This window comes from Lucilia sericata, unplaced genomic scaffold (genome assembly GCF_015586225.1).
Source record: "Lucilia sericata isolate MDLA Ls3-8-SP2 unplaced genomic scaffold, ASM1558622v1 Contig000374F_arrow, whole genome shotgun sequence".
NCBI lineage: Eukaryota > Metazoa > Arthropoda > Insecta > Diptera > Calliphoridae > Lucilia > Lucilia sericata.
The window spans coordinates 1-72,089 of NW_023994393.1; the positions used below are offsets into that span (position 1 = coordinate 1).

At 31.3% G+C, this 72,089-nt stretch overlaps 1 protein-coding gene and 1 long non-coding RNA gene across 11 annotated transcripts; both read right to left on the minus strand.

Annotated features, from left to right (window-relative positions):
- Positions 1-3,648: 3,648 nt before the first annotated feature.
- Positions 3,649-6,309, minus strand: LOC119604245. Of its 4 annotated transcripts, none has more exons than XM_037956736.1 (7): positions 6,073-6,309; positions 5,445-5,525; positions 4,961-5,361; positions 4,787-4,904; positions 4,548-4,712; positions 4,308-4,482; positions 3,649-4,225 (listed from the first exon to the last, which is right to left on the minus strand). In XM_037956736.1, exons 2-5 carry the CDS (start codon positions 5,503-5,505, stop codon positions 4,627-4,629), a joined length of 666 nt encoding a protein of 221 aa, XP_037812664.1. In that variant the 5' UTR covers positions 5,506-5,525; positions 6,073-6,309; the 3' UTR covers positions 3,649-4,225; positions 4,308-4,482; positions 4,548-4,626. The 4 variants fall into 4 exon arrangements, with proteins under 4 accessions (XP_037812664.1, XP_037812660.1, XP_037812661.1 ...); XM_037956732.1 differs by having other exon boundaries at positions 5,445-5,586; XM_037956733.1 differs by having other exon boundaries at positions 5,445-5,688.
- Positions 6,310-19,233: 12,924 nt separating this feature from the next.
- Positions 19,234-34,435, minus strand: LOC119604241. Of its 7 annotated transcripts, none has more exons than XR_005231493.1 (8): positions 34,331-34,435; positions 34,194-34,255; positions 33,025-33,086; positions 32,798-32,858; positions 32,440-32,540; positions 32,317-32,371; positions 20,989-21,074; positions 19,234-20,755 (listed from the first exon to the last, which is right to left on the minus strand). It is a non-coding gene; the product is annotated as an uncharacterized LOC119604241 (long non-coding RNA). The 7 variants fall into 7 exon arrangements; XR_005231495.1 differs by having other exon boundaries at positions 20,989-21,091; XR_005231494.1 differs by lacking the exon at positions 20,989-21,074.
- Positions 34,436-72,089: the final 37,654 nt, after the last annotated feature.

Consider the following 72,089-nt stretch of genomic DNA (forward strand, 5'->3'; position numbering starts at 1 on the left):
TTCATGATTAAGCAACGTACATTTTTTTTTAAGTATTTGAATAAGTTTGAAATTGAAGCTGAAATTGTTCGCATTTCGTGAAAGGATCTTTTGGATTTATATCCACAAAATTATCTGTAACAGGATAATAAAATAATGTAAGTTTTGTTTTCTAAAGAAAAATTGAGAAAAAAATCCATTTTTTTCAAATCAGTTTTTATTTTTCTAATTTTTTAACGCAGTAACGCCAATTTCACAAATTTCAACTCAAAAGTAGGGCAGAAAGTGTTTTTTATTTACCCAGCGGCAACAAAAGTCAAAGAAAAAGAAAATCGTTTGTTTTTATTTACAAAAAGGTAATAATTAACATAAAGAAAACAAAACACACACATACAAACTAACATAACCAAAACCAAAATATCTTTACAGCACACAAACACACCTACGTCAATTTGATATATTTGACAAAATTCTTCCTAGCGACGAAACCTCCAGGCACAAAATCTTCGCCTGGGAAGGCTTCGTCCACAATCGTGCCTTCTTCGGCGTAAAATCAAACCTTCAGGGAAAGCTTTAGGTTGCAATACTAAGGTCTTAGAGACGAGGAGAAAAGTGTGAAAAGTGCGGGGAAAATGTCAACTGTTAAAAAAAAAAAAAAAAATCCAAAAGAAAACTCCAAAGTTAATAGTTAAAAAAAAAAAATCCCAAGAAAAAAAAAAACATCAAAATTTAAAAATTTATACCAAAAATCCGTGTGAAATTTCGTGAAACAATTTTTTTATTTTTAATATTTCATAAAACACAAAAATTTAAATCAAAATTGAAAGAAAAGTTCAAGAACAAAAGTAAACACAAGAACCTAAAAAAAAACCTGTAAGAAGAACAAGAAATTCAACACAAAAAGAAACAATGTTTAAATAATTTTCTTTATTTAATTCAAGAATATAAAACAAATTGTGTTAGACATTAATATGTAAAAATATCATTTTTTTTATTCTTAAAACTATCACTTTTTTTTCTTTTAATTAATAAAATTTTTTTTAATATTCAATTAAATCACTTTTTTTTTTTTGTTCACTCGCGTCAGAAATATAAAGAAACTAAATGTAATGCAAAAATCAATATGTATTGTTAGTGGTGAAAAATTAAAAATGTATAAAAATATTTAAAAGCAAGTGTCAAAATAATATAAAAACAAAAATATTAGTAAAAAAAAGGAAAAAAATTAAAAAAAAAATGTACATTGAGTTCAAATGTTAATAACATAAAATGTTAATCTGTAATTTTAAACACATAAATTTTTAAAAATTTCAACAAAATTATATACACAAACATCTACAGGAAGCAGACGAAAGATCTTTCGACGTGGGATCCTGGTAAATGTAAGTTTAGTTGCTCATTTTTTTATGTTATTTTCATTTTTTTTCTTTTAAACAAACAAAATATTAATAAAAACACATAACATCCACTGATACGTACATACAGAATGTTTAATAAGTAAATATTGTTAACAGAAAAATTCGTTAACATGAGTGTAATTGTTAAAATCATCTTATATCAGTGTATGTAATGTCTTTTATTTATTCTCAAATACATTTAATATTTTACATTTCTGTAATTACATGTAAATTACATAAATGTTTAATTAACTAAATAACCCATAATTTTTCAAAACCCACCATAGTCTAGTGGATTGAGTTGTAATTTACCACTCATTAGGCCCTGGTTCGAATCCCAGTGAGGGCAAAGTAATTTTTAATTTATTTTTTTTTGGAAGCCCAGGTTCGAATCCCGGACGAGTTAAATATTTTTGTTTTTATTTTTTCTTTTTGCTTTGAGACCCAAGTTCGAATCCCGATTAAACCCAATTTTTTTTTGGAATAAATATTTTTTTAAATATTGATTTTTGCAAAAGATTTTTTTTACGCGATCTTCTCTAATTTTAATATGTTCAATATTAGTTAATTTTTTTTATATTAAACATTATGTTTAAGGATTTATTTTGTTAATAAATAACATGAATTTTAAAATGCAGTTCTAAACTGTCTTTAACTGGTTCCTGGTGAACTGTTCTGGTTAGGGTAATAATCTTTGGGATCATACTTAATACCAACAGCATTTCCCTAGTATGATCATGGTTGGGAGGGGATAAAAGATACTGTGTTACCACCTTCACACAGTGCAGTTCAATATGTTAAAAGTTCGTTTCCGTTTTCCTGTGTATTAGTCTCCCTTTCTCTTTTCTTTTCTTTGTTCATTTCTGTTTTTTTCCCTACTTTACGCACGCACAAAATAAAATAATAAATACTGTGCATGTCGACGTTTACTCTACTTAAAGTAGCAACGAATCCTCCCGATTGCCGACGAGATAGAAGCCGGAAACTAGTTGCGTGCTGGCTGCTTTAGTAGAGACAAGAGAGAACTCTGACACCATCAGATCAGTTGTATGCTACAGATCTTAAATGAATGTCTACGATGCCACATTTGTATGCAGAATAAAAACTACTGAACAAAAACCGCTTCTAAAATAGGGAAAATAATATATTCATATTACATTTTCACTTAAATTCGAATTTTAAATCGGCTGTGGTTCCTTCCTTTAACACCTAAATCTATCTAGAAAATCATTCAAATCTCCCCTTAACATTTCTATTTATATAACTCTTTAAAAAATTACTTTAAATAACTTTCAATTTGAAAAAACAGTAAAGATCCGTAATCACTCATATTATTATCTTGATATAAATTCGGCTGCCATTTTTCAAATGCAGCTCAAATCTAAAAAACCATGAAGATTTGTATTTGACTACTCATTAGACTGTCCCGAAAGACAGCACTTTTGCAAATCTTATATAGGTAGACCTCTCAAACGATGCATAGAAAACATTGTTCATATAAAATTTGGATAAATTGATCTTTAGATATCTCTTTATATTTTCAGAAAATTATCAACCAAAAATTCTGCACAACTTTTTCTGTATGTAGCGCCGTATTTATTCTAAGCTTTTCAAATTAAATACACAGAAAAAAATAAAAATCGGTTTCAATTAAAAAATTCGCATTTCCAATTAAAAAATTGTTTAATTTTGCACCTGTAAAGAAATTCGTTCAAGCAATTAAACGGAATTAATTGAAATAAATTTAAATAACATATTAATTCCAGCGAACAAAAGTTTTATTAAACTGTTTTTAAATTTCTGATTAATTATTTAATTATGTCAAATAAGTTTTTAATTAAAAAAATTATATTTTATAACGATTTTTTTTTAATTGCTTCAATTAAAAAAATAATTGATTTTTAATGAAAAAAGCAATTAATAATTTAATTGATTCAATTAAAATTTTAATTGAAATATGTATAATTTTAATTAAAGTTTTAATCAACACAATTAATGTATTAATTAAAATGTATTTTATTTTTTATAAAATTTTTGTAGTATTAATTAAAAGTTTAATTGAATTGAAAAATATATAAATATTTTTATATAAAAATTTAAATTTTATTTTTTTCATTAAATAAAATTACTTTTCTTTTACACTTTTATAAATTATTATAATAATTATAATTATTTAATAAGAAATAGTTTTTTGTAAATTTTTTAAAAATTATATTAGTACAATAATTGACTATGTTATTACATAGAATACAATCAATTAATTTAAGTGTAAAACAAACAATTTCTTTTCATAGATTGAAAAATAATGTTTAGAAAATAATGTAATTTAAATTTTGATAATAAAGAAGCTTTTCGAATTCATTTTAAATCTTTAAAATTTCATGTTTTAATAACGAAACTTTTGCGAATTTTTTGGAGGTTGGCAAATCATATAATACAGATTGAACAAAATTATAAAAAACTTCCGATTCTTAAGGGAATTCAACATTAAAAACAAAAAATAATTTGAACAAACAATCAAATGCATCTAAAAAGGTTAAAAATGGAAACTTTAGTCTATCGAAATAAACATAAATAGTTTTAATATCATATAGATATCCAACAATAAGAAGTCTAGGTTGAATGTTACGTCCTTGCAACTGAAGAAGTTTTAATTTGGTCTCTAACTCTTCATCTCATGTTGCTAATACAGCAAAGCTTTCTTGAGAGTCCGCAACAGAGTATCTCTTTCTAATTTTTTCTCCATTTGGAGAGGTGGTAATAGTATGTTGAGGAGGGAAGAGTTTGTGCGCGTGCCAAAAGATGGTGAATGTTTTGACTCCGAAAATAGACAGAAACATATCATTATTCTTAATTATAAAATAAAAGATTTAGCTTAATGTATTTTTAAATTTGGTTAATTTAGTCAAACTGTTTACTATAAATACTTACCTTCGTTGTTTGATCCAACTTTTTGCAGGTCCTTGAGGAGGATAGAGCAACCAGATTTGCTTTTTAAGATGTTTAAAATGCTATCTTCGAGTTGAGTCCATCTATCCTTTAGGCACTTTGCCTAATTTCAGTATAAAATCTATTTGCCTAATTTCAGTATAAAATCTATATTAATCTGAAAATGTAAATAAAGTTAATTAAAAATAATTCAAATGGAAACTACTTTTCTAGATTACTTACAAATTGGAAAGCTGACGGCTTTGTATATTCTGGCCACAAATTGAGTATCTCGGTCGTTGTTTTGGCTTCAGCGATTTGTTTAAAACGAAGTGAGGTCAAAATCATCTGCAGTGATCTTATCGCTTCGAAGAGTTTGGACTAAAACCACATAATTTTCTGTTGCTTCTATTTAAATAAAAAAAATAATATTTTTTAGTTTAATTTGAAATGTAATCATATTAACGCTTTTTTCAACTTACCGCATTCAAAATTTCCCTCTTCTGATGATTTTTGTTCCTTAAATAGTTCTTTAGACGATCGCTTTAAATTGGCCAACTTATTATATATTTTGCCCCTTTTTCCGTTAGTATAAAAAGACTGAAAATAATTATTATAAGTAAATATTTAGTAATTTTAGGTAAATTTATAATTACCAGCTCTTCGGTTGGAAATATGGTGCAAATTTGTTTTTCTAGCTCCGCACATTCTGATAGAGATACTTCACAGCCATTTAGGTCTAAATACTGAGTAATTGTACTGATTAATAAGGTCCGGTGCTCTTCCTGAAGGATCTGGTGTTTATCATAATATTTTAGTATCTCTGTTCCACTTTTGGTGCTGGATAGGATGTCAGAAACGGAAAGTAATGATCGCTTAATGCCTGCTTTCGCATTATTCGTTTCCATGTTGAAATCTCTCTCGTATCCAAAGTTTTTTTTCCAATTTTGTAATTCGAACTCAAAATGGGCTTGATCACCAGTTCGTAAAGTAGAAAATATTTTCTTTATATGATGGGGTTGTAGAATTTTTAATGTATTTATTGTTATATTTTCTTCTGTAAAATATAAAAAACAAAAAATTATTTAGAAGTTTTATTATTAGGAATAAGTTAATATAAGTTGAATGAACTATACTTACCTTTAAATTTATCATATAAATGTTGGAGATTCCATTTAGATAACAATTCATTGACATCCATATTGATTGAGTTGTAAATTACTTTTTGTTGTAGATTTCATTCGGTGAAGTTTTTTATTTTCGTAAACGTTTTTATAAAATTCTTTTAATTTAAACAAATTTTTTCCATGAGTTGTTTTAATTTCATTTGTAGGGGGTCCAACAATATCATTAATATTTATAAAGGAATACTCCTTTGAAATATCTAAATATTCAAAAGCTACGTAATGAGTATTAAATCCAAAAAAATCTTATTACAACAAAGAATTATTTCACCAAGTGTAATCTTAATTATTAAATTAATTTTAAATAATTCAAAATCATCTGTAAATATAGCAATTACTTTTTTGAATCTTAAAAATAGCCCCATATATTTGCTTCTAAATGTATTTAAAATGAAATCTTTGAAAACATCCACTATATGTGAATTCATATACAATATTGGATGGAATTACGTGGTGCTTTAAATGAGCAAAATAGAGCTCGATTGAGTCGTAAAAATTTACACATAAAAAACACTTAATTTCCATAGCAATAAAACTAAAACAACTCATCAAAAAAAAAAAACAAATTATTAAATAATATTTACACTCTTTTAAACAACGCGAAACAATTTAATTTGGTTTAATTTAATTTTTCCACTTTATTATATTTTAATTTGCAAATATTTCTTAACACACTTTTTTCACAAAAGAATGAAAAGAAAAAAAAAAACACCGTTTTAACAACAACGCTAAGCAACAATGAATACACACACACACTAACGTACGAATATAAATAAATACCGACCACGACCTCACGCAACAAATTCTTTTACAATACTAAAGGACTTGTCAAGCTTTGATCTGCATCAAATGTACTTTTTCTTTTGTTAAAAACCGGTTTATTTTTTTTTTTTGTTTTTGATTTTTGGTATACACACATTAAAAAAGTAATGCAAACTATTGCAAAAAATATATAAACTAGCGTTTATAGTCACTAACTTATACATTTTATATATAAATAAGGGTGTTTTTTCTCATTTGTTGATATTAACATCATTGTTTATTGCAAAGTTCGAAAAACAATTAAAAAATTGAATTGAGCCAATTAAATATTTAATCAAAGCTGTTTTTTGGTCAGTTAACGCGTTAATTGAAAAAAAAGAGCCTATAATTTTTTTGTGTAATAATTTTGAATAACTTCAGCACACATTTTCCATTTACCATATACAAATAATAAGTAAAATTATTTGGGTATCTGCTTTGTACATCTAACGATATTCTTCATATTTTTTAGAACAGAAAAAAACTTAATTTTATTATTTTTAAAGGAATTTGAAATCTTCCAAATTTTTCATAATTTTGTGCAGAATGCTTCATAATCGTTTCAGAGTTTCTTCAATTGCCAGTACTTATTCAAATAGAAAGAAAATCGCTTGAAATTTTGTACGGTTAATGGTACGTATTTTTGTAGTCAATAAAACGCACCGAAGCCTTTTGTCTTTATACACCAAGGGCACTACAATTAAAGTACAGTGTGACCGAATTTAAACTAAACAGTTCTTTAAATCAACTGCACATAGGAAAAATAAAACAACTAATTTGAAAGTGTCCTTAGTTCCCTACCAGTGATTGAGAATGCTGATTTCAGTATAATTTCTCAAAAAAAGTTTCCTAAATCCTATATATATATATATAAAACAGACTGTTTGTTTGTTACGCTTTCACGGCAAAACTACTGAACCGATTTACATAAAATTTGGACAGCTAATAGGTCTTATCCCCAAAAGGAACAATAGGCTATATAAGACCCTTATCGGATGCCACGCGCCTTTTTACACCAACTTTTTGTAAAACAATTATTAAACCAAATTTACGTACAGGCATACAAAAAACTACCGATCCGATTTTCATGAAATTTGTTATAATGAATGTTGTGGAATGAACAGTACGATACATTACATCTTCAAAACCTATAATATATAATAATAAATGTATGAGACTTTTTTTTACTCTTTCACTACATAACTAATGAACTTATTTACATAAAATTTGGCATTTAAAAGGTCTAACCTCAGAAGTTAAAAAAAACTCTATATGGTATTGATTGGATGCTACGCACATTTTTATGTTCATTTTTTCAATAACAGCTATAACACCAAATTTCTAGGCTAAATATAAAAAACATGAACCGATTTTCAAGAAATTTGGCAGCAGACAGTGTATTATACCCTCCACCACCATCAGTGGTGATAGAGGGTATATATAAGTTTGTCATTCCGTGTGTAACACCAAAAAATATTCATATGATACCCAACAAAGTTATATATTCTGGGTCCTTATGAAATTCTAAGTCGATTTAGCTATGTCTGTCCGTCTGTCTGGTTAAAACACGTTCACGTTAAAACTAAGCAAATGAAATCAACCAAATTCACTGAGAATATTCATTATTTTCCTAAGCAGTTTGGCATTGAAAATTAGCAAAATCGGTTCATAGCTTAAAAAGTTTTGAGTAAAAATTTCAGACTACCTCGAAAAAAATTAAGTATTTTTCCTAATACTTGAGTTTTCTCAGAAACTACCAAAGATAATTCGACAAATTTTGTCACAGATTATTTTTTCCATCTATAGATTAATTATGTTTAAAATTGTAAAAATCGATCCAAAATTTCTCATACCCCCCTACAAAGGTACACGTTCCCGGAAATTAATTTATCGATAATAACTTCCTCAAATATGAACATAAATCAAACTACTGACTTAGATCTGTATCGGCCCACAATTGGTCATAGCTCCCATATAAGGTCCACTTACGAAAATCACTTAAATGAACATATTTCATTGATAAATAAAGCTATCGGGATAAAATTATACAATGAGTATGTTTTGTGTATACATAAATCACTCTACGGAATTTTTCTCCGTGTCGGTCCATAACTGGTCATAGCTCCCATATAAGGTCCACATCCTAAAATCATTTAAACAAGCTTAATTCATTGATAAATAAAGCTATCGGGATAAAATTCGACATGAATGTGTTTTGTGTATATATGAATTACTCTACGAAATTTATTCCGGATCGGTCCATAATCGGTCAGAGCTCCAATGGCCGAATTTCATTAATTTATTTGGTATCGTTTTTACGTGAGCGTGTTTTACACAGACAGACGGACGGACATAGCTAAATCCACTCAGAATTTTATAAGGACCCAGAATATATATACTTTGTTGGGTCCCAGATGAATATTTCTTGGAATTACACTCGGAATGACAAAGTTATATATACCCTCTATCACCACTGATGGTGGTGTAGGGTATAATAAAAACATTTAAATTTATTCTTAATCTAGATAACAATAAAAATCTATGATCAGGTAAATATGCCATCAAAAAATTATCTTGATATAAATTCGGTTTCCATTTTTCAAATTCAGCTCTAATCTAAAAAACCATGCAGATATGTATTTGACTACTCATTAGAGTGTCCCGAAAAACAACACTTTTGCAAATCTTATATAGGTTGACCTCTCAAACGATGCATAGAAAGCATTGTTCATATAAAAATTTAATAAATTGATCTTTCGATATCTTTTTATACTTTTAGAAAATTATGAACTAAAAATTCTGCACAACTTTTTCTGTATGTAGCGCCGTATTTATTCAAAGCTTTTCAAATTAAATAATAATTTTGAATAACTCCAGCACACATTTTCCATTTACCATTTACAAATTCTGAAATTTATTTTAATTAGAGGAAGACGTGGATATTTTAATAAGTAAAATTATTTGGGTATCTGCTTTGTACATCTTACGATATTTGACCCTTATTTCTTTGGATTTAATAAGTGGTGTCTAAATTCAGTCAAAACCTTAGTGAGGATGTATAAAAGCTAATGAATAAAAATAATATGTTAAGGCATACTTTTATATAAATGGATATATTTTTGAGAAACAATGATGAAACAAAAACGGTGAGTAAAACCACTGAACTACTCAAAATTGATTGTCAAATAAAAAGTTGTTTTGTTTTCTCTGTCAAGATTCAAGGATTCTTCATATTTTTTAGAACAGAAAAAACTTAATTTTGTTATTTTTAAAGAAATTTTAAATCTTCCACATTTTTCATAATTTTGGGCAGAATGTTTCATAATCGTTTCAGAGTTTCTTCAATTGCCTGTGCTTTTTCAAATAGAAAGAAAATCGCTTGAAATTTTGTACGGTTAATGGTACGTATTTTTGTAGTTAATAAGATGCCCCGAAGCCTTTTGTCTCTATACACCAGGGAAAAATAAAACAACTAATTTGAAAGTGTCCTTAGTTCCCTACCAGTGATTGAGAATGCTGGTTTCAGTATAATTTCAAAAAAAAAAGATTCCTAAATGTTTCTAAAAATTGGTCAAAATTTCCTAAATAAAACTCATTTTCAATCTGTAAATTTTTAAGGGACATTTTTGTCCAGAAACTGACTTTAAGTATTAAACAAAATGCAGAAAAATATAATAACTTTTTTATCATTATAAGCTAAATTTTGACATCTATTAAAAAGTATAGTCATTACCAGTGTTGCCAGAACTCCCTCAGAATAAAGTGCAAAATGACGGTCAAAAAAAGTGCAAATTCGTTTAAAAAAGTGCTAAATTCAAATCAAGTTTTTAAAAGTCCATTAAGCCATGTTTACCCGTCTGTGCGGCTGGCTGTCCAGGTATAATGTACAGGTCGCAATTTTTCACATAATTCAACGAAAATGCAAAAAACTATTTCAAATTGGTCCATGATTTGACCTTGCCTATATAAATATTCCTTTACAAAATCAATAAGGGGTAATTAAAAAAAATTCGAACAAAAAAGTAGGATTTTGAACATGACCCTCCCCGATTTCGATGAAATTCGGTACGCACATTCTTCATGTAAATACGGAATTTAAAGTTCTCCATTGTTTCATTCTAAAATTTTTATATTTTATTGAAAACACTATAAGCAATCTTATGTGAAGGAATAAAGAAAATGTAAGGTACACTTTTTGAGATATCCTTGATTAAAGGACGTTGTTTGATGTCATCATCCTTACGTTAAAACTGAAATATTTTAAATAAAATCTTTTCAAACTGCAAGACATAGGTTTTAATTAGGAACTAAAACGATAAATATTTTAGAAAATATACGATGTCAAATTTAATGCTTGTTGAAAAAAATCTTAAAAAATTTGAACTTTGAACCTTGATAAAATCTAAACCGTAATGAATTTGGAAATTTTGGAGAACTTTAAACTTCGTATTAATACAAAGAATGTGTGTACCAAGTTTTATTAAAATCGCAAAGGGTAAGGTACAAAACCTGTTCGAAAATTTGTTTAATGCCCCTAAGAATAAGTATATACATATGTATATGTATTTAAATAACTAATAACACTAGGTGACAACGATTTTGTTTAGGATATAAAACCTATATGGTTTTCTTTATTTAGGACGTCTAAGACCAGAAAATGTTGGTATTTTCTTTCAAATATATTTGTGGAAGTTCAACAATAAAAGACCGTTGAGTGGTATAGAGAAATTAACAATTATATTTATTAATATTAAGATTATAATTCAATTTTGTTCTTTACTTCACAATGATTTATATTGGAATGCAAAAATCAAGTATTTAACAAAAATCTGTAACAGTGATTCTTTTGACAGTATAACAGTTTAATGTGTTGGGCTTGTGTTCAGTGTTGCAAATACTCAACAAACTCCCCCTCAAGCCTAATACATTAGCAAATAAAAAATTGCAATTTAAAATTTAATAGTTTACAACCATTTAAATGTTTGTTTTTACATAAAACTTTTGTTAGTATGTCTGCTGCATTTTCATCAGAGGCTACGTACTCCACATCAATATTATTCTTCTCATATTTTTCCCGAATATAATGGTACCGAATATCGATGTGATCTCTTATGTACAGCAGGGTTTTTCACCATAAAATTAGCACTTTGGTTGTCACAAAATATTGTTGTTGGATTTGTAGTGAGTTCATCAAAATACAGCTCTTTCAATACATTACGATGAAAAACTACTTCCTTTGTACCTTGACATAAAGAGATATACTCCGCTTCCATGGTACTCAATGATACGATTGGCTGTTTCCTAGACTCCCAGGCAACAGGACCACCACTCATAAATAAAACATGGCCAGAGTAAGACTTCCTATCGCTTGAGTCACTGCCCCAATCAGCATCTGTGAAACAATTAAAATCATTAGAATTAGACGAATATATTATTTTACCAGCGGGATTCTTTCTCAGGTATCGTAAAAGATGTTTTGCAGCTCGAAAATGATTTTCATGTGGATGAGAGTCTGGAAACCACATGAATTAAATCCGGTCTTGTAATTACCGCAAGATACATCAAAGCACCGATTAAACTCTGATAGCCTTTCACATCTAAGTCATCGCATTTCTTGTTACATTTTTCTAGCACAGTTCCGCTCGGCCATGGTGTAGATGCAGGTTTCGAATCCGCCATACCCCATCGCTCCAATATTTCTTCCGTATATTTGTGTTGGTGAATAGATATATCACCTCTCAGACCATCTCTATTTATTTCCATACCCAAATATAATGATATTGGACCACGATTAACAGCCTAAACATGTTTATTTATTTCCAAAATAATATTTTTCATTTCACGTTCATTTGAACTAGCTAACAGCATATCGTCAACATAAATCGCAATAATATTCAGATTAGAACCACTTCGCTGTATATAGACACAAGTATCAGTTTGACTTCGTTTAAAATTCATATGAAGTAAAATATTTATATTCTTGTTCCACTCACGTCCAGCTTGCTTTAAACCATATAAAGCTTTCGTAAGTTTACACACCTTGTTGGGGTTGAATCTTCAAACATAGGTGGTTGTGATATGTAAACTTCATCTTCAATGTCACCATTTAAATATGCTGCTACAATATCAATATGATTTACCAACAATTTAAACCTTGCTGATATAGCTAACAATAACCTTATTGTGGAATGACGAACAACTGGAGCAAAAGTTTCTTTGTAGTCCACGTTTTGTTCTTGAAAACACCCTTGAGCAACAAGCCTTGCCTTGCATTTTTCCACCGACCCAACTGGTTTACGTTTTACAGCAAATACCCATTTGCAACCGACCACGTTCTTTCCTTTTGGTTTATCTACCAGCTTGTACGTTTTATTTTTAACTAAAGAATCAAATTCTGTCTGCATAGCTTCTTTCCACCTCGTAGAATTTTCAGATTTTAAAGCTTCAGCCACCGTTTCAGGATTTTCAATTATAGAATTTAACATCTCAATGCCATCTTCAGTACAATATTTTTTTCTGTGTCTCCCCCTCTCACCAGATCTCAACATTTTTGGTCTTCCACGTTTTCTTTTGTTTTCCACAACGATTGTCTCCTCTCTGTCAGTTTCGTTGAAACTTAAATTTTCTTCATCATCATCATTTTTAGTTTTCTCTTCTTCTATTTCTTCTTCAATTGGTGGTTCAGTTCTTTTAAAAAGATTGACAAACAAGTTATGTTCTTCTTTTTCTGGAATTAAAACTTTTTCAAATGATTCTTCAAAGAAAATTACATCACGAGAAATAATTATTTGTTTAGTAGTTGAATTATATAAACGATATCCTTTTGTAGACAATTGATAACCAACGAATTTCATTTTATTACCTTTTGGCAAGAGTTTACTACCTTTCGGTTTTGGACCCTTATTTAAAACAACTGCATCACATCCAAACGTCTTCAAATGAAAAACTGAAGGCTTTTTACGAAACCACCTTTCATAAGGAGTGACATCATTTAAAACTTTTGTTGGAGCACGATTCCTTAAATAAGTTGCTGTGTTGAAGGATTCTCCCCATAACATCTGTGGTAATCCCGAAGATTCCAGTAAACATCTTCCCATCTCAACCAACTGGCATAGCTTTTGTATGGCTTTGCAGATATTTTACAAACTGCACAAGTAACACACTCAATCGATTTTGGCAACTTCACATTAAATCCTTTTACCATATTGTTTTTATTTAATTTATTTAAATAATTTATATTTAAGTGACCAAAACGTTGATGCCATTTAATACCAACACTTCCATTTATTAATCCGTATGCACCTTCAATATTTTCCACCTTCTCAATAGATTTTATATTTACTATAAACATTTCGCCTTTTAAATCAGCTGTCAAAATTTTTGCTTTATCTTTGCTTCTCATTTCTGCTTTATTATCCACGAATTTGACAATATGTCCAGCTTTAACTATTTTATTAATAGATAAAAAATTCGAATGCAGTTTTGGCACATATAAAACATTCTTCAGTTCAAGTTTACAGTATTCTGTTATTATTTTAATACTGCCTATTCCCTCTGCTATAATACTCTCACCTGATGCTAATAAAACGTTCTGCTTCGACTCAGTCATTGAAATGAAATATTCTTTAGATCTACACATGTGTGACGTCGCGCCGCTGTCAAGTACCCACATCTCTGTTACTTTACATCAGTGATGCCAAGTGTAGGGATTTTTCCCTTTTTGTAGGGATTTTTTTCAAAAATTTCACGTGTAGGGAAAAAGGGAAAGATTTTTTACTATTGTCAAGTTGTAGGGATTTTTTCAATTTCATAGTTTTTATCAACTAAAAATATACTCTTTCATGTATTAAACTTAAAAATTAAAAATAAAATCAATTTTAAGTGTATCGTTAGTAAAAATTCCGCTTGTAATTTCTACAATATGTGTACCTACATATCGCTACAAGCCTGGCATAATCCAAAATTCGGGTTTCTTGAACTGAGGTCTACAAAACATGCGACATACTAAAATCATATAGATTTATCAAATTTCTAATATGTCTATTATTTTCGACGTGAAATCGATTTTTTGTAAACGTAAAAACTAAAACCCACGTTTTCGTGAATATTAGACAACTAAAAATTGAATTTCAATTTAGATGAGAAACATATTAACCTCAACTATCTGAATTTGGTTTTTAAATTCCCTTAATTTGTTTAAAAGTTATCAAAGAAAATAGTTAAATGTCATTAAATATTCATATCCATTTGTCTTAAAACAACTATTTTGATTATGCCAATCCAGTAGGGCGATATATTCTGACTCCTTATAGATAGAGTAGTCGGGGGCTTAATGCAGTAGCCCAGGATTGAAAAAATTTTATGTTCTGAAAATTTAAAAAAGTAAACCGCAAAAAGTAAACGCAAAAGTAAACCTTATTTAAAATAATTATATTAAATTTTATGAAATTTTTTTGTTGGGGGCACATAAAATAAATTTTTAATACCGAATCGTGATACTGCCATAAATCTCTCAATTGTCTTGTTTTTTTAATCTTAATTGAAGAGTCAGGCTTGGAAGATTTGTATGACGTAAAATTTCATTCCTTTCATAAAATTTCATTCAAATCTTTTAATTATTCATTAAAAATGCTAAAAAAGGGTTAAATTCGGAAGAAAAAATTTTATATTTATAGTTTTAGTTATTTTTTATATAAACAATTTATGGGTCTTATTCACAACACTTTAGCAAAGGTATTCTTATTGCAAAAATATTGAAAATTCAGTTGAAATAATCATAAATCTCGGTGAATAGATGTCAGGTTTATTACTCATACTTCCAAGAGCTTTTAGGAAACAATATAAATGTTAATATGACAAATGAATTATGAGGGTTATATTCAAATACGCAAGTTTGTAATTTTTCCTCTATATAAATCCTCTTTAAGAAAATAAATTTATTCTCATCCAAACCATTAAGATCGTATTCCGAAAATAAAACCGATACACGATATAAAGTGTTGTGTTGGTGCGTATGTAATATTCGGCATTCCTGAACTTTTACCTGTTTTTACATGTTCATACATTTTTATTTTATTGTATATTTTAAATTTTAATGATTTTTTTTTTTTCAAAAAAATGTTTTTGGAAGATATTAGCCGTTTTAGCATGTAATCACTACATTGTTAACAAAACAACGCTCTTTTAGCTTATTTTTTCAAATATTTGTTACGATTATTGCATAATAATATTTAAAATAATTCACTTCTTAGTTTAATTTCTTGTGTAAATTATAAATTACAATAAACATATACAAAAAGTTTTCTTGAGAATTTCTTAAAATTTCACATCTCAATACTAAATTTTTGCAGTTCTCTAGATAAATTAAACTTTAAAGTTCTTTAATTATAAAAAAGTGCAAAATAGAAGAAAAAATGCCAAAAATGCACTTTTAATGCTAAAAATTTCTAGAAACAGACGAAAAAGTGCTAAAAAGCATCTAGCACTTTTTTCTAAAAAATAAGAATTGCTTAGGATAACAATGAATATTTTTGGTGAATTTGTTTGATTTCTTTTGCTTAGTTTTAGTGTTTTAGGCAGACAGACGGACATAGCTAAATCGACTCAGAATTTGATAAGGACCCGGAATATATATACTTTGTTTAGTCTCAGATGAATATTTCTTCCAGCTTTAACTATTTTATTAATAGATAAAAAATTCGAATGCAGTTTTGGCACATATAAAACATTCTTCAGTTCAAGTTTACAGTATTCTGTTATTATTTTAATACTGCCTATTCCCTCTGCTATAATACTCTCACCTGATGCTAATAAAACGTTCTGCTTCGACTCAGTCATTGAAATGAAATATTCTTTAGATCTACACATGTGTGACGTCGCGCCGCTGTCAAGTACCCACATCTCTGTTACTTTACATCAGTGATGCCAAGTGTAGGGATTTTTCCCTTTTTGTAGGGATTTTTTTCAAAAATTTCACGTGTAGGGAAAAAGGGAAAGATTTTTTACTATTGTCAAGTTGTAGGGATTTTTTCAATTTCATAGTTTTTATCAACTAAAAATATACTCTTTCATGTATTAAACTTAAAAATTAAAAATAAAATCAATTTTAAGTGTATCGTTAGTAAAAATTCCGCTTGTAATTTCTACAATATGTGTACCTACATATCGCTACAAGCCTGGCATAATCCAAAATTCGGGTTTCTTGAACTGTGGTCTACAAAACATGCGACATACTAAAATCATATAGATTTATCAAATTTCTAATATGTCTATTATTTTCGACGTGAAATCGATTTTTTGTAAACGTAAAAACTAAAACCCACGTTTTCGTGAATATTAGACAACTAAAAATTGAATTTCAATTTAGATGAGAAACATATTAACCTCAACTATCTGAATTTGGTTTTTAAATTCCCTTAATTTGTTTAAAAGTTATCAAAGAAAATAGTTAAATGTCATTAAATATTCATATCCATTTGTCTTAAAACAACTATTTTGATTATGCCAATCCAGTAGGGCGATATATTCTGACTCCTTATAGATAGAGTAGTCGGGGGCTTAATGCAGTAGCCCAGGATTGAAAAAATTTTATGTTCTGAAAATTTAAAAAAGTAAACCGCAAAAAGTAAACGCAAAAGTAAACCTTATTTAAAATAATTATATTAAATTTTATGAAATTTTTTTGTTGGGGGCACATAAAATAAATTTTTAATACCGAATCGTGATACTGCCATAAATCTCTCAATTGTCTTGTTTTTTTAATCTTAATTGAAGAGTCAGGCTTGGAAGATTTGTATGACGTAAAATTTCATTCCTTTCATAAAATTTCATTCAAATCTTTTAATTATTCATTAAAAATGCTAAAAAAGGGTTAAATTCGGAAGAAAAAATTTTATATTTATAGTTTTAGTTATTTTTTATATAAACAATTTATGGGTCTTATTCACAACACTTTAGCAAAGGTATTCTTATTGCAAAAATATTGAAAATTCAGTTGAAATAATCATAAATCTCGGTGAATAGATGTCAGGTTTATTACTCATACTTCCAAGAGCTTTTAGGAAACAATATAAATGTTAATATGACAAATGAATTATGAGGGTTATATTCAAATACGCAAGTTTGTAATTTTTCCTCTATATAAATCCTCTTTAAGAAAATAAATTTATTCTCATCCAAACCATTAAGATCGTATTCCGAAAATAAAACCGATACACGATATAAAGTGTTGTGTTGGTGCGTATGTAATATTCGGCATTCCTAAACTTTTACCTGTTTTTACATGTTCATACATTTTTATTTTATTGTATATTTTAAATTTTAATGATTTTTTTTTTTCAAAAAAATGTTTTTGGAAGATATTAGCCGTTTTAGCATGTAATCACTACATTGTTAACAAAACAACGCTTTTTTAGTAATTTTTTTCAAATATTTGTTACGATTATTGCATAATAATATTTAAAATAATTCACTTCTTAGTTTAATTTCTTGTGTAAATTATAAATTACAATAAACATATACAAAAAGTTTTCTTGAGAATTTCTTAAAATTTCACATCTCAAAACTAAATTTTTGCAGTTCTCTAGATAAATTAAACTTTAAAGTTCTTTAATTATAAAAAAGTGCAAAATAGAAGAAAAAATGCCAAAAATGCACTTTTAATGCTAAAAATTTCTAGAAACAGACGAAAAAGTGCTAAAAAGCATCTAGCACTTTTTTCTAAAAAATAAGAATTGCTTAGGATAACAATGAATATTTTTGGTGAATTTGTTTGATTTCTTTTGCTTAGTTTTAGTGTTTTAGGCAGACAGACGGACATAGCTAAATCGACTCAGAATTTGATAAGGACCCGGAATATATATACTTTGTTTAGTCTCAGATGAATATTTCTTGGTGTTACACATGGAATGACAAACTTATATAAATTAAACTAAATTTTTAATTTTTTAGTTTTTAAAAATAACTTCAGTAAGTCTGAAGCGATTTTATTTTTATTAATGTTATAAGTTGCGAGTTACAAATTGAACTGAACTAAATTATATTTTGACTTAAAAATAATAAATAATGCAATGTTCAATAAATTTCTCCAGACGCAAAGTCAGCAATTATGTTTAAAAGTATTGCAACATAAGTTTATTACCTTTGTTGTTAGTTTGCATTAACGTGCAATGACCTGAAGTATTTAAATTTCATTGTAATTTTTTTTGTTCTTAACTCCTCCGCCCTTAAATTCGATCGTCCTCGATTGACTCAAAAGTAAGGTATTTCATTTATTCTCGTAACAGGTGTTTCAACTTGATTTTTATACCCTACACCACTTTAGTGGGGAGTGTATATTGGATTTGTGCTGATGTTGTAACATACAAAAATATTCGTCCTAGACCCACCTTAAAGTATACCAATCGGCTTAGAATCGTTTTCTGAGTCGATTAAGCTATGTCCGTCCGTCCGTCCGTCTGGCTGGCTGGCTGTCCATGTAAACCTTGTGCGCAAGGTATAGGTCGCAATTTTCAAGATAATTGGATGAAATTTGGCATGCACGTTTTATTTGACCCAAGGACGAAGCCTATTGAAAATGGTTAAAATCGGTCTATTATTTCACCTAGCCCCCATAGAACAGAACCCTCCGAAAAGGGCTTCTGAGCTCATAATTATGTTAAATATACAGATATATCGATAAAATACGGCACAACTAAGTTTTATAGAAGTCTTGATGACCCTGCCAAATTTCATAAGGATCGGGCCCCATTTGACCCTAGCTCCCATACAAAGTCCCCTTCAGAAAATTACTTGAATGTCCCAAATTTATTGCGATGAAATTCAGCGCAATAATAAAATATTATGTAAATATAAATATATTCACAAAATTTTATCGGGCTTGGTGCATATTTGCCCCTAGCCTCCATATAAAGCCTCTTTCAGAAAATTAGTTTTTCATCCATAAATTGCTAAAATGTATCGGAACAAGGGAATATTGAAAATAAATGCTTTACTATGAAAAATAAATCACATTTAATATTCATAACTGGTGTAGGGTATCATATGGTCGGCCTCGCCCGACTATACTTTCTTACTTGTTTTCAACGTGTAAATTTTTGGTGGGTTGCAAAATGAATGTTGTTATAGGTTTCTTCTGTGATCTCTTCAGTGTCCAAATTGTAAGGCTGACGGTGCCTAAGAGGGTAAGGGATATCACAATATTTCTAACCCATGCTTCTCTTTTAATATTATGTATCGCTTTTATGTTGTTTAAATGTAGCTCTTGGAGTGATTCTAATGACAATATGCTCAGGTTCTTTTCTAAGTTCTGATATATTTTGTCATCTATTTTTATAGTTGTATTGTCAAATTTAATAATAAATGTTCCATATAATTTATAGGTTATTGTTTCTGTTAAAATAGTTGTATTAACATCATTCAGTAGTATTATCCCGTCTGCGATTTCTTCAACACGAGGAATATGGTGAACATTGCTTCTTGTGCATGAGGATTGCTTATTAAATATAATATTTGTTATACAATTATCTTTACTTAGATCTAATAAATGTATTTTTTTACAAATTTCAATTTTGTTATAAATTTTACAATTTTCTTTTATTGCATAAGTTTCATTTTCATTCAAAAATATTTCTGTAAAATTCAAATTTATTATAGTATTATTCTTTATAATTGGTTTTACAATAAGTTTTTTATATAATATTTCACTTGTAATAGGGATTTTAATGATATATGTATAAAATATTTGTGTTATTACTTAGAACATTTATGTTCGATAATTCTAAAGCTTCTTCAATATTGTTAAAAGGCATGTTTTCTTTTTTTAATTGGTTAATTACAAAATTCATTTCTTTTTTGTTTAACAAATACGAGTTTATTATATTATATTTTGCCCATTGTATGGCATGTTTAACGTTTATGATTCCTTCTTTAGCTAATCTAATTTTATTTGATAATATTTCAATATTTTCATTTAAAATAAAATTATCTTTTCTTATGGAATTAGAAAATGTGTTAATAAGTTTGGTGATATTATTTAATTGATTACTGAAGTCAGTGTTAATTATTACTTGTTTATTATTATTATCTGTTAGCTCATCTAGTGTTTTGTAAATATATTCTGCGTCATCATGGTCGGGGGATCCGGCAATAATTTTCCAAATTTTTCCTAATGTATTAATTGATCTAGATTTTCTTTTTGGTGCGTAGTTCTTAAGTGTCTCTAATAAATCTATAGTTTGAAATAATTCGTATTTTAGCGTTGGTTGTAGAGGATTCGTCTCAGGTATGTAAGTTTCAATATATTTTTTTGTTTTTTGCAAAAAATCGTCATAAGAATTTAGATCTATTTGATGTATAAATTTAAATGTTCATTCCTGAATTTTTCCGTATCCGTCACCTATCATCGCAACATGCGAGTCCGTGTAATTAAGTATTTGAACTTCTGCTTTAAGCAGTGGTAGGAACAATCTGTAACCAAAAAAAATAATTTATAGACAAAATAGAATGTGTCGTGTGCACCCTGTAGTAGGGCAAAATTTAAAGAAAATAAAAGAAGAAGAGTAAATGGAAAGTTGACAACGCGGTGATAAACAATTTGACATCTGGAATAGCATAAACAAACAAAACTAAGCTAGAAAAAGAAAAACTATAGAGACTAATAGCTGAAATGAAATTAAATTAAAGGGAACCATTTTGCTTACCGATGTTTCTCGGTCCCTAATGGCCAAAATGTCGGTCCTTTTTATTTCTTTTGGCTAATGAAGAAGGTGGAGCCCTTGGCCATCGACTACGTGATAAAAAAAACTGTTTGTTTTATTGTTAAACTATTTAATTTTTATTAAAGAAAAAAAACACAATTGAATGCATTTTTAAAACTAAAAGTTTAAAACTACATTAAAGTAAACTTTAAATCTGAATCAAAGAAAACTTAAAACTAAATAAAATTCAAATTAAAATAAGCAACACCAAGCCACGCCATAATGGACCGATGTAAACCATTTTCAACAGGCTTCATCTACGGTACCATAAAAGATCATGTGCCAAATTTCATTGAATTATCTCCAAAATTGCGACCTGTAGTTTGATTACAAGTTTTAAAAGCCCTATTCGGGGGTTCAGTTGTATGGGGGCTAGGTGAAATAATGGACCGATGGTAACCATTTTCAATAGGCTTCGTCTACGGTACCATAAAAGATCATGTACCAAATTTCATTGAATTATCTCCAAAACTGCGACCTGTAGTTTGATTACAAGTTTTAAAAGCCCTATTCGGGGGTTCAGTTGTATGGGGGCTAGGTGAAATAATGGACCGATGGCAACCATTTTCAATAGGCTTCGTCTACGGTACCATAAAAGATCATGTGCCTAATTTCATTGAATTATCTCTAAGATTGCGACCTGTAGTTTGATTACAAGGATTACAAGCCCTATTGGGGGGTTCAGTTGTATGGGGGCTAGGTGAAATAATGAACCGATCTTAACCATTTTCAAACATAATTATGAACTTAAAAGCCCTATTCGGCGGGTTCGGTTGTATGGGGGCTAGGTGAAATAATGGACCGATGTAAACCATTTTCAACAGGCTTCATCTACGGTACCATAAAAGATCATGTGTCAAATTTCATTGAATTATCTCCAAAATTGCGACCTGTAGTTTGATTACAAGTTTTAAAAGCCCTATTCGGGGTTTCAGTTGTATGGGGGCTAGGTGAAATAATGGACCGATGGTAACCATTTTCAATAGGCTTCGTCTACGGTACCATAAAAGATCATGTACCAAATTTCATTGAATTATCTCCAAAATTGCGACCTGTAGTTTGATTACAAGTTTTAAAAGCCCTATTCGGGGGTTCAGTTGTATGGGGGCTAGGTGAAATAATGGACCGATGGTAACCATTTTCAATAGGCTTCGTCTACGGTACCATAAAAGATCATGTGCCTAATTTCATTGAATTATCTCTAAGATTGCGACCTGTAGTTTGATTACAAGGATTACAAGCCCTATTGGGGGGTTTAGTTGTATGGGGGCTAGGTGAAATAATGAACCGATCTTAACCATTTTCAATAGGCTTCGTCCCTGGGACAATAGAAGATCATGTACCAAATTTCATTGAATTATCTTCAAAATTGCGACCTGTAGTTTGATTACAAGGTTTAAATCGACTCAGAAAATGATTCTGAGCCGATTGGTATACATTAAGGTGGGTATAGGACCAATATTATTGTGCGTTACAAACATCAGCACAAACCCAATATACCCTCCCCACTAAAGTGGTGTAGGGTATAAAAATATATAGTAAAGTATAAATTATTTAAAAGGGTTTTTTTTTAAGTTTTTATAATATTTTACTTACTGAAACACCGAACGAGGACAGATAACGGACGGACTGAAAACCTACGCTACCCTTCTTCCAAATGAATGTTATGTAAACTCCCGATAGTCCAGATCTCAAATATGGAGAGCTGCTAAGTTTACAAGTTAAGTGATTGGGGTGAAATTATTGTGAGTGGGTAGGGATAGTTAGGGGCAGCTAAAATGACTAGGTTGCTACGGTTGTAGGTTCAGACCTCTGGTAGGGAAACAACATATTGGCAACTCCATCCGCCAATAATGATTATTCTTGGCCTGGAAAGGAATAATTTAGATAAATGTTTTGTGTATTCGTCTTATGAATGTTTGCTCACTTCGGGTCCCTTTTCAATTTAAATACTTTTCTTTTTTAAACTTAAAAGTAAAGCTGGTATTGTATAGAGTTTTTGTACCCAGGAAAAGTTGCAGTGTCGGCAAGAACCACCCCATCCGGCGAGCCTCAGCCCGACGTAAGCCATAATACCAGCGCCGCCGACATTTGGCAACACCGACCCGCAACAGATGTTTCGGCATTTGTTTTGCTATCAATTTTCATAATCCTGGTCAGTACAGAATGGCGCCCAACGTGGGGCCCAAAGTGAGTACGTCCATACTTGTTAGTGTTATGTTTTTGCCCAAGTAGTGTAAGTCCTGTTCACGTCAAATAAGAGTCCGTAACGCGTTGCGACATCTTCTTGGCAAAAACATATCTTTTTGTTAGCTTTATTGTTAGAGTCTTAAGCATTTAGTACATTAGAAGTATGGTTAATCGCCTAATATATAAACAAAAAGTTTCATTAAATTCCATAGCCAAGGTAAATTTCATTTATTATTTTCTACTTGTATTTACGATGTATAAGTCTTATATCTATTAAATTCTCAGGGGGATTAGATATAATAGCGATACATTCTTAAATCCAAGTACATATAAAATTTCTAATCCCAGAGTCTTAATTAGTTTTATGTTAAGTGGCTGATTTAACTGCTCAAGGGAGAAGAAAAGTAAAATTTTGTTTAAATAGTTTTGCTTACAGACTTAGGACTAGTCCTGGAAAAAGGGAAGAAAATAATATTTCAGTTTTCAGTCGCAGTACTTAAGTTTGTATATATAGTAAATTTCAATCTGTAAAGGCCGTTAGGAAACACCAAAGTTTACAACTAAATTATACTTAACTTTACATAGATCAAGAATAATCGACAATTGTTTTGTAAACCTACTCACTCACGCTATGATTGAACCCCAATCACTTATGTATAGATGTTTATAATACATTGTGAAATAGTTAATATTTGAAGATAGTTCGGTATTAGTGTGAATTCCGTTAGTACTGGAAATCTTTTGTTTTTATTAATCGCTTTGGTTATTATTTGGCTTATTATTTTTTTTTTTTTTTTTTTTTTGAATTTTCGTTATAAATATTTTTTGTTGTTATCTTCGGCGGTAGTTCAAAGAAAGGTAATAATTTGTCACGTTTTTTTCTAATAATTTGAATTTTCGTTGAGTTTTTGGTGGATTATGGTTGTAATTCGTTCCGGTAGTAGAATTTCAAGTAATTTACCAACCAGCAGTAACATGGCAACTACTGAAGCAGGTGTAACTCGTACTACAGACGCTCTCACTGCAGGTGGGCCTACCACAACAGCCACGTCAACAGCACCAGTATTGCCTCACGAGGTCTCTATTAGTTCAGACGACTCGAATTCCACGATTAGGTCGCCAGAATACAGTAGCCTTACTGCTCAAAACGTTCGCCGCGAAGTCCGAGAGAGTCTGGCCAACCAGCGGAATCAAAGTGCCAACATACAGGAAGTGGTCAACGCTTCTATCGGTCTTTCCCAGGCGCAATTTATGAGGCAAGTAGATAATAAAATCAACAATGCTTTAATTGAAATTAAGCGGGCATTGGGTATAAACCACCAGCAACAACACGATGTCCCAGCAAGTTTAGATCCGACGGTGCCATTGCAGGAGGCGCAGGGAGGAGGTCCGGAATTCTTAACCGGCACAGTGACACAAACAAACCCATTACCTCCAGTGACTAGGAGTCTAGTGGCCATCTTAACCAGACCAGATATTTTGAACAACAGCCAATGAATCAGACCCCGATCAATACCCAGAGGGTTGGTCAACAACAAGCCTACACTCAACAACAACAAGCCTACAACCATCAACAGCAAGGTTACAACCAACAACAACAACAAGGGTATAGCTATCATCAACCACCACTACAACAGCAAAGTAGCTTTGGACCAGCTCCTAATTATGCTTGGCCAGTGTCAATTGGTATGGAAAATCATCAGCGAATGAATTTGTCTAAGTGGGGTATAAAATTTGATGGAACCAGTAAGTCCATGAATGCTCAAGAGTTTATTTTTCGAGTAAACGAGCTGAGAAAAGATTACAACTGCTCGGACATGGATATTTTACGCCATTTCCATAACTTACTGGAAGGACCAGCTTTAGACTGGTATTGGAACCATCGCAAATTGGCGCAAATTAACTCTTGGCGGGACCTGGAAAGTGCTATCTTGTCCCAATATCAGCGTTTTGAGAATGAGTTTCAGGTACAAATGTAAATACTCAATCGCCGCCAGTTACCTCATGAGTCATTTGAAGAGTTTTATAATGTCATACTTAAGCTACGCCATCAGCAAAAAGTCCCGTATGATGAGAGATCGTTAATTGATATCATGAGGGGTAACCTTAAGCCAGCTTTGGCCCAGTTGATGTTTCCCATTCGAATAAACAGTTTAACCGAGTTTTGTCACGAGGTCAAGAGAGCAGAGAACTTGTTGGCTAACCAGAGGCAAAGTTATCAACAGCGTCCTAGTTTCGCAAGGGTAAATGAAATTGAGATTACACCAGAAGAAAAAGATGTGGTGCCTATTCTGGAAGTGGACGCAATGCAGAACACGAGTAAATACACCTGCTGGAACTGCAAGATGGTTGGTCACGGTTTTTTTATTGTCCTTCGCCCACGCGTATAATTTTCTGTTTTAAATGTGGAATGGACAATGTAGTTACACCGAAGTGTCCTAGATGTCAGGGAAACCGGTCCCGGAACCCGTCTCGAACTGGGGAGGCGAGGTCAACGGAAGTTTAGGCCCAGTTAGTCAAAGATTTACGGCAACGAGTGAAGAGAGAGAGCAAAGTAAAATTTTGAAAAGGGTTGAAGCAAAAGTAGAGGCAAGTACTGAGCCTCGGCTCAGGGAGATAAAACCTTTACATATTAGGGTGCAAGGATATAATCAGGCAAGATCGAGAATTTTCGGAAACGTTTCGAGTAGGATAAAGAAAGCACGCGAAAGGTATAAGCGAAGAAAAAGTCTTAGACGGGAAATTTCGGCCACGTCGTTAATAGAGGGTGATGATTCGCGTTTTTATACTAGGATTTCTATAAATGGACAGGAAATCGAGGGATTGTTGGACAGCGGTGCAACGGTTACGTGCCTAGGCCGTAATTGTATGATTTTCATACAGAAGACCGGTCTAACAATCCACGATTTTCATACCAATAAAAAAACGGCGGATGGAACAGAACACCCTATAGTCGGTCGTGTGAAAGTCAACGTTGTGTTTCGTGGTATGTCACATGATATCAATTTCTATTTAGTCCCTACTCTGAGTCGCGAGTTATTCTTGGAAGTCGATTTCATGAAGGCTTTTAATTTGTTAGCAAATATAGGAAGTCTCACGACGAATGGTATTAATCTTTGCGAAGATGAAGAAGAGACCCAAGATATTAAAACTCACAAGTTGGATGATGAACAGCAGCAAAGATTGGATTTGGTAATTGCGATGTTCCCCTGCTATACAAAGAAGGGCCTTGGTAAAACGCATTTAGAAACGCATGCAATAGACACCCGTGATGCAATTCCAGTGAAAGATAGATATTACCCTGTATCCCCGGCGGTGAAAAAGTTAATATATGCGGAGTTGGACAGGATGCTGGACTTAGGTGTTATTGAGCTTAGCGAAAGTCCATGGAGTCACTCGGTTACTCTCGTACGAAGGGGCGAGAAGAATCGGTTATGCCTGGACGCGCGTAAACTCAATGCGCTGACAGTCAAGGATGCATATCCATTGCCGCACATTGAAGGTTTGCTCAGTCGATTGGGAGATACAATCTATATTTCGAGTGTCGACCTAAAAGACGCGTTCTGGCAGATACCACTAGAGTCATCTAGTAGGGAAAAAACTGCTTTTACGGTACCTGGACGACCACTTTATCAATTTACGGTCATGCCTTTTGGGTTGTGTAATGCAGCTCAAAGGTTATGTCGGTTAATGGATAAAGTGATCCACGCGGCACTTCGTGAAAGAGTTTTCGTGTACTTAGGTGACCTATTGATAGTATCTCCAGAATTCGAGACACATCTGGAATTGTTGAAGCGGGTATCAATTTGTCTAGCAGAGGCAGGTTTGACCATCAATGTTGCTAAATCCAAGTTTTGTTTTAAGGAGTTAAAATATCTTGGGTATATTGTTGGTGGCGGCAAATTAAAACCGGACCCGGCCAAAGTGGAAACGATTACTCGTTTTGTATACCCTAAGACAGCAAGACAGGTGAGGAGCTTCATGGGAGCAACAGGCTGGTATAGAAAATTTATACCAGACTATGCTCCCATTGCGGCCCCAATCTTTGAAACGCTGAAGAAGGGTAAACAATTCAAGTTTACCGAAGAAGCTAAGGTTGCTTTTGATCGCTTCAAGAAAGCTCTGACTACGAGCCCACTTCTTAACCACCCAGACTTCTCCAAGCGTTTCTATGTCCAGTGTGACGCTTCAGACTTAGGCATTGGAGCGGTTCTTTTTCAGAAAGATGATTCTGAGGGAGAGCACCCAATAGCCTATTTCTCGTATAAGCTGACCCCAGAAAAGAAAAATTATTCAGTCACTGAACGTGAATGTTTGGCAGTTGTCTTGGCGATTAAGAAGTTTAGGGCCTATATAGAATTGATGCCATTTACGGTGATCACGGATCACAGCAGTCTTAAATGGCTTATGTCGCATCGAGATCTAACTGGTCGGTAGGCAGGGGAAGGAAAATGTAGTACCCGATACCCTATCGCGTTATGATATGGACGAAATCTCACTAAACGTATCTAAACTTGTAGATTTAAAGTCGGAAGCATTTCAGTCGGAAGATTACCTAAGCTTAATTGATACCCCAGCGGTAAAAATACACATTATGTACTCGCTTATCTAAGTGATATTTCGTGGCAATCAGTGTTGATGCTTTCAATTATTCTTCCACTTAGATTTAACATAAAAGTGTCCTAGGCTGCCTCATCGATGTGCTCTCGCTTAGAATGTAAGCCACAGTTTCAATAAGACAAATTAAAATTTCACTTACATAATGTGTGGAGTTCTAAGCGAAGTTAATAAGACGCCTATAAACGCTTGCAAATAAGAATGTAATGTATGTAGATTACAATCCTATTTGCATTTGTAAGTTAAAATACCATGTCTTCCGATTTTGTTATAGAAAAAATATATATTTTTTGCGTTTATTTCAAATTATGTAAGTTTATTTAAAAATTATCATCAAATAATAAACATGTATTATAGTTATGTCAATAAAAATATAATTAAACAATTTTAACGAAGATAAATGAAATGAATCTTAATTTTCTTTTGAAACTTTCGGACATCTTCCTTTACAGATCCTGTAAACAAACAAGAGGATATTGTCAGTATTAAAACTAGAAAGTATGAAGTAAATTTACCCCAATTTTTGAATCCCTTTGTGCCATTTAGATCACCACAATTATTTTAAATTTTTACAATAAAATAACTTTTTTTAAGAAAACACAACTTCACTTACAAAAGATCAACTTTAAACTGAAACAAAAATATTATTCTTTTCATGCAGTACCTATACATACAAAAGAAAAATAAAATGGTACTTTAGTTCTGTTTTTTTGTAAAGATATAAAAACAAAAAACAACATGAAAAAGGCAGCTAACTCTCTGCTTAAATCGTAATCTATGTTATAATTAAAGTGCATGATATGTTGGATTACGCATACATTGCACTCTAAGTACTTAGATTGCTCGCTTAGAACGTCATACTGATGTCATCGAATATTATCTAAGTACTTTGTTTCATTTACCGTTGGGACGGTCGAGAAGAATTCGGAGCAATTACCCGATTTGAAAGTGGTCGACGGTTTTGTCTACAAACGGACCAGGCATTATGACGGTGTAGCCATTAGTGAAGATTTCGCGTGGAAGTTGTGGGTACCTTCAGAGTTAACCCAAAATATAATTAATGAGTGTCATAATTCCCCACAAGCTTCGCATGGAGGAGTGGGTAAAACCATAAGTCGCGTCAAGGAATATTTCTATTGGCCAAATCAAAATGTTCAGACAAGAAATTTTGTGTTAAACTGCCAAATTTATAAAGAATCGAAACCCGCGAATTCTACGCTCAGACCACCAATGGGTTCCGAAGTACAGTCAGAACGACCTTTCCAACGCATTTTTATAGACTTTCTTGGTCCGTACCCACGGTCGAAAAACGGAAACGTTTATATTTTTATCGTTTTAGATCATTTAACTAAGTTTGTTTTTTTGAAGGCCTTGCCTAAAGCCAGCACCAAGAATTTTGTAAAGTTTCTAATTGTTGAGGTTTTCCATAAATTTGGAACACCAGAAACTATCGTTTCTGATAATGGAAAACAATTTGTTAGCAAAGAGTTTGCCGACATGATTAGTAGTTTTGGGGTTAAACGGACTGCAACCCACTCACCGCAAGCTAATGCGTCCGAGCGCGTCAATCAGTCCATTTTAGCCGCCGTAAGGTCGTATCTGCAGGAAGACCATACAGAATGGGACAAGCATTTGTCCGAAATTGAGTTTTCCTTAAGGTCTTCCTTGCAGTCGTCCATCGGAGTTACGCCATATTTTGCCTTATTCGGAATGAATATGATTGGCCATGGCAGCGTTTATCAGTTGGCGCGTAAGCTCAAAGTACTAAATGATCCCGAAATGAATATCATCCCGAACGCGGTTAGAATGGATCTGATACGTCGGAAAATTCGCGAAAATCTGCATAAGGCCTACACTCGTAACAAAAAATCTTATAATACGCGGTGTCGACAAGTTAAATTTGTTCCCGGTCAGGAAGTCTACCGACGTAACTTCCAAATTCGCCCGAAAATTTCTAAAATGCCGAATCGTCCGACCAGTCGGAAACAGTTTGTACGAGGTCGAGGATATTCAGGGGAAATCGTTAGGGGTTTTTCACGCCAAAGATTTGAAGCAATAGCTTCAATAACTTTGGTGATTCTAGTCCTAACATTTCTTCCTGAATATCTACCGGTTGACAGCGTCTAGTAGTCGTCCAATTTGTACCTAATGGTGTACCTATCTTTAAGTCTGTATTGTCGAGTCTTTATATTAATCTTAGTCTTTTCTTTATTGGCAGGGAATTTCTGTTTGGCATAGCTGTTGATATATCCTAAGCAGTACTGAGTTCTGTACATATCTTTCGTTTATATCGTAGTCCAGTGAGATCCATAGCTACTTTGGAATGAGTAATTATTTGTTGGATCGACTTAAAGCCAACGTTTCTTAGCTGGTTACATGTGTAACCGGTCATTACCCTATTAGTAGGTGCAACCCCATCAAAACCTTCTGGTACCGTGCCATCAAAAGCGTAAGGGTTATTAGTCACCTAGGGTAATAACACAATTCTGAGTCCGATCTTACAGCGAGCCGATACCAAAGTAAACAATTGGGACAATACAAGTTGGAAGATCAACATGTAGTTGTTCACTCCGTAAGCAGATTGTCACTGGCTGGGAAATAAATGATCGATAGTACAGATACGTCAGTTTTGGTTGGGATATAGTCCGTAACTATGCTAAACACAATTCTTTTGAGTTCAGTGGCAATAACAAGGAGTTTAGGACCTTGTTTCATAATTTTCTAAACTTTGTCTTGTTATACCACCGAAGTCTGCACTAACATTGGAAATGAATGATATATCTAGTATACATACAGTATTGTTCGAAACCTAAGCAACTTTTTTTGGCATTGTATACAAAGTGCTATATTTTCTATTTTAATTGATTTATTCAAAATTATATAATTGATAATAATAACATTATGTGTCTACATTATAATAACAACAACAAAAGTTTATTTCCATTTCGCTGTGAGTTACAAGAAAATAATAACTGAATTAACTCCATAAATAGCTGTTCGAAACTTAAGCAACTTTTTGATCTTCTTATGAAAATCTTTGGTCCTTTTGAGTTCCAAACACCTTTATGGAATAGATTAGTTACTAGTGTAGTTCGTAATGAATCCCAAGCGGATCTTAAGCCATTCGCAAGCGGCTATGTTTTCTAAAACTGCGAGTTTCGACCCAGAGCTTCAGAATGCTATCAGCATCTCTAAGGGACTTGAGTCAGGAGATTTTGATGGACAATCAAATAATTTGGGTCCTATTACCCAATAACAACTCTTAGATCAACTTTGCCAAAGGTTTTGGTTCATTATCATGCTGAAAATCGCAATAAAGTAAGTTGTTCTGTTCAATGTACTTAATCCTATGGTTCATTTTGTTGGCCAAAAATGTCCCAGAAAGTAAAACAATACAATTTTATTTGTATTTCAACATCAGGACTTACTCTACTCACTAAAAATCTTGCCCACAATCTTAATTGTTTGACCTTCATGCTTTTTTAAGTCTTTAATGTACGATAATGTAACCGCATATGAATCCCGCAGTGACATGGCACAGAGTTTATTTAAAGAAATTCGATTTTTTCAAAAATGTTGTACAATTTTGGGTAGAATATTGAAATAGATTACGCAAGACTAATAAAAACAGTTTTATTTACAAACGGGTCCACATTTTCCTTTCCTAAATTCAAAAAGAGTATGCGAGGCCCAAAGGCTGAAGGAAATATTACAATATACCCTTTTAGTAAAGGCCCAATAATGAATGGAGTGCAAAAATTTAAGGCTGTGGCCACGTTTTTTGAAGAGAAGGGTTAGTCCTGATGTTGAAACACAAACAAAGTTGGATTGTTTTTCCTTTTGGGGCGTTTTTCTCCAACAAAATGAATCATACGATTGAGTACACCGAACAGAACAACTTACTTTATTGCGATTTTCAGCATGATAATGAACCAAAACCTTTGGCAAAGTTGATCTAAGAGTTGTTATTGGGTAATAGGACCCAAATTATTTGATTGTCCATCAAAATCTCCTGACTCAAGTCCCTTAGAGATGCTGATAGCATTCTGAAGCTCTGGGTCGAAACTCGCAGTTTTAGAAAACATAGCCGCTTGCGAATGGCTTAAGATCCGCTTGGGATTCATTACGAACTACACTAGTAACTAATCTATTCCATAAAGGTGTTTGGAACTCAAAAGGACCAAAGATTTTCATAAGAAGATCAAAAAGTTGCTTAAGTTTCGAACAGCTATTTATGGAGTTAATTCAGTTATTATTTTCTTGTAACTCACAGCGAAATGGAAATAAACTTTTGTTGTTGTTATTATAATGTAGACACATAATGTTATTATTATCAATTATATAATTTTGAATAAATCAATTAATATAGAAAATATAGCACTTTGTATACAATGCCAAAAAAAGTTGCTTAGGTTTCGAACAATACTGTATATAACAAATATTTTTTGTTTACTTTACACTCACTCGGATTTTCTGCTTCACCATCTCAATTTGCCTCTCATGATCTTGTTGTTGTAATCTGAAATAAAAACGAAAGACTTTAGTATAGGTTCAAATAAGTAATTAGAATTTTAGTTATTTCATTACAAATAGTTGCCAATTCCCATGGATTTCACCGATGTTGGCATCTCAGTTGTGTTTTAGTCCCTTCGGTTCGTCCTTCTCAAGGGCACTTGAATTCCAAGAACCTGTAGGGAAAAGAAACATTAGTTTTTGTATTATTTAAAGTAATAATAAAATTTTCTAAAAGAATTATATTTATGAATTACTTTATAAAATTTCTGTTAGGATTTTCTTTTAGAAAGTTTTATTTTCAAACAACCCTAGGGTTGAACTAATAGCTTGTTTTTTTTGTTAGGTGAAAAGGTCAAGGGGCACTTCTCGCCAAAGGATTTTGGTGGTTTTGGTCCTTGTCATTTTCACCTATCTTTATCAGAAGACTTACCTGAGTCATCATTAAGGTCCAGGTCTTTCATTTCCGTTTTCCCAAAGGTTGGATGGATAATCTGTAAAAGGAAGCATTAGTAATTTAGTTTTTATTATTGAATGTAATTACAAGGGGTATTTCCCGCCAAAGTCTCTAGAGTTTACTCTATGAGCTTTGGTGGACTTAGTCCTTGTATTACAAGGAATAGGATGTAACACTGTAATTAATATAATATTTTTTTTTACCTTACGATTCCTTAAAGGAAGCAAAGGCCTGTTGGAAGTTTAAGGTCCTTTTGAATTTTAATCTGAAAATATAGTAAATTAAAATAGAATTAGTAAAATTATAAAAAAAGGAATCACAAAAAAAATATGAAAAGAATTAAATAAAAATCTAAAAAAATAAATTTAGAAAAAAAACATAGAAACTTTTATAAAAAAATGGAAAAAAAGAAAATGTTTGTAAAAGAATTGGAAAAAATAAACTGAAATAATTTTTTTATTTGTAAATATTTTCAAAATTTTTCATTAAATTTTTTTTTTTAAATTTAAGTTTTTTACTGTCACTAAAATTTCACTGAAACTTTTATCTGCCACTGTATTTTCCAAAAGTTAGTTTCATTTTTCAAATCCACACTATATTTCATTTCACAACACACTAGGAATTGTTAACTTAACACCATGGAATAATTTTTTGATTTTGTCACACCACTTTTGTCACACACTGTATTAATTTTTTTATTTTCCACCGGCTTAATTTTTTTTAGTCACTTCAGTTTTCAGCATCACTTTATTTTATTTACTTTTATTTTTTTTAACACCGTACACTTTTGCTAGTCACTGTAATTTCCATTTAATTTTTTTTCGTTTGGCACCGTAAATTTTTCATTTGCACAATAATTTATTTTTATTCTCACTTTAATTTTATTTCCACTTTATAATTTTTTATACCACTTTTGTTTCACACTGTAAATTCCACTTTTGATTTTTATATACAGCCTTAATAGCAATAGTTTAAATTTATTTTTGTTAATAGTATACTTTTTCAATTTTTAACACTTTAATTTTCGTCACAACATGTTTGGTCCGCACTGTAATTTCTTAAAAATTTCTTATATTTAATTTTTTTTATCGACCGGCAAATATTTTTTTCACTTTAATTTATTATTTTTTTTTTACATTCTGATTGTCCGTCCGCGTACTTTTGGCACTCACTGTATTTTCTAATTTTTATTTTTTTTAATCCCTAACAACACTTTACATTCACTTTAAAACACTTTCATTTTAATTAATAAAATTTTTTGTACACACACTTTTTACACTCACTGTAATTTCCAAAATTCCTAACAGCACATTTATCTTAATCAATACACCTTTAATTAAAATCTACACACTTAAAATTCATTTTCACTTACCTTATTGTTGTCCAACATGAAAAATTACTCCACACACGCAATTGATAACGGTAGCCACATTCCTGAAAGAAAAAAACAAACAAAAAAAAATGCATTACAATTTTGACCTTCAATGAATTAAATAAATTTTTACTTACCATAATTCCACCAAAATGGAATTATGGTTGACCACCGCCATTGAAAAATATTGATAAATGCGTATTTTTGGCATTCTCTCTCCTTCCCTTCCAATTCATTCAAACAGCTGGTAGTAAATGCAGAGTCCGTCGGCGCGTGAGTAATTTTTGACGGCGACACAGAGTCGCACTTTTGTTCATGACTGAGTAAGGGTTGCCATAGCGATTTTTTTGTTGGGTATAGAAAAATACCCACGGTCCCTAATGGCCAAAATGTCGGTCCTTTTTATTTCTTTTGACTAATGAAGAAGGTGGAGCCCGTGGCCATCGACTACGTGATAAAAAAAAAACTGTTTGTTTTATTGTTAAACTATTTAATTTTTATTAAAGAAAAAAAAAAACAATTGAATGCATTTTTAAAACTAAAAGTTTAAAACTACATTAAAGTAAACTTTAAATCTGAATCAAAGAAAACTTAAAACTAAATAAAATTCAAATTAAAATAAGCAACACTAAGCCACGCCATCGCCAGCTCCACTCAACGGGGGACTTTCTTTGGCAGATTAGCACCAACAATCCGGTGGTGCTTCAGGTACCAGGTTTTCGACCAGGAAAATTTACTTTTACCTCGTACGACAGGACGAACTAGACTATTTAATTCCTTTTAGGTAATTTCTATATAAAAAAGGTTAAAAAAAAACAGATATTAGTTTACACTTTAAATATATATATATATTTAGGTATGAATTAATGAAATAAAAAAAAACGTAAACAGAAATGGATTAAAAAAAAAATAAATAAATAAAAAAAAAATATATAATAAATTATAAATTATTTAAAAGGTTTTTTTTTTAAGTTTTTATAATATTTTACTTACTAAAACACCGAACGAGGACAGATAACGGACGGACTGAAAACCTACGCTACCCTTCTTCCAAATGAATGTTATGTAAACACCCGATAGTCCAGATCTCAAATATGGAGAGCTGCTAAGTTTACAAGGTAAGTGATTGGGGTGAAATTATTGTGAGTGGGTAGGGATAGTTAGGGGCAGCTAAAATGACTAGGTTGCTACGGTTGTAGGTTCAGACCTCTGGGAGGGAAACAACATATTGGCCTCTTGGCCTGGAAAGGAATAATTTAGATAAATGTTTTGGTGTATTCGTCTTATGAATGTTTGCTCACTTCGGGTCCCTTTTCAATTTAAATACTTTTCTTTTTTAAACTTAAAAGTAAAGCTGGTATTGTATAGAGTTTTTGTACCCAGGAAAAGTTGCAGTGTCGGCAAGAACCACCCCATCCGGCGAGCCTCAGCCCGGCGTAAGCCATAATATCAGCGCCGCCGACATTTGGCAACACCGACCCGCATCAGATGTTTCGGCATTTGTTTTGCTATCAATTTTCATAATCCTGGTCAGTACAAATGTAAACGTATTTGAAATATTAATTTTTTATATGATCTTTATCTTTATCTTGGCCTGGAAAGGAATAATTTAGATAAATGTTTTGGTGTATTCGTCTTATGAATGTTTGCTCACTTCGGGTCCCTTTTCAATTTAAATACTTTTCTTTTTTAAACTTAAAAGTAAAGCTGGTATTGTATAGAGTTTTTGTACCCAGGAAAAGTTGCAGTGTCGGCAAGAACCACCCCATCCGGCGAGCCTCAGCCCGGCGTAAGCCATAATACCAGCGCCGCCGACATTTGGCAACACCGACCCGCATCAGATGTTTCGGCATTTGTTTTGCTATTAATTTTCATAATCCTGGTCAGTACAAATGTAAACGTATTTGAAATATTAATTTTTTATATGATCTTTATGTTACGTTCTGTTAGATTCTGTTAATACCGTACTCTTGTTATTTTCTTTCACTATTTCCTCTTTATATCTTGGTGACAATTTAGATCCTAATCTTTTATTAATTTTTATATAAATTTTCTGACCTGGGATATAGTCTTTAAAAGGTTTTCGTTTTTTGTTATGATTTTCAATGTCTTTTGCTTGTTTCTTGACTATGGCTTCTATATTCTCCTTTCTTGCGTTTTCATATTGTTCTGGACTAGTATTAACTCTTCTTCCAAAGAATAATTCTATGGGTTTTTTTGCCTGTTGTTGAGTGTATGGTGCAATTATATTCATAAACCGCTCTGTCTAGTAATTCTTCAAAGGTCCTATGTGTCTTTTCTGTTTTAAGACAACGGATAATTTCTGACAATGTGGAATTAAATCGTTCCACTTGGCCATTGACGGTACTTTTGTAGGGAGGAGTCTTGAAAACTTTTATGTTCAGCTGATCTTCAAGCATAAATAAAATTGAATCTGAATTTAAAGATTTTTCGTTATCTACAACTACCATTCTGGGGACACCAAAACCAAATAATATTTTCCTTAATGGTTCTCTAATATCTGCTATTGACCTAGAATTTATAACTGTTGCTTGTGCGTATTTTGTAAGCTTGTCTATTGCAGTTAGTTAGTTAGTTTGAAAGGATATATACATCAAATCCGAAGAAATACACCTAGGCCTCTGTCGGGCCTGTTGTGCGCTCCTTAACCAGTGCCTCAGGTGGGAATCGAACCCACCACCTCCGGTCTACCAGACTTGAACACTAACCACTAACCTACCGGAGGCCACAATGTCTATTGCAGTTAATGTTAAATGTTTTTCAGTGGACCAAATGTCTACATGTATTATTTCTCCTGCATATTGTGGGATTGGAGTAGGTGATATATTTGACTTATTAGGGTGTCTATCGTATTTTCCTTCTTTACAAACTTTACATTGTTTTATTATTTTATTAAGTTTGTCACTCATCTTTGGAAAGTAATATTTTTCTAATAGTTGCAACTTATTCTCTTTAGCATTTCTGTGAGCTCTTTTATGCACTTTCAGGGATTCTTCTTCCTGTCTAGAGGAGTCAACCAAATCTTCTACTTGTGTTTGTGTGTATCTGATTTTATATTTCGAAAAGTGAAGGGGGTATATTGATTGTATCTTACCCATTATGCTTTCGCAAGTAAACAAACCATTCACTACACTTGGATTAAGATACCTCTTCAGAATATCCAAAAAGGAATCTTCTGAAAAGCTTGGGGCTGTAATAATATGCCTATGAAAAGTTGGGAAAGGTAACTTAAATTGGTATTCAGTCGTTTCTCCTATAAGGATAAAAATCTGATTTTTAAAGACGTTAATAGGACATTCAACTAAAGGAATCAGATTCTCTCCAGAACTATCATCGCTGTGTACTGTAGCCGTTAAAGAGTTAACATGAGTATCGCTTTGTGGTGGTCTAGAAAGAGCATCTGCAACTACATTACTTTTGCCGGGCTTATAATGGAGTTCATAGTTATATTCCTCCAATATTGCTTTCCAACGCTTCATTTTTGCATTATTATTTTTGTTACTTAAAGCGTATGTAAGAGGTTGGTGGTCAGTAAATATTATGACCTTGGCGTGGCCATACAGATAATTTCGCAAGGAATCAAGTGCCCAAATTATGGCTAGCATTTCTCTCTCGTTGACTGCATAGTTCTCTTCTGTTTTATTCAGAGATCGAGAGATAAACGTAATTGGTCTGTTTTCCTGACTTAGGACAGCGCCTATAGCGTGGTTTGAAGCATCTGTTGTTAATTCAAAACATTTAGTAAAGTCTGGGTAAGTTAATATTACATCTCTTGAGGATAAGATCTTTTTTAATTTGTCAAATGCTGTTTTTGCGGATTCATTTAATTCTATTTTTTTCCTACTTGATTGATTTCGGGATATTCGTCCCTCTTCCCCTCTTAAGAGGTTTGTCAAGGGTTTTGCTATTCTAGCGTAATCCTTTACAAACCGACGATAATATCCGGATAATCCCAAAAAAGATCGAAGATCTTTTAATGTGTTGGGATAGGGGAAATTCACAATTGCTTCTACTTTCTTAGGGTTAGTTTGAATACCCTTGTGAGTCACTAGGAAACCTAGAAATTCTACTTCGTCCTTAAAAAACTCACATTTATCGAGTTGAACTTTCATATTTGCATGGTGTAAAGTGCTAAATACTTCCGCAATATCTTTTAAATGTTGATATTCGTTTGGACTAAAGATTATTATGTCATCTATGTAGACATAACATTGAAAAATAGTTTGCGCGTTCTTTAGCCCAAATGGCAATCGTGTAAATTCAAATTTACCATTATTAATGGAGAATGCTGTTTTCTCAATATCTGTGGGTTTTAAAGGTATTTGATGAAACCCGCTTTTCAAGTCTAATACAGTAAAATAACGACTTTTTCCTAATTGTGCAAGTACTTCATTAATTTCAGGCAATGGATATTTATCTGAAATAGTGATAGAATTTAACTTTCTGTAGTCTATAACCATCCTGAACTTTCGTTCCCCGCTTGCGTCAAGTTTTTTTGGAACAATCCATACGGGTGAATTGTATGGGGATTTTGATGGTCTGATTTTGCCGTCTTTAAGTAATGTTCTAACTTAGTCTTCAATTTCCTTCTTAAGGCTCATGGGGTACGGATATGTCTTTGAGTAAACTGGGTCATTTGTCCTTGTACGTATTTCGCCTGTTATACGTGTAGTATAAGTCAGTTTTTCATCAGGAGCTGAAAAAAGGTTGTGGTATTTCGACACAATTTGCCTTAATTTGTCCTGTTGTTCATTAGTCATGTGGCTAGTTCTGAGAGCAGTCATGTGAATATCGTCTGCTGGGAGTTGTTTAAGTGCAATTCTTTTCCCATTTCCAAGTACCATGTAATTGTCTTTCGTATAAATGATAGCATCAAGGTCTTTTAATGTCATTTCCAATAATTCCTTGGAATGTTTTCAGTTGTGGTAATAAATAGAATTTAACCGGAACGTCCGTCTGTCCGAATAAAAAGGTATTTGTGTGAAATTTAATTTGAGTCTGTCAATATATAATATAATTGTCAATTTCACCTGTCTCCTGTATATTTGAATCGTTGTTCGATCCTAGTTTTAAATGGAAATTCCTACTTTGTTTACGAGCTTCTGGGTGTGGTGGAGGTGGTCGTTTGCCATAAAGTCCGTTGTTCGCTGGTCTGTTCATATAGTTTATGTTCCTAGTTCTCATACTATGATCAACGTCCATTGGTTCTGGTCTTGGTTGTGGTTTTGGTATAAAAGGTCTTGGTGGAGTGTAATTTGTATGGTGGTTTTGGTTGTATTGATTGTATTTGGGAATGGCTCCCTGATTCTGATAATAGTTCAATACGTGAGGAGGTTGTTGTCTTTGGAATTGTTTGATTGTCTTGGTGGAGGTGGTGGTGGAATGTGTGCCAATTCCGGATAGAATGTTGGTTGATTCCAGGTTGGAATAGTCGTAAATTTCCTGTTATGAGCATAAACACAAGTGTAAAGCTTTTGGTAAGTCCGTTGGTTCTTTCATAGCTAAAAGTCTGGGAAGATCTCCTTTCAATCCTCTTATGAAGGTCTCCAAAGCCTTATCCCTATAAGTTTGGGTTAATAGGTGCAAAGATTCATGTCCTATATCCATTGCGCTTATCTTATTAAGTATGAGAGACAAATGATTATAAACCTTCTGGTAAAATTCCTGAATGGTTTCTGTTCCCTGAACCAATGATGTCAATTGGTATTCGAGAGTACTAACATCTCTTTTGTCTGCATAATGCAGAGTTAGGCAGCGGGAAATACTTTCCCAGTTTAAGGGAGTGTTATACGACTCTAAAATGGCATCTGCACTGCCAACAATTTTGTTCCTAATTACGCTAAGGATACAAAAATATTTTGGTGTTCCCCTTAAATGCTTGTAAATGTTCAAAATCCTCTCAACAGACTTTCTCCAGGAGCTATATTCTCCTGGTTGTCCAGTGAATTCCCTTAAACTTCTAACCACGACAGGTAATCTATCCAAGTCATTTAGTTGTCCCCTATGTTGTGGATCAATTACTTGATCTTGGTCAATCACCTGATTCCTAGCATTGTCAGGATTCCTAACTTGTTCTTGTATTGCCTCAGTGATCATTCTCCTAATTTCCATTTCTAAGTCCCTCATATTAAATGGTGCCTGGTTCTCCTGTACGTTCACCACAGGTGGCCTAATTAAATTATTTGGGTTTGACATTTTAACAAGGAATATGAGATGGCTAACTTTTTTTATTATGTAGTGTTATTGTTATTATTATTTATTATTATATTTTTTTTGTTTTTTGTTGATTTCACTCTTGATTCTTGTTATTATGTTTTTATATTACACTTTTTGTTAATTAAACCTACGTATTCATGCCTTTTACTTACATTAAATATAAACTTATCATCCTTAAATATAAGTGGAGCAGCGGCAGTTGTTTCCAACACCCTTCCCTCTGAACCTACCAGCTACTCGGGGGCCCTTTTGTTTCTGCTCACTATTCTACGGGATACCGCGGGAACGTGCTGTCTTGCAGACGATTTAATTGTATGCCGTACTGGATTATCCTTTTGGTAACCACGGTCCTATTATTTGAGAAACCGTGGGGACGTGCTGACGTGCAGGACGATTTATTTAATTACCGTACTGGGTTATCCTTTTGGCAACAGCGGTCCCTGCTCGGGCGCCAATTAAACTAAATTTTTAATTTTTTAGTTTTAAAAATAACTTCAGACTTTAGTAAGTTTCCAAGACATACGACTTTTAATAGTTATTTAGTAAGTAGGCGTGGCACCTCGCCCACTTGAAATTTCAAAATAAAAAGTAGCCTATTTTTCCTTCCAGATATACAGGAACACACTGTGAAAATTTCAAAAAAATCGGTTTAGTCGTTTAGGCTACATACATACATATATACACACATACATACATACATACATACATACATACATACATACATACATACATACATACATACATACATACATACATACATACATACATACATACATACATACATACATACATACATACATACATACATACATACATACATACATACATACATACATACATACATACATACATACATACATACATACATACATACATACATACATACATACATACATACATACATACATACATACATACATACATACATACATACATACATACATACATACATACATACATACATACATACATACATACATACATACATACATACATACATACATACATACATACATACATACATACATACATACATACATACATACATACATACATACATACATACATACATACATACATACATACATACATACATACATACATACATACATACATACATACATACGTACAAACATACATACATTATTTTTTATCAGAGGAATATTTTTGTTCCTTTAGTTTCTCAGATATACGAATTTTTGTATTTAATTAATATGGGAAGAGCCGCTCCCCTCATGGGTAGTCCGCCAATTTATTACCCAAAATGTTTAAACGGATGTTAAAGTTATTCGTGTAAAATGTTAAGATTCTAACTGTAATAGTTTCCAAGATAAACGAATTTATGTATTTAATTTATATGGGAAGTGACACGCCCCATAATGCAAGTCCGCCTACTTTTTGTCCTAAATAATCATATTGACACTAAAGTGGCTCCGACAAAATTTGAGGACTCTAACTGTTGTATTATCTCAAATATACGGATTTAATATTTTCTTGATATGGGCGTGGCTCCCCGCCCACTTGGAATTTCAAAATAAAAAGTAGCCCATTACTTATTCCAGACATGCAGGAATACGCTGTGAAAATTTTAAGAAAATCGGTTCAGCCGTTTAGTAGTCTATAACGTTCAAACATTCAAACAAACACACATTAATTTTTATATAAATACTAGCTATACCCAGTGTGCTTTGCTACCCTAAAAGGTATATGTATAAATAAATACCAGATTTATTATGTGTTACATATGAAAGATGTCAAGCAAATAATTGCAAGTTCTCCAGTTTCTATCTATCGCCAATTTCTATCTATCTATCTATAAAAAATTTGAATAATATAAGAGTTTCCAAGATGCACGAAATTTTGTGTTTAATTCATATATGTTGTGCCAAGCCACCCATTGAAAGTCCGCCCGTTATGCTCTAAATGTTCACATGAATTTCAAAGTTCTCCATGTAAAATTTTAAGATTCTAGCTCTAATAGTTTCTCAGATATACGAATTTTTCTATTTGAATCATGTGGGGGCTTCAAGACCCCCCAGATGAAAGTCCGTTTTTTTTTTCCAAAATGTTCAGATGAATATTTAAGTTCTTCGTGCGAAATTTGAAGAATTTAGTTCCATTAGTTTTCCAGATAAACGAATTTTTGTCTTTAAATAATATGGGAGGTGCCGGTCCCCTCATGGGTAGTCCGCCAATTTATTACCCAAAATGTTTAGATGGATGTTAAAGTTTTTCGTGCAAAATTTGAATATTCTAACTGTAATAGTTTCCAAGATAAACGTATTTTTGTATTTAATTTATATGGGAGGTGCCACGCCCCCTAATTATAGTCCGCCTACTTTTTGTCCTAAATAATTATATTGACACAAAAGTTGCTCCGACAAAATTTGAGGACTCTAACTGTTATATTATCTAAAATATACGGAGTTAATATTTTCTTAATATAGGCGTGGCTCCTCGCCCACATGGAATTTCAAAATAAAAAGTAGCCTATTACCTATTCCAGACATACAGGAATACATAAACAAACACACATTCATTTTTATATATATATATATATAGATGTTTGTATGTTTGTATATTTGAAGGTTATAGACTACTAAACGGCTGAACCGATTTTCTTGAAATTTTCACAGTGTATTCCTGTATGTCTGTCTAAATCCGTATATTTGAGGTAATATAACTGTTAGAGTCCTCAAATTTTTTCGGAGGCACTTTAGTGTCAATATGATTATTGATTGATATTTAAGTAATTTTCTGAAGTTGACCTTACATGGGAGCTGTGACCAATTATGGGCCGAGCCGGAAACAATTTCGCAGGGTGTTTTATATCTACTTTAAACACATTCATGATGTATTTTATACCGATAATTTCATTCAGTTATGTAATATGTGCGATTACGTGGTTATCGGAAATGGGCCTTATATGAGAGCTATGCCCAATTATGGACAAATCCGAAAAATATTTTGCAAAGTGATATATGCATACACAAAACATATTTATGTTGAATATTATTCCAATATCTTTATTTCTTAATTAGTTATTTGTATTTAAGTATTTTTCGAAAGTGGACCATATATGGGAGCTGTGACCAATAATCGACCTATATAGATCTAATATAATTTCTGTTCTTATTATATACATATGTATAAAATTTCGTGGTGATACCGATATTTTTGCCGAAGTTATTAACAATAAATCTATTTCCAAGAATATGTACCTTTGTATGGGACAAAATTTCATTTACCTGGGAAACTAATAGAACTAGATTCTTCAAATTTTGCACGAAGAACTTTAATATTCATCAGAAAATTTTGGAGAAAAAAGCCCCCATATGAATTAAATAGAAGGACTAGAATCTTCAAATTTTACATGAAGAATTTTGACATTCACCTAAACATTTATATAATAACGGGCGGACTTTCAATGGCGTGCTTGCCACCTCCCATATGAATTAAATACAAAATTTGGTTTATCTGGGAAACTCATAGAACTACACTCTTCAATTTTTGCAAGAAGAACTTAATATTCATCTGAATATTTTTGAGAAAAAAAGGTGGACTATAAAGGCGGAAACTATAAGAGCTAGAATCTTAAAATTTTACATGAAGAACTTTGTGAACAATTAGAGAATAACGGGCGGACTTTCAATGCGGGCTTGAAAATATGAATTAAATACCAAATTTCGTATATCTGGTAAACTATTAGATTATTAAATTTTTTATCAATTTAGTTTACATTAAAATCTTAATTAACGTCCGGGAAAATTGGCGAACTTGCAATAATTTGCGTGGCATCTCTCATATGTAACAAATTGTATATGTGGTTTTTTTTTTTGATTTTTATTTATATTGCTTTTAGGGTAGCAAAGCACACTGGGTATAGCTAGTATGTTATAAATGGTTAAAGTTATAGGGCCGAATTTATAAGTTATAATTCTATTGGAACTATCTATACACAGAGCATACTCATGTCGAGTTTAATAATAAATTATGTGGTATTAAATTTATATAAAAGTTTTATATATATATACATATATATTCACGTTGAGTTTTACCCTGATAGCTTTATCTATCAATGAATTATGAGCATTTAAGTGATTTTCGGATGTGGACCTTATACGGGAGCTATGACCGATTATGGACCGATCCGGAACAAATTTCGTAGAGTAATTCATATATACACAAAACACATTCATGTCGAATTTTATCCAGATAGCTTTATTTATCTACGAATTAAGCTCGTTTAAGTGATTTTCGGATGTGGACCTTATATGGGAGCTATGACCAATTAGTATCTTAATTACGGAAACAAAACATATCCCGGGTTTTACAGCTCTCCATAAGGGAAATAAAGTAATTTAGTACTAAAGTACATACTTAAGTAAAATTTCTTTCCTTTGTATAAATTATAAATTAGGCCCTATAACTTTGACCATTTATAACATACTAGCTGCGCATACCCGGCATTGCCCGGGTTTCTTCCAAAATAAAGAGAATATTATTCTGTCTGTAATGACTATACTTTTTTAATAGATGTCAAAATTTAGCTTATAACGATAAAATAGTTATTATATTTTTCTGCATTTTGTTTAATACTTAAAGTCACTTTCTGGACAAAAATGTCCCTTAAAAATTTACAAATTGAAAATGAGCTTTAATTAGGAAATTTTTACTAAATTGTAGAAACATTTAGCAGAGTTTTTTTGAGAAATTATACTGAAATCAGCATTTACAAATACGTACCATTAACCATACAAAATTTCAAGCTATTTTCTTTCTATTTGAAAAAGTACAGGCAATTGAAGAAACTCTGAAACGATTATGAAACATTATGCACAAAATTATGAAAAATTTGGAAGATTTCAAATTCCTTCAAAAATAACAAAATTAAGTTTTTTTCTGTTCTAAAAAATATGAAGAATCCTTGAATCTTGACAGAGAAAACAAAACAACTTTTTATTTGACAATCAATTTTGAGTAGTTCATTAAGAAGTAAAACCACCGTTTTTGTTTCATCATTGTTTCTCAAAAATACATCCATTTATATAAAAGTATGTTTAAACATATTATTTTTATTCCACACTAAAGTTTTGACTGAATTTAGACACCACTCATTAAATCCGTAGAAATAAAGATCAAATATCGTACAAAGCAGATACCCAAATAATTTTACTTATTAAAATATCCACGTCTTCCTCTAATTAAAAAAAATCGGAATTTGTAAATTATCCAAATTTTATATGAACAATGCTTTCTATGCATCGTTTGAGAGGTCTACCTATATAAGATTTGCAAAAGTGCTGTCTTTCGGGACACTCTAATGAGTAGTCAAATACATATCTTCATGGATTTTTAGATTTGAGCTGCATTTGAAAAATGACAGCCGAATTTATATCAAGATAATTTTTGATGGCATATTCATCTGATTATAGATTTTTATTGTTATCTCGATTAACAATAAATTTAAATTTATTATTTTTGATATAAAACTCGATTTGTATAGAAAATATGAGTGATTATGGATATTTATTTTTTTCTCAAATTGAGAGTTATTTAAAGTAATTTTTTAAAGAGTTATATAAATAAAAATTTTAAGGAGAGATATGAATGATTTTCTAGATAGATTTAGGTGTTAAAGCAAGGAACCAGAGCCGATTTAAAACTCGAATTTAAGTGAAAATGTAATATGAATATATTATTTTCCCTATTTTAGAAGCGGTTTTTGTTCAGTAGTTTTTATTCTACATACAAATGTGGCATCGTAGACATTCATTTAAGATCTAATAAAGATTCTGTTTTAAAATTGTTATTTTCTGAGAATATACAGCAGATTACAGGTTTTTACATAAAAACAGTTTTCCGGTGGAAAACACTTTAGATGAAAATCGAGTTTTGATAATAAATTAAATTGAATACAGATTTTTATTTTACCTAAGCCTAAAGTTAGTTAAGGATCTACAAACATTTTTGAGTTTCCATATAAAAACAAGTTAGATTGCTATATTCGGCTATGCCGAATCTTAAATACCCTCCACCAGCAAGCCACTTCTTATTAAAACTCATTTAAATATCTAACTTTTAGATAACTTGGCAAAATTTTTGTTTCCGTATTGAGGGTACTAACATTTATGCATATGTCAAACAAATTTTAATAATTCGAGAAAAATGTATATTAATTCCGTAGAATGATTTATATATTCAAAATACACATTTATGTCGAATTTTATCCCGATAACTTTGATTGTCAATGTGCATTTGAGTAATGTTCGGAAATGGTCCTTATATGGGAATTGTGACCAATTATCGACCGATAGGGAAAAATTTTCGTATAATGATTTATATGCAAAAAAAAAAAAATCGATTCGAATTTTACTATAATAGATTTACTAAATAATGAAATATGTGCGTTTAGGTGATTTTCGGAAGTGCTTTATATGTATACGAGCTATGACCTTAAACAAAACATATTTTTGTCGAATTTTATCAAGATATCTTTATTTGATAATGAAATATATGCGCTTAAGTGATTTTTTTGAAGTAGACCTTATATAGCAGCTATTACCATATATGGACCAATCCGGAAAATTTTGGCAGAGTGATTCATATAAAGACAAAACATATTTGTGCCGAATCTAAATAACTTTATTTAACAATTAAATATGTGCGTTTAAGTGATTTTCGGAAGTGGGACTTATATGGGAGCTATGACCAATAATGGACCAATCCGGGAAAAAAGTGGTAGAATGATTTATATGCACACAAAATATATTCAAGCCGAATTTTATCCTTATAGTTTTAGAATTTAATGAAATATACGCGTTTAAATGATTTGCGGAAGTGGACTTTATATGAGAGTTATGACCAATTATGAGCCTATCCGGAACAAAATACGTAGAGTGACTCATATAAAGACAAAACATATTTGTGTCGAATTTTATCAAGATAGCTTTATTTGACAATGCGCTTTTAAGTGATTTTCGGAAGTGGGCTTTATATGGGAGCTATGACCAATATTGGACCGATCCGTAAATAATTTTGTGGAATGATTTGAATGTACACAAAACATATTTTTGTCGAATTTTATCACGATAGCTTTAGTTGACAATGAAATATGTGTTTTTAAGTGATTTTCGGAAGTGGGCCTTATATGGGAGCTATGACGAATAATAAACTGATCCGTAAAAAAAATTGTAGAATGATTTGTATGTATACAACACATACTTGTGTCGAATTGTATCCCGATAGCTTTATAATTCAATGAAATATGGGCCTGTCCGGAAAAAGTTTCGTAGAGTGATTCATATTTAGACTAAACATATTTGTGTCGAATTTTTCAAGATAGCTTTATTTGACAATGAAATATGATTTTCGGAAGTGGGCCTTATATGGGAGCTATGACCGATCCGTAAAAAATTTGGTAGATTGATTTGTAAGTACACAAAACATATTTAACTCGAATTTTATCACAATAGCTATATTCATCAATGAAATATGTACGTTTAGGTGATTTTCGGAAGTGGACCTTATATGGGAGCTATGACCAATTGCGGACCGACTAAGATCTACGTTGACTGTATGATTTCTGTTCATATTATATTTGCATGTACAAAATTTTGTGTTGATACCGATATATTTGAGGGAGTTATTAACGATAAACTGATTTCCTTTGTATGGGGCTATGGGAAATATTCGATCGATTGTAAAGATCTTGAACATAATTGATCACAGGCCTAAAAAAATAATGTGTAATAAAATTCATTGAAATATCTTTGGTAGTTTCTGAGAAAACTTCAAAAGAATGTTGAAAAAAAAACGTAATTTTTTCGAGGTAGTCTGAAATTTTTACTCATAACTTTTTACGTTGTTAACCGATTTTGCTGATTTTCAATACCAAACTGCTTAGGATAATAGTAAATAGTTTGGGTGAATTTGGTTGATTTCTTTGCTTGGTTTTAATGTGTTTTACACAGACAGACAGACGGACATAGCTAAATCTACTCAGAATTTGATAAGGACCCAGAATATATATACTTTGTTGGGTCTGAGATGAATATTTCTTGGTGTTACACACTGAACGACAAACTTATATATACACTCTATCACCACTGATGGTGGTCGAGGGTATAATAAATTTTTGATTAAAAATTTAACTCAATAATAATTCTCATATACTATGAGAATTATATATCATGTTCTTTAGCATTATAAATGTAACAAAAAGTAGACGGAAAAAGGTCATTGCATTTCATTAAGATCACAACAGGACCGAAATTAGTACTATAGGTGTATTTATTCGGATTTGGTGTATTAAACATTCTCTTCCTCAAACACTGTATGTTGCCAAATTTCTTGAAAATCGGTTCATGTTTTTTTATATTTAGCCTAGAAATTTGGTGCTATAGCAGTTATTCAAAAAGTGAACATAAAAATGTGCGTTTCATCCAATCAATATCATATGGAGTTTTTTGTACCCTCCACCACCATCAGTGGTGATAGATGGTATATATAACTTTGTCATTCCGTGTGTAACACCAAGAAATATTCATCTGAGACCCAATAAAGTATATATATTCTTCATCCTTATCGAGTCGATTTAGATTAGATGCCCGTCCGTGCGTCTGTCTGTCTGTGTAAAACACGCTCACGTTAAAACGAAGCAATAAAAATTCACGAAATTCACCCAAAACATTCCTTATTATCCGGTCCAGTTTGGTATTACAAATCAGTAAAACCGGTTCACGACGTAAAAAGTTATGATTACAAATTTCAGACTACCTCGAAAAAAAATAAAGCTTTTTTCTCCCAATTCTTAAGTAGTTTTCTCAGAAACTACCAAAGATATTTCGATGAATTTTGTCACACATTATTTTTTTGTGCCAGGGATCAAGTATGTTCAACCCCATAACAATTGATCCAATATTTCCCATAACCCCATACAAAGGTGTATATTCCCGGATATAAGTTTATCGTTAATAACTCCCCCAAATATATCGGTATCAACACACACTTTTGTACATACAAATATAAAATGAATAATAATCATACTACCAACGTAGATCTCAGTCGGTCCACAATTGGTCATAGCTCATAAACACACATATTTCATTGACAAATAAAGCTTTTGTGATAAAATTCGAGCTGAATATGTTCCGTGTACATACAAATCATTCTACCAAATTTCTTTTCGGATCGGTCCATTATTAGTCATAGCTCCCATATAAGGCCTACTTCCGGAAATCACTTAAACGCACATATTTAATTGTCAAATTAAGGTATCTTGATAAAATTCGACACAAATATGTTTCGTCTATATATGAATCACTCTACGATTTTTTTTCGGATAAGACCACAATTGGTCATAGCTCCCATATAGGGTCCACTTCCGAAAATCATTTAAAACGCATATGTTTCATTGATAAATAAAGCTATAGGTATAAAATTCAACTTGCTTTGTATACGTATAAATCATTCTAACAATTTTTCCCCGGATCGGTCCATTATTGGTCATAGCTCCCATATAAGGCTCCCTTCCGAAAATCATTTAAACTAACATATTTCATTGTTAAATAAAGCTATCTTGATAAAATTCGACACAAATATGTTTTGTGTACATACATATGAATCACTCTACGAAATTTTTCTGGAGAGGCCCGTAATTGGTAGTAGCTCCTATATGAAGTCAAGTTATCTAAAAATTAGATGTTAAATGGGTTTTAATAAAAAGCAGCTTGCTGGTGGAGGGTAGTTAAGATTCGGCATAACCGAACATAGCACTCTAACTTGTTAACTTCTGAGATTAGACCTATTAAACGCCAAATTTTATGTAAATAAGTTTATTAGTTATGTAGTGAAAGAATAAAAAAAGAGTTTCATATATATTTATTATTATATATTACAGGTTTTGAAGATGTAATGTGTCGTACTGTTCATTTCACAACATTCATTATAACAGATTTCATGAAAATCGGATCAGTAGTTTTTTGTATGCCTGAACGTAAATTTGGTTCAATGATTGTTTTACAAAAAGTTGGTGTAAAAAGGGGCGTGGCGTCCGATCCTGAGATCAGACCTATCGGTTCAGTAGTTTTCTGTAAGTCTCGAATTGAAATTTTGTATAATAATTACATATATAGAAAAAGTGAGCATAAGAAGAATCGTGACGTCAAATCATTATTTTGTTTAGCCTTTTGTTCTACTTTAGAATAGAACTATTAGAGTTCTAAATTTCATGTAAATCGGTTCAGTAGTTTGTGAAAGCGTAACAACAATTTGGGCTCATTGCTGTCCTAGGAAAATATGAAGAGTCCTTGAATTTTGACAGAGAAAACAAAACAACTTTTAATTTGACAAAACAATTTTGAGTTGTTCATTAAAGAATAAAACCACCGTTATAGTCTCATCATTGTTTCTCAAATACATCCATTTATACAAAAGTATGTTTAAAAATATTATTTTTATTAATTAGCTTTTATGCATCCACACTTAAGTTTTGGCTGGATTTAGACAACACTTATTAAATCCGAAGAAATAAAGGTTTAAAGGTCAAATATCGTTAGATATACAAAAAACATACCCAAATAATTTTACTTATTAAAATATCAAAATCTTCCTCCAATTAAAAAAATTTCGGAATTTGTTAATTGTAAATGGAATATGTGTGCTGGAGTTATTCAAAATCATTATTTAATTTGAAAAGCTTGCAATAAATACGGCGCTACATACAGAAAAATTGTGCAGAATTTTTGGGGGATAATTTTCTAAAAGTATAAAAAGATATCGAAGGATGAATTCATCCAAATTTTATATGAACAATGCTTTATATGCATCATTTGAGAGGTCTACCTATTTATATAAGATTGCAAAAGTGTTGTCTTTCGGGACACTCTAATGAGTAGTCAAATACATATCTTCATGGTTTTTTAGATTTGAGCTGCATTTAAAAAATGGCAACCGAATTTATATCAAGATAATTTTTCATGGTATATTTAACTGATCACAGATTTTATTGTTATCTCGATTTAACAATAAATTTATATTTTATAATTTTGATATAAAACTCGATTTGTATGGAAAATATTAGTGATTACGCATCTTTATTGTTTTCTCGAATTGAGAGTTATTTAAAGTAAATTTTTAAAGAGTTATATAAATAGAAATTTTAAGGGGAGATAAGAATGATTTTCTAGATAGATTTAAGTGTTATATAAGGAACCACAGCCGATTTAAATTCGAATTTTTGTGAAAATGTAATATGAATATATCATTTAACCTATTTTAGGATCGTAGGAAACTACATCCGATTCTGATTTAAAATAGTTATTTTCTGATATACAGCCGATTACAGGTTTTGAAATAAGAATAGTTTTCCGGTGGAAAATATAAGTGATGGGAATATTATATACGGATCTACAACCGATTTTACGCTTTAGATGAAAATCGATTTTTGATAATAAATTAAATTGATTACAGATTTTATTTTACGTAATCGTAAAGTTAGTTAAACCTTATAGAGTTTTCAAATAAAAATAAATTTTTGATTAAAAATTTAACTAAATAATAATTCTCATATAATATAAGAACATTCCTGAATTTAGTGGTATAGGTGCATTTTTTTGGATTTGATGTATTAAATATTCTCTTCCTCAAACTAACCTTACCTTCCACGATAGAACTATTGTCATGCTAAATTTCATGAAGCATAAAATCCAGATCAAAAAGTTGATTCCAAAAATACACTGTATGTTGCCAAATTTCTTGAAAATCGGTTCATATTTTTTATATTTAGCCTAGAAATTTGGTGTTATAGCTGGTATTCTAAAAGTGAACATAAAAATATGCGTAGCATCCAATCAATATAATATAGAGTCTTTTTTAACGTCTGAGGTTACACCTATTAATATGCAGAATTTTATGTAAATCGGTTTAGTAGTATAGTATAGGATAATATATAGGTAAGGATAATTTTATAAAAAGTGGGCGTATAAAGGGGCGTGGCATCGGATCACTATCTTATATATAGCCTATAGTTCTTTCCAAGCTTATAACTATCGGTATGCAAAATTGCAGGTAAATCGGCTTAGTAGTTTTTGCATATTGTGATTGGAAAATTGGTGTAATAATGGTTTTACAAAAAGTGGGCGCAAAAAGGGGCATGGCATCCGATCAAGATCTTATAGAGCCTATTGTTCCTTTGGGGCTAGACCTATTAGCGGTCCAAATTTCATGTAAATCAGTTCAGAAGTTTTGCCGTGAAAGCGTAACAAACAAACACACAAACAAACAAACAGTCTGTTTTATATATATATATAGGATTATTATACAAAATTTCAATTCGAGACTTACAGAAAACTACTGAACCGATAGGTCTGATCTCAGGATCCGACGCCACGCCCATTTTTACACCAACTTTTTGTAAAACAATCATTAAACCAAATTTACGTTCAGCCATACAAAAAACTACTGATCCGATTTTCATGAAATTTTTTATAATGAATGTTGTGAAATGAACAATACGACACATTACATCTTCAAAACCTATAATATATAATAATAATATATATGATACTCTTTTTTTATTCTTTCACTACATAACTAATAAACTTATTTACATAAAATTTGGCGTTAATAGGTCTAACCTCAGAAGTTAACAAGTTAGAGTGCTATATTCGGTTATGCCGAATCTTAAATACCCTCCACCAGCAAGCTGCTTTTTATTAAAACCCTTTTAACATCTAATTTTTAGATAACTTGACTTCATATAGGAGCTACGACCAATTACGGGCCTCTCCAGAAAAATTTCGTAGAGTGATTCATATGTATGTACACAAAACATATTTGTGTCGAATTTTATCAGGAAAGCTTTATTTAACAAGGAAATATGTGAGTTTAAATGATTTTCGGAAGGGAGCCTTATATGGGAGCTATGACCAATAATGGACCGATCCGGGGAAAAATTGTTAGAATGATTTATACGTATACAAAGCAAGTTGAATTTTATACCTATAGCTTTATTTATCAATGAAACATATGCGTTTAAATGATTTTCGGAAGTGGACCCTATATGGGAGCTATGACCAATTGTGGTCTTATCCGAAAAAAAATCGTATAGTGATTCATATATAGACGAAACATATTTGTGTCGAATTTTATCAAGATACCTTAATTTGACAATTAAATATGTGCGTTTAAGTGATTTCCGGAAGTAGGCCTTATATGGGAGCTATGACTAATAATGGACCGATCCGAAAAGAAATTTGGTAGAATGATTTGTATGTACACGGAATTTTATCACAAAAGCTTTATTTGTCAATGAAATATGTGTATTTATGAGCTATGACCAATTGTGGACTGACTGAGATCTACGTTGGTAGTATGATTATTATTCATATTATATTTGTATGTACAAAAGTGTGTGTTGATACCGATATATTTGAGGGAGTTATTAACGATAAACTTATATCCGGGAATATACACCTTTGTATGGGGTTATGGGAAATATTGGATCAATTGTTATGGGGTTGAACATACTTGATCCCTGGCACAAAAAAATAATGTGTGACAAAATTCATCGAAATATCTTTGGTAGTTTCTGAGAAAACTACTTAAGAATTGGGAAAAAAACTTAATTTTTTTTCGAGGTAGTCTGAAATCTGGAATCATAACTTTTTACGTCGTGAACCGGTTTTACTGATTTGTAATACCAAACTGGACTGGATAATAAGGAATGTTTTGGGTGAATTTCGTGAATTATGAATTATTTAACGTGAGCGTGTTTTACACAGACAGACAGACGAACGGGCGGACATCTAATCTAAATCGACTCGATAAGGATGAAGAATATATGTATATACTTTATTGGGTCTCAGATGAATATTTCTTGGTGTTACACACGGAATGACAAAGTTATATATACCATCTATCACCACTGATGGTGGTGGAGGGTACAAAAAACTACATATGATATTGATTGGATGAAACGCACATTTTTATGTTCACTTTTTGAATAACTGCTATAGCACCAAATTTCTAGGCTAAATATAAAAAAAACATGAACCGATTTTCAAGAAATTTGGCAACATACAGTGTTTGAGGAAGAGCACAGAAATCAACCAAATTCACTCAAACTATTTACTATTATCCTAAGCAGTTTGGTATTGAAAATCAGCAAAATCGGTTCACAACGTAAAAAGTTATGAGTAAAAATTTCAGACTACCTCGAAAAAAATAACGTTTTTTTTTCAACATTCTTTTGAAATTTTCTCAGAAACTACCAAAGCTATTTCAATGAATTTTATCACACATTATTTTTTTAGGCCTGTGATCAATTATGTTCAAGATCTTTACAATCGATCGAATATTTCCCATAGCCCCCATACAAAGGTATATATTCCCGGAAATTAGTTTATCGTTAATAACTCCCTCAAATATATCGGTATCAACACAAAATTTTGTACATGCAAATATAATATGAACAGAAATCATACAGTCAACGTAGATCTTAGTCGGTCCACAACTGGTCATAGTTCCCATATAAGGTCCACTTCCGAAAATCACCTAAACGTACATATTTCATTGATGAATATAGCTATTGTGATAAAATTCGAGTGAAATATGTTTTGTGTACATACAAATCAATCTACCAAATTTTTTACGGATCGGTCCATTATTGGTCATAGCTCCCATATAAGGCCCACTTCCGAAAATTATTTAAAAGCTCATATTTCATTGTCAAATAAAGCTATCTTCAAAAATTCGACACAAATATGTTTAGTCTAAATATGAATCACTCTACGAAATTTTTTCCGGATAGGCCCATAATTGGTCATAGCTCCCATATAAAGTCCACTTCCGAAAATCACTTAAACTAATATATTTCATTGAATTATAAAGCTATCGGGATAAAATTCGAGATAAATATGTTTTGTCTAAATATGAATCATTCTACAAATTTTTTTACGGATCGGTCCATTATTGGTCATAGTTTCCATATAAAGCCCACTTCCGAAAATCACTTAAAAACACATTGTCAAATAAAGCTATCTTGATAAAATTCGACACAAATATGTTTTGTCTTTATATGAGTCAATCTACGTATTTTGTTCCGGATAGGCTCAAAATTGGTCGTAACTCCCATACAAAGTCCACTTCCGAAAATCACTTAAACGCATATATTTCATTAAATTCTAAAACTATAAGTATAAAATTCGACTTGAATATATTTTGTGTGCATATAAATCATTCTACCACTTTTTTCCCGGATTGGTCCATTATTGGTCATAGCTCCCATATAAGTCCCACTTCCGAAAATGCACATATTTAATTGTTAAATAAAGTTATCTAGATAAAATTCGGCACAAATAAGTTTTGTCTCTTCCAAAATTGTCCGGATTGGTCCATATATGGTAATAGCTGCTATATAAGGTCTACTTCAAAAAAATCACTTAAGCGGATATATTTCATTATCAAATAAAGATATCTTGATAAAGTTCGACAAAAATATGTTTTGTGTAAGGTCATAGCTCGTATACATATAAAGCACTTCCGAAAATCACCTAAACGCACATATTTCATTAATTAGTAAATCTATTATAGTAAAATTTAAATGGAATTTTTTTTTGCATATAAATCATTATACGAAAATTTTCCCCGGATCGGTCCATTATTGGTCATAGCTCCCATATAAGGCTCCCTTCCGAAAATCATTTAAACTCACATATTTCATTGTTAAATAAAGCTATCTTGATAAAATTCGACACAAATATATTTTGTGTACATACATATGAATCACTCTACAAAATTTTTCTGGAGAGGCCCGTAATTGGTAGTAGCTCCTATATGACGTCAAGTTATCCAAAAACTTAGATGTTAAATGGGTTTTAATAAAAAGCAGCTTGCTGGTGGAGGGTATTTAAGATTCGGCATAGCCGAATATAGCACTCTAACTTGTTAACCTCTGAGGTTAGACCTATTAAACGCCAAATTTTATGTAAATAAATTTTATTAGTTATGTAGTGAAAGAATAAAACAAGTTAGAGTGCTATATTCGGCTGAGCCGAATCTTATATACCCTCCACCAGCTACTTTTATATTAATAGTTTTTTAATTGATCAAATATTTGTAGAAATAAATTTTCTCATGTCTTAAATAGAAAAACACCAAGATTTAAACAGCTTAAATCTGTTACAATTCCAAGATTTGTTGAACTTTACAAACCCCATTTTCTTTTATATTTTTATAGCGCCCTTAGTTATGCTTTAACGATATTTAATAATGTGCATGTATGCATGTGTGTATAAGATTTAAGGATTTTCAAAATACATATATATAATTTTGTTCTACACAAATGGTTTTTAGGGGCAGGACCTAGTATGGCAGATATGACCAATTATAGACCGATCGTAAAATATTCTTTAAGCAAAATTTCTGCACATAAAAACTATATTTCAGTCAAATTTTGTATCGATATCGTAATTTAGTAATAAGTAATGTGTGTTCAAGTGATTTTCTGAAGGGACACTTGCATGGGACCGACCGCACCCATGTTATAGACCGATCATGAAAAAATCTTGAAATAGAATTTTTGTATACCAAACTAATATTTGTGCCAAATTTTGTATCAATAGCTTTATTTGGTAATGAGTAATGTGCGTTTAAGAGATTTTCGTAAAATGACCTTGTATGGGAGCTAGGACCAATTATGTATATAAAGACAAAATTTCAAAATTCTGTATCTATATCATAATTTGGCAATGAATATTGTGCATTTAAGTGATTTTCGGGAGGTGACCTTGTATGGGAGCTGTGACCAATTATGGACCGATCGGAAAAAATTCCATACTAATATTTCTGTATATGTGAGCAATACTTGTATCAAATTTTATATGAATATCTTAATTTAGTACTGAGTTATGTGCGTTTAAGTGATTTTCGGAAGGGGACCTTGTAAGGGAGCTATGACAAATTATGTACTGATCGGAAAAAAAATTCATAGTAATATTTCTATATGTAAGAGCTATACTTGTACCAAACTTTATATGGATATTTTAATTTAGTAATGAGTTATGTGTGTTTAAGTGATTTTCGGGAGGGAACCTTGTATGGGAGCTATGACCAATTATGGACCGATCGGAAAAAATTTCATAGTAATATTTCTGTATTGTACCAAATTTTATATGGATATCTTGATTTAGTAATGAGTTATGTGCGTTTAAGTAATTTTCGGGAAGGGACCTTGTATGGGAGCTATGACCAATTATGGACCGATCGGAAAAATATTTCATAGTAATATTTCTGTGCATATTAGCAATACCTATTCCATATTTTATATGGATATCTTAATTTAGTAATGAGTTATGCGCGTTTAAGTGATTTTCGTTAAGGGTCCCTGTATGGGAGCTATGACCAATTATGGACCGATCGCAAAAATATTGCATAAAAATTTAGATTTAGTAATGAGTTATGTGCGTTTAAGTAATTTTCGGGAAGGGACCTTGTATGGGAGCTATGACCAATTATGGACCGATCGGAAAAATATTTCATAGTAATATTTCTGTGCATATTAGCAATACCTATTCCATATTTTATATGGATATCTTAATTTAGTAATGAGTTATGCGCGTTTAAGTGATTTTCGGGAGGGGTCCTTGTATGGGAGCTATGACCAATTATGGACCGATCGCAAAAAAATTGCATAAAAATATTTCTGTATATGAGACCAATACTTGTACCAAATTTTATATGGATATCTTAATTTAGTAATGAGTTATGTGCTTTTAAGTGATTTTCGGGAGGGGACCCTGTATGGGAGCTATGACCAATTATGGACCGATCGGAAAAAACTTTCACAGTAATATTTTTGTGCATATGAGCAATACTTATTACAATTTTTATATGGATATATTGATTTAGTAAGGAGTTATGTGTGTTTAAGTGATTTTCGGGAGGGGACCTTGTATGGGAGCTATGACCAATTATGGACCGATCGGAAAAAAATTTCATAGTAATTTTTCTGTGCATATGAGCAATACTTGCACCAAATTTTATATGGATATCTTAATTTAGTAATAAATTATGCGCGTTTAAGTGATTTTTGGGAGGGGACCAGAAAATGTTTTCTCCCAATGAATTCTATTGACATAAGGTTTGAATTTGTAAAATTTTGTGAAGATATCGACATTCTAACGGAAGTTATTAACAAAAAACTCATTTTCCGGGAATATGTACTTTTGTATGGGAGGTATATGAAATTATGGACCGATTCGGGCAATTTTCAGCAGGAATCAATATCTTGTGTAGAAACGAATGTATGATGACTACATCAGAATGTGTAAAAAATGCTTATTTTTTTCGGAGTTGTTTTAAATTTTGATTCATAACTTTTCCCGATGTAAACCGATTTTGCTCATTTCCAATACCAAACTGTACCGGATAATAATGAATATTTTGGGTGATTTTTGGTTAAATTATATTGCTTTGTTTTAACGTGAGCGTGTTTTACACAGACAGACAGACAGACGGACGGACGGACATAGCTAAATCGACTCAGAATTTCATAAGGACCCAGAATATATATACTTTGTTGGGTCTCAGATTAATATTTCTTGGTGTTACACACGGAATGACAAAGTTATATATACCCTCTATCACCCCTGATGGTGGTGGAGGGTATAAAAAGAGTATCATATATATTTATAATTATATATTATAGGTTTTGAAGATGTAATGTGTCGTACTGTTCATTTCACAACATTCATTATAACAGATTTCATGAAAATCGGATCAGTAGTTTTTTGTATGCCTGAACGTAAATTTGGTTTAATGATTGTTTTACAAAATGTTGGTGTTAAAAAGGGGCGTAGCGTCCGATACTGAGATCAGACCTATCGGTTCAGTAGTTTTCTGTAAGTCTCGAATTGAAATTTTGTATAATAATAACAAATATAGAAAAAAGTGAGCATAAGAAGAATCGTGACGTCAAATCATTATTTTGTTTAGCCTATTGTTCTACTTTAGAATAGAACTATTAGTGTTCTAAATTTCATGTAAATCGGTTCAGTAGTTTGTGAAAGCGTAACAAACAGACTTTCTCTTTCATATAATTATGGGTAAGGGTAGTTTTATAAAAAGTGGGCGTAGGGCGCGGCATCGGATCAAGTTCTTATATATAGCCTATAGTTCTTTCCAAGCTTATACCTATCGGTATGCAAAATTTCAAGTTAATCGGTTTAGTAGTTTTTGCATATTGTGATTGCAAAATTGGTGTAATAATAGTTTCACAAAAAGTGGGCGTAAAAAGGGGCGTGTCATTTAATCAAGATCTAATATAGCCTATTATTCCTTTTGTGGTTAGACCTATTAGCGGTCCAAATTTCATGTAAATCGGTTAGTAGTTTTGCCGTGAATGCGTAACAAACAAACACACAAACAAACAAACAGTCTGTTTTATATATATAGAATAGGATATAGACTATTGTTCTACTTTAGAATAGAACTACTAGTGTTCTAAATTTCATGTAAATCGGTTCAGTAGTTTGTTTGTGTGTGAAAGCGTAACAAACAGACTTTCTCTTTCATATTATTATAGGATAAGATTTAGGTAAGGATAGTTTTATAAAAAGTAGGAGTAGAAAGGGGCGTGGCATCGCATCAAGTTCTTATTTATAGCCTATAGTTCTTTTAAGCTTATGCCTATCGGTATGCAAAATTTCAGTTTAATCGGTTTAGTAGTTTTTGCATATTGTATTTGCAAAATTGGTGTAAAGATAGTTTTACAAAATGTGGGCGTAAAACGGGGCATGGCATACGACCAAGATCTTATATAGGCTATTGTTCCTTTTGCGATTAGACCTATCAGCTATCCAAATTTCATGTAAATCGGTTCAGTAGTTTTGCCGTGAAAGCGTAACAAACAATCACACAAACAAACAGTCTGTGTTATATACATACTAGCTGCGTGTACCCGGCGTTGCCTGGGTTTCTTCAAGAAGTAAAGGGAATATTTTTCTATCTGTAATGACTTTTTTTGAAATAGATATCAAAATTTATCTTATAATGATGAAATAGTTATTTTATTTTTCTGCCTTTTTTAATCCTTAAAATCAGTTTCTGGACCAAAAAGTCCTTAAAAGTTTAGAAATTGTAATTAGCTTAAATTAGGAAATTTTTACTAATTTGTAGAAAAATTTAAACTACTTTTTTTGAGAAATTATACTGAAATCAGCATTTTCAATCACTGGTAGGGAACTAAGGACACTTTCAAAAGATTTGTTTTATTTTTTCCATGTGCAGTAGATTTAAAGAACTGTTCAGTTTAAATTATGTCACACCGTACTTTGAATTGTACTGCCCCTGGTGTAAAGTGGCAAAAGTCTTCGGGGCATTTTATTAATTTCAAAAATACGTACCATTAACCGCATAAAATTTCAAGCTTGAAAACTAACAAAGTTATTTGCGTGAAGAGGGAAAATACAATATACTAAGAAATTTACTGTGTACCAAAATTGTAATGATATGCAAATTTGATAAATTTTATGAACTTATGATTTTTGAATAAGTGATATATTAAAAGAAAGTGCATTTCTTATGGATTAAAATGAGGTATACTAAACTGTCGTAGCTTGTAAACTGACAAAGTGTTAAGAAATGTACTATGTACCAAAATTGTTATGATATGCAAATTTGATAAATTTTTTGAACTCAAGATTTTTAAATAAGTGATATATGAAAATAAAGTGCGTTTCTTATGGATTAAAATAAGTATATGAAACTGTCGTAGCTTAAAAACTGACAAAGTTATTTGCGTGAATAGGGAAAATTTTTTAGAAATATATATCAAAATTAATCTTATAACGATAAAATAGTTATTTTATTTTTCTGCCTTTTTTAATCCTTAAAGCCAGTTTCTGGAGCAAAAAATCCCTTAAAAGTTTAGAAATTGAAAATGTGCTTAAATAAGGAAATTTTGACTAATTTGGAGAAAAATTTAAAAAACTTTTTTTTTGAGAAATTATACTGAAATCAGCATTTTCAATCACTGGTAGGGAACTAAGGACACTTTCAAAGGATTTGTTTTATTTTTTCCGTGTACAGTAGATTTAAAAAACTGTTTAGTTTAAATTACGTCACACCGTACTTTGAATTGTAGTGTCCCTGGTGTAAAGAGGCAAAAGTCTTTGAGGCATTTTATTAATTTCAGCAATACGTTCCATTAACCGTATAAAATTTCAAGCGATTTCTTGCTGTTTGAAAAAGTACATGCAATTGAAAAAAACTCTGAAACGATTATGAGAAATATGCACAAAATCATGAAAACTTTGGGCTCATTTATTTCAAATTTCTTTAAAAAGAACAAAATTATGTTTTACGCCCTAGGAAAATATGAAGAATCATTGAATATTGACAGAGAAAACAAAACTACTTTTAATTTGACAAACAATTTTGAGTTGTTCATTAAAGAGTAAAACCACCGTTTTTTTATATTTATTATTATCCTAAGCAGTTTGGTATTGAAAGTCAGCAAAATCGGTTCACAAAGTAAAAAGTTATGAGTAAAACTTTCAGACTATCTCGAAAAAAATTACGTTTTTTTCAACATTCTTTTGAAGTTTTCTCAGAAACTACCAAAGATATTTCGATGAACTTTGTCACACATTATTTTTTTAGGCCTGTGATCAATTATGTTCAAGATCTTTACAATCGATCGAATATTTCCCATAGCCCCCATACAAAGGTATATATTCCCGGAAATTAGTTTATCGTTAATAACTCCCTCAGATATATCGCTATCAACACAAAATTTTGTACATGGCAAATATAATATGAACAGAAATCATACAGTCAACGTAGATCTTAGTCGGTCCACAATTGGTCATAGCTCCCATATAAGGTCCACTTCCGAAAATCACCTAAACGTACATATTTCATTGATTAATATAGCTATTGTGATAAAATTCGAGATAAATATGTTTTGTGTACATACAAATCAATCTACCAAATTTTTTTACGGATCGGTCCATTATTGGTCACAGCTCCCATATAAGGCCCACTTCCGAAAATCATTTAAAAGCTCATATTTCATTGTCAAATAAAGCTATCTTGAAAAATTCGACACAAATATGTTTAGTCTAAATATGAATCATTCTACAAATTCTTTTACGGATCGGTCCATTATTGGTCATAGCTCCCATATAAGGCCCACTTCCGAAAATCATTTAAAATCTCATATTTCATTGTCAAATAAAGCTATCTTGATAAAATTCGACACAAATATGTTTTGTCTTTATATGAGTCACTCTACGAATTTTTTTTCCGGATAGGCTCATAATTGGCCATAACTCCCATATAAAGTCCACTTCCGAAAATCACTTAAACGCATATATTTCATTAAATTCTAAAACTATAAGGATAAAATTCGACTTGAATATATTTTGTGTGCATATAAATCATTCTACCACTTTTTTCCCGGATTGGTCCATTATTGGTCATAGCTCCCATATAAGTCCCACTTCCGAAAATCAAGTAAACGCATATATTTAATTGTTAAATAAAGTTATCTAGATAAAATTCGGCACAAATATGTTTTGTCTTTATATGAATCACTCTTCCAAAATTTTCCTGATTGGTCCATATATGGTAATAGCTGCTATATAAGGTCCACTTCAAAAAATCCCTTAAGCGCACATATTTCATTATCAAATAAAGATATCTTGATAAAATTCGACAAAAATATGTTTTGTGTAAGGTCATAGCTCGTATACATATAAAGCACTTCCGAAAATCACTTAAACGCACATATTTCATTAATTAGTAAATCTATTATAGTAAAATTCGAATTGAATTTTTTTTTTGGCATATAAATCATTATACGAAATTTTTTCCTTATCGGTCGATAATTGGTCACAATTCCCATATAAGGACCATTTCCGAAAATTACTCAAATGCACATTGACAATCAAAGTTATCGGGATAAAATTCGACATAAATGTGTATTTTGAATATATAAATCATTCTACGGAATTAATATACATTTTTCTCGACCTTATTAAAATTAGTTTGACATATGCATAAATGTTAGTACCCTCAATACGGAAAAAAATTTTTGCCAAGTTATCTGAAAATTAGATATTTAAATGAGTTTTAATAAAAAGTAACTTGCTGGTGGAGGGTATTTAAGATTCGTCATAGCCGAATATAGCACTCTAACTTGTTATTCATTAGCTTTTACGCATCCACACTAAAGTTTTGGATGGATTTAGACACCACTTATTAAATCTGAAGAAATAAAGGTTTAAAGATCAAATATCGTTAAAAATAGAAAGAAGTTACGAAATCATTTTACTAATTAAAATATCCACATCTTCCTCTAATTAAAAAATTTCGGAATTTGTTAGTGGTAAATGGAAAATGTGTGCTGGAATTATTCAAGATCATTAATTAATTTTAAAAGCTTGGAATAAATACGGTGCTACATACGTGCAGAATTTTTGGTGGATAATTTTCTAAAAGTATAAAAAGATATTGAAAGATGAATTCATCCATATTTTATATGAACAATGCTTTATATGCATCGTTTCAGAGGTATACCTATATAAGATTTGCAAAAGTGCTGTCTTTCAGGACACTCTAATGAGTAGTCAAATACATATCATGTTTTTTTTAGATTTGAGCTGCATTTAAAAATGGCAACCGAATTTATATCAAGATAATTTTTGATGGTTTTTTTTAACTTATTGTAGATTTTTATTGTTATCTCGATTTAACAATAAATTAAAATTTTATATTTTTGTATGAAAATATGAATGATTACGGATCTTTATTTTTTTCTCGAATTGAGAGTTATTTAAAGTAAATGTTTAGAGAGTTATATAAATAAAAATTTTAAGCCGAGATATAAATGATTTTCTAGATGGATTTGTATATTTAAGTTTAAAATTCGAATTTTTGTGAAAAATGTAATATGAATATATTATTTATTTTTTATTATTATTTTTTAGGAGCGGTTTTTGTTCAGTACTGCATACAAAAGTGACATCGTAGACATTCATTCAAGATCTAATATAGTTATAGTTTTTTTGTTCAGTACTGCATACAAAAGTGGCATCATAGACATTCACTCAAGATCAAATATAGTTTATAGTTTTCTCGATCGTAGGAAACTACATCCGATTCTCTTTTAAAATTGTTATTTTCTGAGGATATACAGCAAATTAAAGGTTGTGAAATAAAAATAGTTTACCGGTGGAAAATATAAGTGATGGAAGTAATATATACAGATCTACAACAATAAACTTTGAAAAAAAATTTCAGATTCTGTTTTAAAATACTTTTTTTTAAAGGATATACAGCGGATTACACTGTATGTTGCCAAATTTCTTGAAAATCGGTTCATGTTTTTTTATATTTAGCCTAGAAATTTGGTGTTGTAGCAGTTATTCAAAAAGTGAACATAAAAAAGTGCGTATCATCCAATCAATATCATATAGAGTTTTTTATACCCTCCACCAGCATCAGTGGGGATAGATGGTATATAAAACGTTGTCATTCCGTGTGTAACACCAAGAAATATTTATCAATACCCAACAAAGTATATATATTCCTGATCCTTATGAAATTCTGAGTCGATTTAGCCATGTCCGTCTGTCCGTTCGTTCGTCTGTCTGTCTGTGTAAAACACGTTAAAACGAAGCAATAAAAATTCACGAAATTCACACAAAATATTACTTATTATCCGGTCCAGTTTGGTATTAAAAATCAGTAAAACCGGTTCACGACGTAAAAAGTTATGATTAAAAATTTCAGACTACCTCGAAAATAATAAAGTTTTTTTTTCCCAATTCGTAAGTAGTTTTCTCAGATATTTCGATGAATTTTGTCACACATTATTTTTTTGGGACAGGGATCAAGTATGTTCAAACTCATAACAATTGATCCAATATTTCCCATAGCCCCCACATAAAGATGTATATTCCCGAATATAAGTTTATCGTTAATAACTCCCTCAAATATATCGGTATCAACACAAAATTAATATGAATAGAAATCATAGCTCCCATGTAAGATCCAATCACCTAAACACACATATTTCATTGACAAATAAAGCTTTTGTGATAAAATTCGAGCTGAATATGATTTGTGTACATACAAATCATTCTACCAAATTTCTTTTCGGATCGGTCCATTATTAGTCATAGCTCCCATATAAGGCCCACTTCCGGAAATCACTTAAACGCACATATTTAATTGTCAAATAAAGGTATCTTGATAAAATTCGACACAAATATGTTTCGTTTATATATGAATCACTCTACGAAATATTTTTCGGATAAGATCATAATTGGTAATTGTGGTAGAATTTTAATTCACAAGCAGAGTTAAATTTTTTTTATATTGAAAATTCAAACAAATAAAATTATATAATTTTGTATAAAACTCTGTATGTCTGGTAAAAATTTTAAATGTTCAAATACATTTATATTTTTGTTACTAATAAAAATTTAGTTTTAGGTTAGGTACTTTGGTTTTAAACAATTTTATACTGATTGTTCACAGAAAAAAGTTTCAGCATAAATATTATAAACTGCTTTCATTGACAAAAGTTAGTAATATTTAAGAATAAGTTCCTAAATGGTATGAATTTTTTAATTTTTGTTTTTTTACATAATCTAGAAGCCTTGACTTAAAATATCGGTTCACATCGGGAAAAGTTATGAATCAAAATTTAAAACAACTTCGAAAAAATAAGCATTTTTTACACATTCCGATTTAATTTTCACGAAAGCTATGTAATATAATTGCATGAAAATCATCATACATTTGTTTCTGCACAAGGGCTTGACTTTGGCGGAATCGGTCCACAATTTCATATACCTCCAATACAAAAGTACATATTCCCCGAAAATGAGTTTATTGTTAATAACTTCCGTCAGAATGTTGATATCCTCACAAAATTTTACAAGTTAAAATCTTATGAGAATAAAATTCATTAAAAGAAAAAATTTTCAGGATCGGTCTATAATTGGACATAGCTCCCATACAAGGTCCCTCCCGAAAATCACTTAAACACGCATAACTCATTACTAAATTAAGATATCCATATAAAATTTGGAACAAGTATTGCTTTAATATACAGAAATATTACTGTGACATTTTTTCCGATCAGTACATAATTTGTCATAGCTCCCTTACAAGGTCCCCTTCCGAAAATCACTTAAACGCACATAACTCAGTACTAAATTAAGATATTCATATAAAATTTGATACAAGTATTGCTCACATATACAGAAATATTAGTATGGAATTTTTTCCGATCGGTCCATAATTGGTCACAGCTCCCATACTAGGTCCCCTTCAGAAAATCACTTAAATGCACAATATTCATTACCAAATAATGATATAGATACAGAATTTTGAAATTATTGGTCATAGCTTCAATACAAGGTCCTTTTACGAAAATCTCTTAAACGCACATTACTCATTACCAAATAAAGCTATTTATAAAAAATTTGGCCCAAATATTAATTTTGTATACAAAAATTCTATTTCAAGATTTTTTCACGATCGGTTCATAACATGGGTGCGGTCGGTCTCATACAAGGTTCCCTTCAGAAAATCACTTAAACACACATTACTTATTACTAAATTACGATATAGATCCAAATTTTACTGAAATATAGCTTTTATGAACAGAAATTTTGCTTAAAGAATTTTTTACGATCGGTCTATAATTGGTCATATCTTCCATACTATGTCCTGCCCCTAAAAGCGCTTTAACCGTATTTAACTAGTTGGATTATCAATTTGTGTAGAACAAAATTATATATATTTATTTTGAAAATCCTTAAGTGTTTTACACACATGCATACATGCAAATTACTAAATATCGCTAAGTGCTATAAAAATATAAAGAAAATGGCGTTTGTAATGTTCAATAAATCATGGAATTGTAATAGATTTAAGCTGTTTAAATCTTTGTATTTTTTCTATTCAAGACATGAGAAAACTTATTTCTACAAATATTTGATCACTTAGAAAAGTATTAATATATGTATAAGTAGCTGGTGGAGGGTATTTAAGATTCGGCTCAGCCGAATATAGCACTCTAACTGTTTTGAATAAATTCTTGTTTGAATTAAATTTTTTAATAATATGGATATACAAAAATAATTTATTTTATTAATTTAACTAGCTGTTTATACCCGGCGTTACACGGGTATATTGTTTATCAATTTAAAAAAACGTTATTTAAAATTTAAAAAGCTGGCATAATTTTTGTAATAAAAAAATTTCTTTAGTTTATTATACCCTCCACCACCATTAGTGGTAATAGAGGGTATATATAAGTTTGTCATTCCGTGTGTAACACCAAGAAATGTTAATCTGAGACCCAACAAAGTATATATATTCTAGATCCTTATGAAATTCTGAGTCGATTTAGCTGTGTCTGTCTATCCGTCCGTCTGTCTGCCTCAAACACTCTCACGTTAAAACTAAGCAAAATAAATTAGCCAAATTCACTGAAATTATTCACTATTGTCCTAAGCAGTTTGGTATTGAAAATCAGTCAAATCGGTCCACAACGTAAAAAGTTATGAGTAAAAATGTCTGACTACCTCGAAAAAATTAAGTTTTTTTCCTAATTCTTGAGTAGTTTTCACAGAAACTACTAAAGATAATGGAATGAATTTTATCACACCTTATTTTCTTTACCGAGGGATTAAAAATTTTCAAACTCAAAACAATCTATTCAAAGTTTCTCATAGCCCCCATACAAAGGTACATATTCTCGGAAATAGATTTATCGTTAATTAATTCGGCAAAAATATCGGTATCACCACGAAATTTTGCACTTATGTATATAATAAGAACAGAAATCATATTACCAACGTAGATCTGTATAGGTCGATTATTGGTCACAGCTCCCATATATGGTCCACTTTCGAAAAATGCTTAAATACAATTAACTAATTAAGAAATAAAGATATTGGAATAATATTCAACATAAATATGTTTTGTGTATACATTTATCACTTTGTAAAATATTTTTCGGATTGGTCCATAATTGGACATAGCTCCTATATAAGGCCCATTTCCGATAACCACATATTACATAACTGAATGAAATTATCGGTATAAAATTCATCATGAATGTGTTTAAAGTAGATATAAAACACCCTGCGAAATTTTTTCCGGCTATGCCCATAATTGGTCACAGCTCCCATGCAAGGTCAACTTCAGAAAATTACTTAAATGCACATAACTAATTTAGAAATAAAGATATTGAAATAATATTCAACATAAATATGTATTGTGTATACATATATCACTCTGCAAAATGTATTTTGGATCGGTCCATAATTGGGCATAGATCCTATATAAGACTCATTTCCAATAACCACGTAAACACACATATTTCATAACTGAATGAAGATATCGGTATAATATTAGTCATGAATGTGTTTATAGTAGATATGAAACACCCTGCGCAATGTTTTCCGAATTGTACCTTGCCTTAGATATACTTAAGCCGTTTATTGTTGGATAAAATTGTGGATATTTAAGTCAAATTTTGAAGGGGGCTTTGTATAGGGGCTAAGGTCAAATGATACCCTATAATTATAAAATTCATGAGAGTCATCGAGGCTGGTATAGAACTTGGTTTTACAGCTTTTTGTCGAGATTCGAGTATGTTAAACATAATTGTTAACTTAAAAGCCATATTCGTCGGGTTCAGTTGTAGGGGGTCTAGGAGAAATAAGGAACCAATGTTAATAATTTTCAATAGATTTCGTCTCCGGCACCATAGAAGATGATGTGCCAAATTTCATTGAATTATCTTCAAAATTGAGACCTGAAGTTTGACTACAAGCTTTACAAGCCCTATTCAGGGGCTCAGTTGTATGGGGGCTAGGTGAAATAATGGACCGATCTTAACCATTTTCAATAGGCTTCGTCCAATAATAGAAGATCATGTACCAAATTTCATTGAATTATCTTCAAAATTGCGACCTATAGTTTGGTTACAAGGTTTAGATGGACGGACATAGCCAAATCGACTCAGAAAATGATTCTAAGCCGATTGGTATACTTTAAAGTGGTGTAGTGTATAAATAGGCTATAAAAATAAGTTTTTTACGGATCGGTCCAAATTTGTTCATATCTGTCATATAAGATCCACTTCAGAAAATCGCACATTTCATTGATAAATAAAGATGTCGGAATAAGGATATTTTGTGTATATAAGAAATCTTTTTTTATACCCTCCACCACCATCAGTGGTGATAGAGGGTATATATAAGTTTGTCATTCCGTGCGTAACACCAAAAAATATTCATCTGAGACCCAGCAAAGTATATATATTCTGGGTCCTTATGAAATTCTGAGTCGATTTAGCTATGTCCGACTGTCTGTCTGTCTGCCTAAAACACGCTCACGTTAAAACTAAGTAAAGGAAATCAACCAAATTCACCCAAAATATTTATTATTATCCTAAGCAGTTTGGTGTTGAAAATCAGCAGAATCGGTTTACAACGTAATAACTTATGAGTAAAAATTTCAGACTACCTCGAAAAAAATTACTTTTTTTTCCTAATTCTTTTGAAGTATTCTCAGAAACTACCAAAGATATTGCGATGAATTTTGTCACACATTATTTTTTCAAGGCAGTGATTAATTATGTTCAAAAGCTTTACAATCGAACCAATATTTCCCAGAGCCCCCATACAAAGGTATACATTCCCGGAAATTAGTTTATCGTTAATAACTCCCTCAAATGTATCGGTATGAACACAAAATTTTCTACATGCAAATATAATGTAAACAGAAATCATAATATCAACGTAGATCTCAGTTGGTCCACAATTGGTCATAGCTCCCATATAATGTCCACTTCCGAAAATCACCTAAACGCACACTTTTCATTGATAAATAAAGCTATTATGATAAAATTCGACACAGATATGTTCTGCGTACATACAAATCATTCTACTAAATTTTTTACGGATCGGAAAATTATTGGTCATAGATCCCATATAAGGCCCATTTCCGAAAATCACTTAAGTGCACATATTTAATTGTCAAATAAAGTTATGATGATAAAATTCGACACAAATATGTTTTGTCTAAATATGAATCACTCTAAGAATTTGTTTCCGGATAGGCTCTCATATAAGGTCCACTTACGAAAATCACTTAAACACATATATTTCTTTGAATAATAAAGCTATCGGGATAAAGTACGACTTGAATATGTTTTGTGAGCATATAAATCATTCTACGGAATTTTTTCCGGATCGGTCCATAAGTTGTCTTAGCTCTCATACAAGGTTTACTTCTGAAAATCACTTTATACCACTTAATTCGTTATTAAATGATTATATCCAGATGAAATTTGGCAAGAATATGTTCTGTGTATAGATATAGCTTTAAATTAAAAATGTTTTCGAACAGGCCTATTAATATAAATATTTCTGGACTTAATTAAAATTAGATTGACATATGCATATCAATACGGAAACAACAATTTTGCCAAGTTATCTAAAAATTAGATAGTTAAATGGGTTTTAATTAAAAATAGCTTGCTGGTGGAGGGTATTCAAGATTCGGCAGAGCCGAATATAGCACTCTAACTTGTTTTTTAATTAGGATCTATGCATAATTGGTCAGTGTTGCCAAAACCTAATTGCGAAAAAGTGCTAGATTGTTTTGAAAAAAATTTTAGAAAGTGCTAAAAATAAAGAAAACAAGTTAGAGTGCTATATTCGGCTCTGCCGAATCTTAAATACCCTCCACCTTAAACTGGTTTCATAAATTATCAAATTTTATGGATTGATTCAAATTTACCTTAATATTTTAGTGTCTAAAACATTGGTCGATGTATGTATGTATTGACGAAACGAGGTATGGATGCATATATTGATGTAAGAATGTATTAATGAATATGTTTATGTACATATGTATGTATGTCTATAAGTGTTCAAAAGATTAACCGTTAATCGATAAAATTAATTGCTTGAATAAATGACAATACAAATATAATTGTAAATAATTATTTTCATAATAAATCTAGCTATCAAAAGTATTTATAAGTTTTATACAAACATTTATTTGTAACGGCTTTTGAAAATATTCTCTGTGTATCATTTCATAAAGAGAGCAACTAAATTAAATTGTTTTTGTTTTGTGTATAGTTTGTTTTGTTGCTGAGAACATTCGTATTGCTTGTGTATGAGTGAGAATAACACAATGCCCGCAGGCACTGTTGCCAACTTTTTTCCCAAAAATATCGCTAAAGTCGACTGAAAAATAGCTAGAAAATAGCTAAATTCAAGACATTTTGAAAAATTTAGCGATAAATCGTCAAAATAATATTTATTATATGATTCTGAAAAGAAATAGCTAAAAAAAACTAGCTAAATTTTTCAGATTTTTTATATTATTCTAAAAAGTCAGCGATTTATCGCTAAAATCTATATACATACGTAGGAATGGGATAGTGATACAAACACATCTTATAACAAACACATAAGAGAATCTCTTTTTATGTTAAATATTTTCACTTTGGGTTAGGAAAAATGTCAAGTTGAGGTTAATTTCGATATGCGACCCTATACAGATTGCTTTAGAAATGTTGTAAAGATAAATTGAATTTCGAAATGCTGGCCT

Bases quoted from the DNA above. Each gene is read 5' to 3' on its own strand.
- LOC119604245 (XM_037956736.1), bottom strand. From the start codon at position 5,505: ATGGATGTCAATGAATTGTTATCTAAATGGAATCTCCAACATTTATAT. The intron at 5,362-5,444 runs GTAAGTATAGTT...TATATTTTACAG, and splicing joins TTTATATGATAAATTTAAAG to AAGAAAATATAACAATAAAT. The intron at 4,905-4,960 runs GTAATTATAAAT...AATTATTTTCAG, and splicing joins TATTTCCAACCGAAGAGCTG to TCTTTTTATACTAACGGAAA.